This window comes from Castanea sativa, chromosome 4 (assembly GCF_040712315.1).
Source record: "Castanea sativa cultivar Marrone di Chiusa Pesio chromosome 4, ASM4071231v1".
In the NCBI taxonomy this organism is placed as follows: domain Eukaryota; kingdom Viridiplantae; phylum Streptophyta; class Magnoliopsida; order Fagales; family Fagaceae; genus Castanea; species Castanea sativa.
In genome coordinates, this window is record NC_134016.1 from 41,763,594 (window position 1) to 41,835,682 (window position 72,089).

The following is a 72,089-nucleotide window of genomic DNA, read 5'->3' on the forward strand; positions in this document are numbered from 1 at the left end:
TTTGTTTCTCAATATTCAAAAAGGTGGGCGTCTTCCTTTTATTTATATATATAAAAGTAATTTCAATATGGAATGCATTCTCCACCCAAAATGCTGAAATAAGCGATTTAGAGGCTGGAATTTTGACTTAAAAATTGAATAGAAAGTTTAATACACCTGTTTATGTACCAAAGAGTTTTAAGAGTTTTGAATACTTCAACTTTCTCTCAAGAAAAAACCAGAATTAGTTTTGAATGGAAGCCTGTCACACCATTCAAACCCAAATGGGACAAAGCAACAATTTCAGGTGCTGAGTGAAAATGATGAGTTTTAGGTTGCATATTGCCATCAATCTCCTGTGTGCGTGAGAGCTGTCAGCAAATTCCTAAAAGGCCAAAACTAGAGTATACTTTCTTGCTTGACAATCAATCTCACCGAAGAAGTTCTTGAATATAATTGCAGCAACACCAAAAAATGAATAAATCTAAAATCACCAACTACCAGAAAGAATAATCTTCATTATTATTTTTCAATCTCTGTGATTGAGATTGAGTTGGGCAATTGATTGAAGAAAAGTTGGTATGTGTCAATCTCATTAATGAATATTTTTGTAAAAAATATCAACTACCACACGTCATCGTCATTTTGTGAGGTTCCAAAGATCATAATCTTAGTGTATGTTTGGGTAGTGATTTTTAGCACTTGTGTCTGCGTTTCACATTTTTAGATGTGGGTTCTGTGCATTGTTTATTGGACTCGTAGACACTTTTTTTTTCACCAAAAATAACTTTAAAATTCGGTTTTACAGTACTATTCACACATTTTAAAATTATTTTGCTATAGTGTTGTCACAACCTGATATGTCACGCAGGGAACAAGTGCCAAGTTTATTTTTTCTTGCTGATCAATTCCGTGACCTTTTCACGTGAGGCGTTTCATGCTTGGGATCGAGTATAATACTATAATTTAATTACTAATTATAGCATCTCTCTTAGAACTTCTTAATAAGTATAATTTTTTTTAAAATAGATTACGACAACCTATTACAAAAGTGAAGTATCCGAATAAAATATATTCAACATTTTGACTAGTTCTTCATTCAATATAGTCATAAATTGGAAAAGGTAATAAGCTATTGGATCAATAGTTAATTAGATGTGGCTTAAGAGTTACCATGGTTTTTAAATGGAGTTGGTTGTATACTTTTTTGTTAGAAGCCTAGCTATTTCCTCTCACTTTGTATATGTTTGTTTCCCAAAAAAAAAGAAAAAAGACGTGGCAAAAAAGTCAGGCCAATTGAGTTTAGGTAGAAAATGGTTTTTTTATTTTTTTTTTTGGGAGAGGAAACTTGTATTTCATTAACATCAAAAAAGGAGTAAAACAGAGGCCAAAGCTAACAGAACTTATCTTAGGCCTGAATTAAACAAATGATCTAAAAGGGGCGGGGTAACACCCTTCCAAGTATTTGTAATATGGTTACATTTGGCAAATTGGGCTAGCTTATGGGCACCCTGTTGTAATCCCTTTTCACATGTTGGAAACAGCAGAAAGAGAAAGAAGACCTTGCCAGATGAATGCTTTGAACCAGGTGACCCCTAACACCCCCAGTGAGGACTTGGGAAATTGCTGAGATGACTGTTGAGGCATTAGATTCAAATAGGACATTTGGGAGTTTAATCTCTTGTGCTAGGAGTACACCTTGCTCCATAGCAAAGAACTCAGTCATTTCAGCGGGGTAGAGTCAATTAGGCAGGCTGCAAATGGGTTGAGTCAATTAGATTATGGATTGGATTGAGGTTGAGCCATAATTTTTCACATGAATAAATTTTTTTTTTTTTTTTTTGAAAACATGTATTTGTCACTTAATAAGTAATGCAACAAATTACTTGGTGTATAGTGCATTAATTTGGATTAATTCATATCAAGAAATAGTACAAATCAACAAATTAATACTTATTCTTAATAATAAAATTATACAAATCACGACATTACTGATCAAAACGAAATAGCACAAACACAAAGGAGTTTAGTTTACCATTTAAATATATAATTAAAACAATTACACATATCAACATCCTAAAATAAAGAACATAATTACAAATGTCTAATTTTATAAGAAAATTTAAAAAACAATAAAATAATAAGAAATTTACAATCTTGAAAACCTATTTCATCAAGATCTGTACATAGAAAACACATAAAAGCTCCATTCAACTAATTGAACACAATGCAGATGATTCAAACTTTAAATTCTTTTTCTTTCATTCATATAGTTCTCTCATCAACCAAGCAGAAACAAACACATTCAAAACTAAAAAAAAAAAACGAATTACTCATGAGTTCCAATTAGCTTAATTGGTAAAGTCTCTAATGATTGTATAAGAGATCTGTGATTCAATCCTCTCTTAGACCAAAAACTGAATGGTGTCTTAATTTGATAATAAATAGCTATTATCAAGAGCGGACGTTATAAGTTAAAACTATCTTTAAAAAAAATACGTTATAAGTTAAAACCAATTACCCAATCAACGTTTTCTTTGAGGAAAGAGGATTTACGCTCTCTAACGACAAGTTGTAAATTTTAAAATGATTTGTTTGTTAGTGTCAACTTTTCATGCATCTAACTACATTTGACAAGATACAAGAACTATCAAATTAAATGAGTATTTTATTTATTTATGTATTATTAATGTTGATTGAATTCAAGGAACGCATTTGTCATTGCACTCGTCACATTGTCCTTGTTTTCAGAGGACAGAGAGTTTCTCTTCAGCATTGTCTACTCTTCCCCCTGGATTTTAGGGGGGAAAAAAAACTTTTCTGCTGGTATATTTAATGTTCAAGTAGAAGTGCCTCTCAAAAAAGAAAAATAAAAAGAAGAAGAAGATCCAATTAGAATTTGGGCCTAAATTAAACTCCCCCCTCCCCCCAAACATATTCCTTAGCCCCTTAAACCAACAAACATTAAGCCAAAAAATGCAACAAGATCGGCCCAAACTTCACCACAAAGTTAGACACGAAGCCCATATTTTAGCCTCTCAATATGTGTGTTTATTAAATAAAAAAGATACCTAGTGTTATTGAACTATCTCACATCGATAAGGTGTGATATTGAGAATGAGTTTATCACTTGTTTTGCGACAATAACTGCCGCATGCAATTTTGATATTGGCATGTGAGTGTATTCCCTTCTTTCATCCCCTTCTCCTATATATATGTGTGTTTATCAAATTAAAAAAAAAACAAAAAATTAAATTAAAAATAAAAAACCATTTAATCAGCCAATGCTTCATCGTTCAATTAATTTCAAAACAAATCCTATAATACTAGTGCTGAATAAAGAGGGAGTCTGGGCGTGACTGTGTGAGTGTGTTTCGGTAACACTCTTGTTTGGTCCAAAGCACAGAATGTCATGCTGCTTCATCGTTCAATTATTTTATTTTTGTATCAGAGATTAAAATATTATACTTTATACAAGTTAATATATAAGGATCAACCTGTTTTGACCATTTTAGTGCAGATAGACACTAGGCACTAAAACAGAACAAGAGAGGACATGTGTGATGTGTGTCAATTCTCTGATGATCCTTTGAATGTCCAATACTTAGTGACCTGTGAATTCTATGATGATCCTGAAGCAGAGCAATTGCCACTGCACTTGTCCTCCATGGTGATCCTAGAACCTACATTGTTGGACATTCACACGTTGAATCTTTGGTCATTAGGAACTACTATACTACCAATGATCACCTGCAGGGATATTTATGAAGTTCTTACGGCGTTGTATTTTGCTATGACATTAACCCACGCCTTTGTAAGGTCGGATATTTTTCTTTGGGTTCAAGTCGGATTGTCGAGTCTATGTCAATTTTGCCACTTCTAACAATTATCTTCCGATCTTGTAGTATTCCTCTCTCTCTCTCTCTCTCCTTTTATTTATGGACAAAGTTAACGAATGTCATAAGGAATTGGCTAAGAAAATATTTTTTTAATTTTTTTATTGGAAAATGAAAAAATAATGGAAAATACTTGAGATACAATTTTTTTATAAAAACTTTTACAAATAGCAGATATGGTGAGTGATTATTAGTAAATAAAAAAGTGATGTTATTGGTGAGCTCAGATGAGAATCAGTAAGAAGTTGACCACAATAGCAATCTGTAATAATGTTGAAAAATAATTTGAGGCTATAGCATTATTAAAAAATAAATGATTTTTTTACAGTTTTTTATATTTTTCATAAAAATGGTATAACTATTTTTTTTTCTAAAATTGTCTATTAATAAATATTCTAAGATCTCCCCTTAACCAGACACTTTATTTATTGGTAAACTTAGTCAAAGATTCAATGTATATAAAATTCATGATGTCACATTCCACCTAACACTTGTAAGGGAAAGATGTTGGGAGAGCTTTCCTTTCAAAGATTGGAATTACACTCATGATAAAGAGAGATAAATCATATTAGAAATTTATTCTATTGATTGGCCAATTTTTTTAAATAAAAAATGCCTTATGAATATTAGTGGAAATTTTCTCCAATCCAAACCTTATCTTACAAAATACAAACCAAGGGGTAATTAAGCCATCCAAACTTGTCCACGATGACATCTATCCAAGTGACATGCAGTATCTTGTAATCTATTTTAGGAATTCGAAAAATAGAAACTTGATTAGTTAGGCATATCCCCCCCCCCCTCCCCTCCCCTCCCTTTTCTAAATAGGAGAATGTATCAAATAGGAAAATAAAATACCAACCCATCTCAAATTCTCAATCCTGTGACAGAATTCAGTTGGGGAAAGAAGACATGGATGAGGGGCCCTATGCAGAAGAAGGAGAAAGCCCAAGCAGCTATTATGAACTAATACATCCATCGATACAGACTAGTTAAGTATGCATAATAATTCCCTAGTGCTTCTATGGTACTTATGAAGAATGGTACTCCATATGATTAAAATAATTTATTTAAGTGTTTTAAATATTTATTTATTTATTTTATAGTAAATATTTTTGTAAAAACATCTAGTATCCCACGTCATCATCATTTCTTGAGATTCCAAAGATCATAAATTTATTGAATTGGGTATTTATTTATTTTAGTACTTGAATTGATAATGTTTACTCTCACTCCAATTTCACAACCTGATATTTTGACTAATTCTTAATTCAAAAATAATCAAATTGAAAAAGCTAATTAATAAGCTAATGGATCAACAAAATATCTTGTGTTCTGGTAGTGTTTCTTTGCTTCTCTTCCTTCCTTTATTTATTTTTATTAATAAATTACACACTCATTTAATGTATCTTGAATTCACAAGGTCACCTTCCACTTAAGAGATATGTTAAGTTAGAGAGTAATGCTAGTGTTACATCAAATGGCATAATTTGGTGGGTTCCAGTTAGCTCAGCTGGTAAAGTCTCTGATGGTTGTATAAGAGATCTAGGGTTCAATCCTCACCTACACCAAAAATTGATTGATGTCTTGGTCTGATAATAAAGAGCAATTATCAGGAGTGGACGCCATAAGTTGAAACTCTCTAGAAAAAAAAAAGACATAATTTGCGAGTGATAGAAGTGTGATGGTGGGTCCATGTAAGGACATACCTCTACCACTCACAGCTCACCACGTTGGTGAGTTGTGGCACAAGTTGTGCCTTAATGTGGCACCAGTATTACTCTAAGTGAATTAGAGCTTCCCCTTTTAAATATTGGAATTCCCCTCATGGTGAAGACAGATAAATAGAATTATAAATTTATGAACCTACAATACTTATTTCTTTTCTTGTCATTACATTTATTCTCACCATCATCTAATTCAAGTATTCAACTCGTCCGAAGGATTTAAGTTCCCCATATAGGGTAAGATATCAATCGAAAGAGAATACCATTGGCATTTGGTGGCAGATATATTCTAAACAGTTAATTCTCAAAGTGATGTAGATTTGCAGAATTTATTCGATAACAAAATCCTCCACATGGGCATTATATCGGAAGTAAAATAAGAAAATGGTCCAATTAACAAGTGCTCTTAACTCTTAAGGCATTTGTTAATAAATATTTTAAGTTTTGATACAATTTTTATAAAAATATAAAGGACTATCAAACAAGCCAGTTGGTTTTTTTCTTTCTCATAAAAAAATTCTAAAAGTATTTCATAAATGAATACCCTTAGAGTATCTGTTAACAAAATCTATATGGGATACCAATAGCTAATTCTTTTTGGAGAATTAACTCCATCACATCATCTAGGTTTGAAACTCGCAAAGATTTTGACTTTGTAAATATGATATGAAGAGCTTTCAACTCCTTTGATTCCCCTATATTTTAGATTGAAAGCTCTCGACCTTGCGAATATTTATAATAATACTTTGATATTAAATCTCAAACATTATCTTCTAGTTATGATTGTGTTTATGTTCTAAGAAAATACTGATTCAACAAAAAATTTTGAAACTTTTCTCACAACTATTAACATAGCATGTTATGATTAATGTATTATAAAGGTGGGATTAGAGATAAACACATATGAAAGTAATGTTCCAATCATAAACATCTTAACAAGTGAAAAATATTGTGAAAACTTGCTTCTCTAGCATCACTTAGTAATGCAATGCTCTTGGATTCGTGATGTTGTATAGGCTAGGAGGTGAAGCCTTTTAACTTGCCTTGACTCATCAACAAACACAATAGTTGTTAGGGCCATAGTTTTATATATTGGCATATATGAGTCAAAATGCACTTTATATGTAATTGAGTCTTACGCTCCGTTCATTTCGAAGTAAAATATTTTCAAATGTAAAATATTTTATTGAAAATATTTTCATTTTACCGTGTTTGGCTGCATACAAGGAAAATCATTTTCAAGTTTTGTTTGATGTAAAATGTGAACGTCTTTCTAACTCACAGCACACCGGATCAGTACATATCCGACTAAATATGACATTCTTTAAAAACAAGGGAAAAATATGGGGGAGACAAATGCATAGGATAACAGGGGATTGCAAGTGGATCTTGAGGGATCTTTTGGCAGAGAACGGGCTGCAAGACAGCATCAATTGTGAGAGATTCCCAGTAGATAAGAAGATCAGTACCACCAAGGGAGGACCACAATTCTCTCTATCCATAAACATGAACCATGTAAATTTGTAAATTTATTGTAAATTTGTAACGGTCTAGCCATAGCCACTTTAATAGCCCCATGTTATAAGATTTGCAATTCAAGCATTTTTGAGCCACAACATGGAATTGTACCTTCAATTTTTTACCACAGTCATTGCAGAGGATCCAAACCAGTCTATTTGGGGCTACTAAAGGATCCCCGGTGAATCCAAAGCCACAAACCCATGGAAAAAATAATCAATATCTACCACAATCATCCCATGAGAAATAACTGAAATCTGCCACCAAAATGAAAAATTAAGACCCATGAAAAATAATCCACCCACACCGTCCATTAAGCCACCAACATCCTGTTGTTGTCGAGTCATTGAAAAACCCAAACCATACCCGAAATCCTTCAAACAATTGAGACCCAAAATCCATCAACCCAAAAACTATCCAATCTCAATCACTAGATCCACCTTTGACCCACTAAAAGCAAGCTCCACCACAATTCAATCTCTAGAAACCTAGCTAAACAAGATTGACAGTGGTGTCGAAAAAAGAAAAAGAAAAAGAAAAAAAAAAGAAGCAGCAAAAAGAGAGATGGTAAACAACAACAAAAATAAGGAAAATGAGAAATCGAACTTGAGAACTGAAGGTGGTGTCAATGAGATGGAGCTTGTGAATCGGTGATGGGTGGCACCAGTGAAGGGAGAGCCAGTGATGGACGTTGGCGAAGAGGTGGAGCTGGTGATGGGTGGGAGAGAAGGGCTGACGATGGGCTGGGTTGTGGAGAAAATTGAGAAAGCTTGAGATGAGAAAGAAAGGCAGTGTATCGGGATAGAGTGAGCAAAACAAATGTAAAATATTTTACCAATATTTCAAGTGTAAAATACTTTACACAAATTTGCCTTGGCTGGTTTCATTGACTGAAAATATTTTACTTTTGACCAAATGTTTTACTCCAAAACAAACACCGTGAAATGTGAAAATATTTTTCTAAAAATATTTTATATCGAAACAAATAGAGCGTTAGTTTTAGGTGTATTCAAAAACACATCCAGGAGGTACGATTTGAAGACACAAGACCGCTCAAGAAAAGCTGCTGACAAAGGACTTTGATACCTCTCGATAACTATCAATCTATCAAGAATAAATGAATCTCGATATCTATCTATCTATCAAGAATAATGAATCTCAACACCTCTCGATTTATTGAGCTACGGGAAAATTGAATAGTAATTTCAGTTTCAAACCATGATGACTTAGTATAACTTTGAATTCAAGCATTAGGGTTCTAGAACATGTAAAAGGGATATTTTATGGCTGTCATCATATATACAGAGAGATTAATACATACTTAGAGCTGCTACGATGTTTTGTGCATTTAGGGTTTTGTACCAAGCTACTATCAATTCATCAAAGCGTGATTTAAAGAACATTGCAAAAGCTACATCAATCAACTAGTTATTTAAGTGTTAGTCAGGGATATGAGATTTGTGCAAAGAAAAAATTTGTTGCAAGAAGTAGTTCAATTGGGATTAGAGCTGAGCTTCCTTGTAGATTAGTAGATTTTACTATAGATAGGTTCTTTGAGATAGTATAAGATTTCCTGTACTTGTAATCTCAATTCTTGTTTAGTAAATTTTTTGGAAATGGTGACTTACAATTCACCCAATAAGGTTTTGCTTGCAAGGGTTTTCCTCATCGTGATCAAATAATTGTGTCAAACTTGTTTTTGATTGTACTTAACTTTAATTTGGTGATTTTTTTTTGAGAGAGTTTCAGCCTGTGGCATTTGCTCCTGATGATAGCTTTTTATCATCAAACCAAGACACCAATCAGTTTTTGGTATAGGCGAGGATTGAACCCCAAATCTCTTATACAACCATTAGAGACTTTACCAGTTGAGCTAACTGAAACCTACTTAATTTGGTGATTTGATTGTGCCTTAATTGAATTTGTGCATAATTTGGTTTAATTAATCAACTTAAATAATTGGTTAATTTGACTGGGCCAATCTTTAACCTAACAATAGTAAATATGCAAATTCATTGCCTGTTTTGGTTACAACATGTATTGGAACCGTGGTGGGTGGCACCGCTGCTATGCCAAACCCAAACGAAGGTTATTGGCCTTTTGTATTTTATTTTTCTGCTGAATAATCATATTTATTTCACAAAAACACTCAAAGGGCCAGGTCCATCTCTCCCATTTAAGTCCAAAGCAGAGGGGGGTAGAGAATATGGGGAAACTGGCCCATCAGTACGAGAAGACAAAGCCCAAGTGGGCACACTAATGACTATGGGCCAAAGTACATTGACTTCTCTGGCAACATGGACAAAGTCTCAGACAACGAAATTAGAGAGAAGAGTTTTGATATCATTTACAATACTAGAGATAAACCACGGTAGCAGATAGGTCGTAAATGAATTGAGCTGATTATTAATGGTTTAGACTTGCTTATTTAGATTTATTTCACATGTCAGTTAAGCTCAAGTTTCTTATTAAATACGCTAATATATTTAAGCTCGCTTCATTTTCTTATTGTTTTTTACCCCTTCACAAATTTATGAATTTTTACTATTAATAGATTTTTTATATTATCAATAAACTACCAATAATAATTGATATTATATAGCCCTATCTAATTACAAACTTACACAATCAATTTCTTAGTCTATATAGGTATATTTAAAGACAAATGTATACTATTTATAGTTAAATCAAGCCTTATAATTACGAGTTTGTTCATGAATATATTATTATATTTGAGCTAGGTTTGTTTAATAATCGAGTCTAAATTTGGATTTAAGTTTGACCTATTTACAGAACAAACAAACATAAGTTTTTTTCCGAGTTGAGCTTGAAATGTTTATAAAAACTTTGTTTCATTTACAACCCTAAACCATGGCATGCGTTCAAGGCTTCCACAGACAGCTTTGATAACAATAGCCAAATCACCTTCAAAAATGGCAAAGCTTAAGCTAGAATCAAAATCAAGATCAACTTCAATAGCAACTGCCTTTTTCGATGAGTGTTCCGCTCCCCCTTGTGTTCTTTCAAAGTTCAAACCCACGACCACGTGTGAGTATTTAATATTGGAACTTGCATAAACCTCCTGCCTTTCAAGTACTTTTGAGTTCATGGTTTTGACCCAACTTTTATCTTACTGTCTTTTTGCATGGTTCATTGGTTTGAATTGGGTTTAGATCTCTAATTTCATTCTTTTGCTGGCACTGTAAGTATGTATAGAATAAACATGGAAATATGTGTTAAAATTTAATTGTGATGGTTGATTTTCCGTGTTAAACCTATGGTTTTAAAAACCAATATAGTCCTTTAAAAAAAAAAAAAAACCAGTACGGTGAAAAAACCAAAATTGGGAGGGTTTACCAGTTTTATGGTCAGATCTGGGTCCGACCGGTGGTCGAACCGATGATGTCATAAATAATAAATAAATAAAAATTAATTATAAAAATTAATAAATAATTTTATAACTAGTCATTTTAACTAAAAAATTAAATAATAGTAAAACATTAAATATTAACATACCAACTTTTGGACACCACTTAACAAAATTCAACCAAAAAAAAAAACCATAAAAAGGTTAAGTGTAACAATTACAAACCATTTTTAGTTGCTTTCAAAAAAAGACAAAAACCATTTTTAGTTATTTTTTAAATTGTCAAATAACAAAAAGTAAGTCACCAATGGGTAACAATATCATTGCCCACTTGATATTTTTTTCCCACCTTACCCTTACACATTTATATCACACCCACCACGCATTTTGAAAATCTACATCCACGCGTTTTAATTCAAACTTTCAAACAACTCTAAAGTCTGAGCTTAAGTTTCTTTCCTATCCTACTTTTTGCTAAATTTTCATTTCCCTCTTCAATATTCACTCCCTCTCTCTGTCTCTCTCATCAATATGGGTATGTGCAAGTGCAACTGTGCAAGAGCAACTGTGCAAGAGCAGCAAACAAAGGTTGAAGCGGACAGATCAAATCATTGTAAATTTGCTTAGTTTTTGGGCTCCTTCCTTAGCACAAAGATAGGAGATCTAATGTTTTTGGAGTCACTATTGGTGTTTTAGGCTTCACCGCTTCAGGCTTGAGAACATTTTCAAAATCAAAATCTTTCCTCTCAAGTTTGAAACAAAATCTCTCTATCTCCCTTTCTTTAAGAATTCAACATCTGAAGTTTTAATGAAGAACTGCTAAAAACCGGTTTAACCGTACTAATTTCCAGTTTTGCCGGTTAAACCAACAGTTTTCGTTTTTTCTTCTATTTTCGGTTTTTAACAATAACCAGACCGAATTAGTGTTTGGTCCCGATTGAACTAGCCGGTCTGGTCTGATTTTTAAAATCATGGTTAAACCATGGTTCTCAAAATACAAATAGTATTATATATGAATTGACTTTTACCTTTACAGAGTTTATAAAAAAATTCATAAATAAACATATAATAGTTTTATTTTTATTAACATTAGACTTTTTTTTTTTTGTTGAGAATAAACATGAGACATTAATTAAAAATACAATGGGTCAATTTAATCAAAGCTTGCGTATAATAAATTAACACTGTGCTATATATATAGGTATATGGAAACACACATTTAGTTTTTAAAAAGTACATTATATATATATATATATATATATATATATATAAAATACAGTATTAATTTATTATACACAAGCTTTAATATATATAGATGTTAATGGTTTAGACAATAGTAAATGTGAATCTTATCTTGAATCGATTTTTTATTTTTCTAAATCATATATTGTATCGTATTGTGTATCATAAAATACACAAACATCTCATAAAATTTATTAAAATTTATATATATATATAAATTATATTTGTTATAAACTCAAAAAACATTTAGCAAATGACTAATTTAATTATCTCTTATGTAATAATATTTAACAAAACTAACTAAATAAACAAAAAATAACATATGTTTAAAACGTACGCATTTAAATTGATTAAATTCAAAAGTGATAATAATAATATATGACATATAAGCCAAAATAGTAATTTATTTTCATCATATACATCATCTTGCCTAATTAACTTCATCTATGTCAATATTATTACCATGTTCATCATCTTGCAAAATTATTTCTTCATTTTCTTCTTCGTCATCAACATATAGTACCTCTTCTTGTTTTTTTTTCTTTAATTATATAATTTTAATAAGTTTTTTTCGTTATATTTCTTCTAGGTATTTTAGCTTCTTATACTTATAACAATAGTATCAAAAGGGAAAAAAAGTATATTTTCATTTAATATCTTATTCATCGTATAAAAATGAAATTTGCAAATAAATTAAATTTGCAAATATAAAAATAAAGTGTCAAGTATGTAGTTCAAATTTTGTAGGACAAAGAGAGAATGGGAGAAAAAAAGTTATGAACATGTTATATTATTGGGCTCAATCAAGTAGCCTAATAATTGTGTGTTAAAAATAAGTCCAACAACTTGTTGGGTTTAAGCAAAAGTATAAATTTTAATTAAAAACATCATTTTAAACCCACATATCAACGTATTGTACATTACATACGATTTTATAATAAGATATAATTCATATAATACACACTTATGCACTGTACAATTTATAAGTACTTATGATAATTGGTGCACAATACGATACATATTGTTATATAATGCTAACAACTATGGTTAGACTCCACTGTCAACTATATTTGCCAAAATCATGATTAATAGTCAAATTTACTAAAGAATTTTGATTCTTTGGTTTGACTAACCAGGACATTTTTTTTTATCTAGGAGTATAATATCCATCAAACTCTAATTGTTCATTAAGCCTCTTAATGAATCTATTTATATAATATAATCAGATTTATATAATACAAGCTTACCTTACAAACTCCTTAGGCTAATGTATAGGTATGCTTTAGATACTTTGTACTTATTTACAGGACTCACAAGAGTGGTAGTGTTTTAGTGTATATACAAGTAGGTAGGAGACTCTGTACTAGTTACAAAAACAAAGCGATAACAAAGAAAGAACAAGAGAGAACTAAAGATAGAGTTTCAATATTAATCATTGCTCTTTACAAAAGAATGATACTCCTTTTATATCTAAGCAAAAAAAAAGAAAAAAAGATACTCCTTTTATAAAAAGAATGAGAAGCTATTAAACAAATCCCAATGTCTATCTAAAGGGCCTACTACGTGTACCATTATTCCTACAATTGTCTGACAATGTTCTTTAACTATATAAATTGCATTGATAGGAATAAAACTAATACGTGTGCTATATTACAAAATGGGTATCTACTAAATTACCGCTTATTTTGGTCTAATATTTGCCCGTTTGGATACACATTGCGTTTTGTAAAGTTGCGTTTTTATGTTTCTTTTTCTTTTTTTTTTGCTGTTGCTGCACGCGTCAGGGGGACAACGGTACTGTTTATGTTACTGTTCATGAACAGTAACCGTGATTTATTGACTTTTCCGTCTTTTTTGTCACATCTGTTGTCCGTGTACTATTCATGGAACCCACAATTTCACTTTCCAGCCAATTTTTTTTATTAAAAATGGATCCCACAATACTATTCACATATTTAAAAATTATTTTGCTATAGTGTTTTCAGTTTTCAGTAATAAGTTCTATCCAAACGGATTTTATGTCTCATTTGCATTTTAGATGCTTTTAAATCAAGTCTGGACTATGTTCATATGCATTTTTGTCATCAGCAATTACATGTTGTGCTGCAATTTTGTTTTTGCATTTTTCCAGATTTCAATTCTTTCTCAATTCTTATTTGACTGATCGAAAGTCTGTTTCCTAAGATCCTTGGCCACAGGTATTTATGAACTCTTTAAGTTCATTCTAATTTAGTTCTCTCTCTCTCTCTTGGAGCCCACACCCACTCAAGTCAATTTTGTAATTTTCTAAGACAAATCTTTCAAGGGTTTTGCTTAATTCACTACACTTGGTGTGCGTTTGGCTATAGATTAAAAAGTTAGTTTATTTTACTATTTAGCTTAATTTTGCTGCTAGTCAAGGGTTCTACTGCACTTTTTGGTACTATTCATGAGTTTCACTGTACTATAAAAACTAACTTCTACCTTTATTTACAGTACTTTCAACAAAAAGTTTTCAGTTTCAGCAAAATAAGTGAATCTCAAACAGACCTTTAGTATGTCTTTTCTAACCTTTATTTCCTTGTGTTTATCATGATTTCATGCATAAATCATCCTGAACTTAGAATTTTCAGACTTATAGTGAAATTTGGAGGTTTTGATCGGTTTGTGTTTAATTGGTTAAATTGAATATTGAGTTTTTATATATGCTTTGTTAACATGTATAATGTTGTGGGCTTTAGGCCCAACTAGTTTACTTGTATAGCACACATTCTTGTACTACACTCTTACTTGTACTGCACTCATATGCCTCCTATATAAAGATACTCATGTATATTCTTTCAGTGAGAAATACAATACTATTAAATTCAGTATTTCTAACATGGTATTAGAGCCACTACTCTAACATTTTCTTAGCAATCCTTTTTTTTTTGTTTTTGTGTTACTCTATTTTCAACATCGCTTCCGCTATCACAGCAGCCAACGCAGTCTTTCGCCGTAGAACCTCCGACGTTTTCCAGTTGTTGTCCTTGGATTCCGGACCTGTAGCCACTGTCGTTGAGGAGTCTCGCACCACACAGACCACTACACTTACTGTCTTCGTCGTGCATCTTGCTCCGATAAATATTTTTCAAGTACTACAGTGATCATCTCACACCGATCTACTCAATTGTAGAAAACTTGAAGTCATCGGATCCCTCACACGCCGCCCAAGGATCCTGCACTAGAGGTCCAACTTAAAAAGAAAAATTGAAAGTTTGAATTTTGAATTCATCTTGTCAAATCTCTGGCATGTAGTGTCCCAGAAGTTTCATATTTAGTTATTTATTTATTTAATTATTCCTCTCTTTTTCTCCTCCACATGTTTTACTTTAAGTATAATCACTTTGCTTCCCCAAATGCTTTACTTTACTGATTATTCACATAAACACACAAAACAAATGGGTCTGATCTTAAAGTCTCTCATAAGTCACTCAGGGTCTGTTTGGATAGAACTTATTGTTGAAAACTGAAAACTGAAAATACTGTAGCAAAATAATTTTAAAATGTGTGAATAGTACCGCGGGACCCATTTTTAATGAAAAAGTGGCTGAAAAGTGAAATTTGTGGGTCCGTGAACAGTGCACGGATGCACTGTTCACGGAAGACTTGGTCAACATATGCGGCTGGAAAAAAAAAAAGGCTTGAAACGCAAAACGCAGCCCCCTTTTCAGTTGAATCCAAACACATTCTCAGTCTCAAAAAAAAAAAAAAAAAATTCTGAACTCTCTCATCTCTAAGTCACTCTCTCATCTCTAGCTCTCTCATTCTCATCTCTCTAACGCCATCATGAAGCCTACCATGTCGCCAAGCCCGCCGCTCAACCCACATGCCACCGGTCCCACCGCTAAGCCCACCATGCCACCACCAACTCGGTGAGACCCTTCCCCTTCCCCTCCCCTTAGCTTTTTTTTGGGTTTTTGTTGATAGTATATCTAGCTTCTTCTTCTTCTTCTTCTTCTTCTTCTTCTTTTTTCCTTTTCTTTTTGGGTTGTAAGAAAATGGAGGAATATTTTGAATGAAGCAAATATTTTAGCAATGTTTGTGTCTATGTTCATGTTTTTGATCTCGTGCTTATGTTGAAATTTGGATTTGTGCTATTGTGTATATGATCTTGTGCTTATTTTTAATATAAAAAAAAATGTGTTCTTGAGCTTGGAATTTTATGAGATTGTGTTATTGTATTTTGGAGCATGTTGTGTTGTGTTTGACTTTGAATTTTATAGGTTTATGCTTGAATTTGCTGGGTTTCTATTTTTGTTTTGAATTTCTTAATTCAATTAAAATTTTAATTTTCAAAATTTAAAAGTTAAAATTTCAATTAAAAATAACTTTTGATTATCAAAAATTAATTTTTGGTAATCAAATTTTTTTGAAAATAGGTCTATACCCTATAGTGGCGTTTATAAAAACGCTGCTATAGTGTTTTTAAAAAATGGGCCTATAGCAGCGTTTTGAAAACGTCACTATATCAAGCGCTGCTATAGCCCAAATGGGCCTATACTGGGCTTTTTGGACCTATAGTGGCGTTTGTGAAACGCCACTATAGGTCCAGTTTTTTGTAGTGACTATAAAACATTTTTTAAATAGATTGTTTATAATTAGCATAAGAACTTTCATTAAATTTTTTTTTTTTTTTTGGTTTATTTTAACGTAAGCACTATTTGCGGGTTCCATCAGTCCCATGCGCCTTTTTCTTCTATACTTTAATGCTTTCAGCACAAATGCCTTTCTCGTTTGGTCTAATGTGAAATCTGAAAATGCCTTTCAAACTAGCGGTTCTTATGAGGAGAATGTGAAGCAATGCATTACTGGTGGGGCCTGATTTGACTCATAGGAAGATTCTATCTGAATCTGTGTACCCTTTGTAATGACAGGGATGAGACAGAAGACCATTTGTTTCACAATTGTAATGTGGCTAGAGTAGTATCAGTATGTTGCATTAACATTGCGGGACACTATATCATACCAGGATCTATCATATACTGGTTATTTTTATGGCTTGACTGACTAATGTAACGAAGATGAGTACAAAATCTTCTCTAAGGTGCTGGTGGGCAATGTGGATCCGCAGAAATAAAGGAGTTCGAAGGAATTAGTGTTAATACTTTATCCATTAATTTCACATCCAAGTCTTAATCTATAGGCACAAAGAAGCTGGGTTGGTAGGAAAGGACAGGAAGTAGCCCAAATCCAAATATAACCATAGAATCGGCACACCCATACGAGTACCAATCATATCATGCAAAAAAAAAACTATGACCTTTTCTGATTGTTGCTAAACAATCTTACAAATAAAGATGTTCACCCAACTAATGATATTTGGTAGTTTGATTTGTGGATTAGATGTATGATGTATCATCAAAGAAACCTTTTGATATAACCAGTTCATCATGAAGCACTTGATTACTATAAAATCCCAACAAAGGTTTTCTCTTTTGATCACTTATAAGTAGCGTGAAATTGTGTACCGTGACAGTGAAATTAAGGGTCAGAAAAGAATGCTATTTCTAACCATATATTCTTGTAAGAACTATAAAAGAAGTTCAGTCAACTTTTCTGGAACTAGATAAGCGTTGCAGGTTTGCACTATAAAATAAATATCGAGATACTTGTATATCCTGTCTCTTAGTTTCTTCAGCAACCAGAGATTATCATTCCTAGTGTGCTTTGTGAACATCTCAATAAACAGATATCTTTCTACAGCTCCAATCTTGGTAACATCAGTCACACTCTTCCCCTTAAATTCTTTTTCACTTCCACTGTTGGTAGTCGCTCAATTGCTGCCTATTGCAGAACCAGTTCCTCATCCTACTCTATGATAGATTCTCCACCAGAATTGACAGTTGAAGCATATTTTTGAAATGGTCATTGGAAGCTTCTTCCAATTGTTGTTAGATCTACTTTTTGAATTGATATGCTGTGTATTTATTCTTGGTCTTCACTGAGGTTGTCTATAACGAGTATAGTCGACGAGTATTTCTAATAACCCAAAAACAGAAAAAATACTAATTCTTTGATTTGACTAGCAACTTCCCAGAAACTTCTTGATCCCAAGTTGCATGTTAGGGAATGTAATATAAAATAGTAGATGTTGGGATTTTATAATTGCAATAAGGGACAACTAACTTCTTGGAGAATTTTCAGTCTTGTTTCTGCTTTATGTCAAGGTAGTCACCTTCCGAGAGAAAGATTAAGAGAAAGAAATGCACAAAAGCAACAATTTCATTATTATTCAAGGTGATACAAAGAGGAATGACATGGATCTATTTATAGATAACTGGCCATAATTTAATTGACACACAAGATTCAAGACTATTGGCTCACTAATCTCTCATATGTTCTTACTAATATCACGTGTATATAAGAAATACAATTGTAATAAATGTGATTAGTGTCCTAGACTACTAATCAACTCACTCTTGCTTATCCAACTGTAACTAACTTTCCTAATCTAATTCCACCGTTGGGATCTCATCCATTTTAGCAGTCTGTGTATGCTTTGTAATGACTAGCTGACAGTACGAACATTTGTTTTAGCATTTTAATGTGGCTAGAGCAGTGCGGTTTGATGGGGTATCAAAATTGAGGATAGAGTACATCATACCAGGATATATCAAAAGCTGGTTATTTTTATGGCTTGAAAGTAACTAATTGGAGAGAAAAATGCTAAGGACACTAATTTTGTGTCACAACTCGCCACATGACAAATTGTGAATGGTAAAGGTGTGTCTTCATATGACCCACTGACACACCCTTATCAATCACAACTCTCCATGTGGTGAATTGTGGCATAAAATTGTGCCAAAATTAGTGTTCCTGGCATTTCTCAATTTGAGAACAAGAGTAGATAACCGTCTCTAAGGTGCTGGTCACTAGCTTGTGAGAAATCTAGATTGGCAGAAATAAAGGATTTTGAAGGCACTGGTGTTAACCCTTTATCCATTTATAATTTTGCATCCAAGGCTGAATCTATATTTAGGCACAATTCACAGTTCACGAAGAAACCCATGTGTACCAATCATATCAAGCACAAACGAAACCACACCCTATTCTTCAAAATCATTGCAATGCGTAAATACAGTACATATATAACTGAATTATAACTAAATTAGATCAGAGCATGGAAGTGGTATAATGTACAAGAAATGCATAATTATGAATCGCACCAGTCAGTTCATATATTCAGAGGGACTGAAGTTCTACAGTACCCAGCTGGCTCCTGGCGCTGTTGCGTCCACACTTGCATAGCTTAACAATGAGAGCCACAAGTAGGATCATGAGGACTACTATCGCTGTAGCGACTCTTATGTGCAACAAGAGCCATTCTTCACTGTTACCAACAACAACAACAAATTGGTATAAAAAATTGGGAAACGTTAATAAAAAGAAAGTTTGAGGTATATTATTACATGTTCCGAGTCGGAGTTGAAGGAGGCGGAGGAGCAAGAGTGAAGTAATGTGGAGTGGGAGGAGCTAGAGGCTGAGAGTTTGAAATTGGGCTGGGAGGCTGGAACCCTGCCATTGATGTGCTTCCTCCAATTGCAGACAAGGAAATATGAGATTTAGGGTTTTGTAAGAATGGTGATGGAACATCATTTATCGGAATGATGTTCACTTTTGGTTTATTAGTATATTATCTGCCACTATCTCTCTATCTCTGTGCCTGTTGCTAGCAAGTTAGGCATGTTACGGTTGGTTCAAGATCCCCCTAGAGTTTCTAGGGCACTCTATAACTTGGAGTTCTTTTAATTTTGTCCTTTTATTTTATGATGAATGGTTTAGATCAAACCATGCTATCAATCCACTTTAAAAACCTTAAAATAATTATTCCAATTCAGTTTTTCAAATTGACATATAAGATTTTATTTTTAAAAAAATTTAGTTTAGTTTAAAAAAAAATAGAAAGCTTATATATGAAATTCAAATAGCGGTGTTGGCACCGTGGATGCCGGAGAACACAAGCTCCTTTAGGGAAAGGGTAAAGAAAGTTATCGAAGTTTTTGGGAAGGTGTTGAAAAACTCACCAAAAGTCAAAATGAGATTTTGTTTTTATTTTCCTTCGTTCCCGTGTATTAACAAATAGGGAATTCGGCCTGAACCTACATGTATTGAGTTGTGGAAGAAACACATGTATAGTCCAATTGAAAACAAAGAGACAAGCTAATTAAAGAAATGAATGATTGTTGGCGGACCAGGGAAAATTTATCACAGGAGGTACAAATTTCTTTTAGGGATGAAAGGTTGATAGCCTCAAAACTTGGCAATGAACACAATCTCGAGTAGCGCCGTGAAGGAGCTTGCGTTCGCCAGTGGTATGTACATGAATCGCTAGATTTCAGATCTGGGTTTTCGTTAGCCAGGCGCCATGCAAAGCAGTGAGATCCGGATTTCAAATTTGGTTTTTTGTTTTCTAAGTTTTTTTGCAAATTAAAATAAATTTCAAAAAATAAAATATTACATGTAAATTTGAAAAGCTGAGTTGGAATAATTATTTTGAGGTTTTTAAAGTGGATTGATGGCATGGTTTAATATGAACCATCCATTATAAAATAAAAGAACAAGATTAAAAAAACTCTAAACGTTAGAGTGTCTTAAGAATTCTAAAAGATCTTGATCTGTTACGTGGGTGTGAGTGAGTGAGACTAACACTAGAACAATATACAGTACAGAACAATACACCTTATAGAAGTTGCAACCTTATTTATTAGGGTTAGGTATAAAAAAACCTAACTAAATTAGATCAGAGCGTGGAATTATAACTTAAAAGAAATCCATAATTATGAATCGCACCAGATCCAGAAGTTCCGCATGGAACTGATAGAGGCTACGCCAAAGCCTCAGTCGTTCATATATTCAGAGATAGACGTAAGTTCGATAGTGCTTTGGTTTCTGCTATCGCGTCCACACTTCCATAGCTTAACAATGAGAGTAACAACGAGGATCAGGAGGATAACTATCGCTATAGCGACTTTGATAGGGAGATGAGTCCATTCTTCAGTACTGTTACCAACAACAACAATAACAGCAAGAACAACAACAACAACATCAACAACAAAAATGAGTATAAAAAATTGGGAAGTCCAATAAAAAGAAAAATTGTGGTATATTATTACTTTTCAGAGTCGAGATCGGAGGAGACTGAGACCAAAAGAACTGTGGCGGGGGAGGCTGAGAGTTCTGGAAACTTTCCATCGATGTGCTACTGCTGCCTAATTTTGGAGGAGAGAAAAAGAATTGTTAGGGTTTTATGGAAGATGATAGATTGGTGGTGGGGACGTAATGTTAGTTTTCTGTGTTCGCTATGGACAGTGGCGGGGTCGTTATATTTTGGGTTTTATGGAAAGTGGTGGGATCGTCATTTTGGCGTTTTATATGTTCACTTCTTCTTTTAGGAACACCTATGTTCTTCTTCACTTTGGTTCATTTTTGAGGTTTAACTAAAGCATAAATAAGGGTTGCATGGTGGGATGGGAGTATGGAAAACTCTAGGAGAGAGAGAGAGAGAGAGAGTGAAGAGCTGAAGAAGTCCCAAAGAATAGAGGTTTGGCACTTGCCAATATCTCCTATCACTGTGTGTTGCTGTGTGCATGTTGGCTGAGAGAGACTGCATGTTACGGTCCCGTGTGTGTGAGTGAGTGAAACACTCTCCCAGCAAGGGTCGCACGTGTGTGCGTAAATGAGTATTACACTCTCTTAGCGAGGTTTAGATGTTAACCGTTAACTTATTTATTTACTTTGTGTTGGAAAATATGGTTAAATAAATAAGTTTTGATTCAACAATACAAACTCTAAAAAAATTACCAATGGCAAAAATTAAATACATAGAGTTAAAAAGATCTCACAAACTATAGAATCACGCAAAATGCGTTATCTTTAAAAGTTGATCCGTGCCACTCGGAGTAGAACTCGGTGTGAATGACTCTCTTGGCCGAACAATCCCTTAAGATTAAAGAACAACCTTAATTGCCTTTCCTTAAAACTAAAATTTAGAAGCTGAAATTTTTGTGAAGATGAGCAAAAAGTTTAGGGCTGAACAAAGGAAGAAGAGTGGCGGCAGCAAGCTGAAAAAAACTGAAGGAGAAAAGAATATGAAGCAGGGTTTCTAATATGCCAACTAAAGGAAGATAAGTGGGCTGACTGAAGGACAAGTTCTCTAACGGCTACTGTGCAGATTTGATACCCAACAGGCTGTTCATTAAATGCCCAATGGGCTGCTCAGAAGCTCACCAACGGACATAACAAAAATCAAATCAAATTTGGGCTAAAAGAAAGTAAGAGGCAAGGTGAAACCCAAGAATGATGTAACAAACCCAAGCCCAAGCCCAACCCCAAGCACATTATGTTCCAACTTACCACCTAGGATAAACTCATAACAATGTTTATTCCTAACCAATGTGGGACATAAAGCAAATGTTAAGTGTTTGAAACACACTCACTCCAACAATCCCCCACATGTTACAAACACTAGACTAGGAAAAGCAATAAACTTAAGAAGGCATGCATCAATATAGTACTTTAAGGTTTTAACCATACTTAGGATAAATAAGTAGGAACTACTAGATAATAGTAGAGTTAGACTCTTTTAACCAAGCTATTAGATAACCAAACTTACCACCCACATACCTATCTTTACTAAGGTTGTTCCATAAGCAAGTTGGCGCCTTATACAGGCCATGCGCCACTGGGTTTCATGAGAGCTTTAGAGACCTACCCAAGTCTCATAGGAAACAGTACAACTTCCACTCCCACATAGATGGCATTCATCAAGAGTGTGTGCAGTACACCCCATCCCAACAGGTAGGGACTATGGATCCATTAAAAGCTAGAGCTCAACCTCTAACAATCTGCAACTTAGCACTGTCTCACACCATAGGGATGGACTCATCACTAATCTCCTTAATGAGATAGCGAAATACATAATAACTGACAATGCCCATATGGACCACAAATGACCTCTACTCATTTAACCCCTTGCGTGGAATCACCCATCATAGAGGTTGGGCATTGGTCATAGTGTCACAATTTGGGTATCAGTCCTATCCCCCTCGATGTCTCACTCACCAGCCTTCTTGCTAGCGGCTTGGTCAAAGGATCGGCCAAATTCCTTTCTGACCTCACAAAGTCCAAGGACATTACACCATTATCAATGAGCTGCCTCACAATATTGTGCCTCCATCGGATATGTCGACTTTTCCCATTATAGATTTTGTTCTTAGCACGTGCTATGGCAGCTTGACAATCACAATGTATGCAAATAGAGGCAATAGAGTTAGTATACAATGGTATATCAATTAACAAACTCCTAAGCCACTCAGCTTCGAACCTAGCCTTTTCTAAGGCTATTAACTCTCATTCCATGGTGGATCTTGCTATGCAAGTTTGCTTGGATGATTTCCAAGAAACAGCCCCTCCAGCTAGTGTGAACACATATCCACTAGTGGGCTTTATCTCATCTGTATCAGAGATCCAATTAGCATCACAATATCCTTTTAATATAGCAGGATAACCACAATATGACAAACCATAATCAAAAGTACCCTTTAAATATCTCAACAATCTAGATATTGCATCCCAATGTTCAATACTAGGATTATGAGTATATCTACTCAATCTACATACAGCATATGCAATATCCAGGCGAGTACAATTCGTCAAAAACATCAAACTACCAATGATTTGTGCATATTTATCTTGTGAAACATTATTACCACGATTTTTAAACAAATGCACCTTTGAGTCAAAAGGACTAGACATAGGTGACATATCAAAGTGTTCAAACTTTTTAAGAATTTTCTCTATATAGTGAGATTGTGATAGTGTAATGCAATTATTATCCCTAAGGATCTTGATGCCCAAGATTATATTTGCCTCACCCAAATCTTTCATATCAAAATTAGAGGTAAGAAAGCGTTTAGCATCATGCACAACATCAAGGCTATTTCCAAATATAAGCAAGTCATCAACATATAAACATACAATAACACCTTCATTATTAATAAACTTGCTATATATGCATTTATCGGCACCATTGATTACATACCTATGTGTAAGCAAAACATTATCAAATTTTTTATGCCATTGTTTAGATGCTTGTTTTAAACCATATAGAGATTTAACTAACTTACAAACTTTATGTTCTTGTCCAAGAACTACAAAACCCTCGGGTTGCTCCATATAAATTTCTTCTTCTAAATCACCATTTAAAAAGGCAGTTTCAACATTCATTTGATGTATTACAAGTTTGTAAATAGAAGCAATGACAAATAAAATTCTAATAGATGCAATTCTAGTAACCGGAGAATAAGTATCAAAATAATCCACATTATGTTTTTGCTTATAGCCCTTGGCTACTAAGCAAGTTTTGAACTTATCAATTGTTCCATCCGGTTTTAATTTCCTTTTAAACATCCATTTGCAACCAATGAGTTTAACTTTGGGTGGAAGTTTAACTAATTCTCAAGTATGATTAGACATAATAGATTCTAATTCATTATTAATTGCTTCCAACCAAAAAGGTGCATCTACGGATTTAATTGCATCATAGTAACTTACAGGTTCATCTTCAACGAAACAGGCAAGGAAATCGTTACCGTAATCCTTTTCCTTCCTAGCTCGCTTGCTCCTTCTTATTTCTTGCACGTCATCAACAAAATCATTAGAAATTTCAATAGAATCATGCAATACTTTTTCCTTATTTTTCAAAGGAAACACATGCTTAAAGAATATGGCATTTTCGGATTCAACAATAGTATATGATTCTAATATATCACTTTTGATGGCAAGAAATTTATAGTATGAACTATTACAAGCATAGCCAACAAACACACAATCACATGTTCTAGAACCAAGCTTTCTCCTTTTAGGCTCGAGTAGCATGACCTTAGCCAAGCACCCCCACACTTTGAGATGTTCCAAGTTAGGTTTACGCCCTTCCCAAAGTTCATAAGGAGTTTTACCAGTTTTCTTATGAGGTACCTTATTTTGAATATGGCAAGCCGAAAGAATGACCTCCCCCCACATGTTGGAAGATAGCCCGGAACTAAGCATAGCATTCATCATCTCTTTAAGAGTTCTATTTTTCCTTTCGGCTATTCCATTGGATTCTGATGAATAAGGTGGAGTTACCTCTTGTATTATGCCATTTTGTTCACAAAATTCCTTAAAATGATTAGACTCATATTCACCACCTCTATCAGTTCTAAGTTTTTTTAATCCTTTTATTCTTTTGGTTCTCAACTTCATTTTTATACTTTATAAACATCTCCAAAGCTTCATCTTTGGTTCTTAGTAAATAACGTTTAGTGAATCTAGAGTGGTCATCAACAAAGATCACATAAAATCTTTTACCACCTCTAGTCATGGTGTGTTTTAAATCACCCAAGTCACTATGTACCAATCCAAGAAGCTCGGTTTCTCTTGTTATAGATTTACAAGGTTTCTTGGTGATTTTAGTTTCAGCACAAATTTCACATTTGTCCATATTAGCTTCACTTAGTGAGTTAATAATTTCACATTCTTTCATTTTCTTTATATAGCCAAAATTAACATGTCCAAGTCTACCATGCCAACCATCAATGGAATCAACTAAGTAAGCACAAGAAGATGAACCACTTTCATTAATAACTTGATCAACATTAAGTACAAAAAGACCTTCATCATCATAGCCCTTACCAACAAAGACTTCATTCTTAGTTAAAGTAACTATGCCACCAAGTAAATGTACCGAAATGAGATTGTGTCGAAAGTGAGGTACATGAAGGACATTATTGAGTGAAAGAGTTTTACCAGAAGTTAGCTTCAAGAGTACCTTCCCTTTACCACTCATCGGCACGAACCCATTGTCCCCAACATAGACACATTCGATGCCTTCCGCCATAGGAGTGTAGGAACTAAACTCCTCTTTAAATGCACCAATGTGTCTTGTGCAAGTCGAGTCAACTACCCATACCTTCACTTTTGTCACCAAGTGTGCCTCACACACCACCGCCGCAATGATCTCTTCGGTTTGCATCACATTTGCCTTATTTGATGTAGAGCCTTTGTTGTTGTTCTTATTATTGTTGAAGTTGCCTCTTGCCCTACATGTTGCCGCATAATGACCTACTTTGCCACAAATAAAACAATTACCCTTTTTCTTTTGGATTTGAGGATTTGGGTCATTTTTATTATGAAAATTTCCTTTTCTCTTGAAATCATGTTTCTTATTATGTTGTGGAGGTCTAGAGGGTCCTCCCTCTACAACATTAGCCTTGGAAGTAAATTCCTTAGCTCTAGAGACCTTTTCCGACACCCTATTTGTTTCTTCAATTTGAATATCAACGATAGTTTGTTGAAGATTCAAATATGTTCTATGGTGGCTATATCGGTGTTTCAGGAGTCCGGCAATTTAAACACAAGGCCATGAGCCACAAACCTCTCGGGTAAGACATCACCCTCTTTAGCTAAGTCGGATACTAATTTTTGAAATTCTTCAATTTGGCTAGAAACACTTTTTTCCTCAACCATTTGAAAAGATATAAATTTAGCTATAGCAAATTTTTTAGCACCCTCATCCTCAAACCCATAACAACCATTAAGTTCATCCCATAAATCTTTAGCACAAGTAAAATGACAATAATTATCATACAACTTGGTAGATAAACCACACTTAATAGTATGAACACATAATTTATTTGTTTTTTCCCACTTTGCTATATTTTTAGGATCATGTTTGGGTTTAGGCTCATAAAGAACCCGGTCAATTTCGGTAAATTCCAAGATGGGCAAAACCCTTTCTTTCCAACGCATAAAATTATTTCCATCAAAAGCCTCAAGATTTGTAATTTCTGAAATGACCTTAAGAGTATCAATAACTTGTTTCTTCATTTTTAAAACACACTAATCAACCTTTAAAATTGTTGGAAAATATGGCTAAATAAACAAGTTTTGATTCAAAAATACAAACCCTAAAAAAATTAGCAATGGCAAAAATTAAATAGATAGAGTTAGAAAGATCTCACAAACTATAGAATCACGCAAAATGCGTTGTCTTTAAAGGTTGATTCGTGTCACCCGGATTAGAACTCGGTGTGAATGACTCTCTTGGCCAAACAACCCCCTAAGATTAGACTATAGTGATTTCTTCAAGTTGATCACACACTCAAACAAGAAGAATTAGGAATAACCTTAATTGCCTTTCCTTAAAACTAAAATTTAGAAGATGAAATTTTTGTGAAGATGAGCAGAAAGTTTAGGGCTGAACAGAGGAAGGAGAATGGCGGCAGCAAGCTGAAAAAACTGAAGGAGAAAAGAATATGAAGCAGGGTTTCTTATATGCCAACTAAAGGAAGATAAGTGGGTTGACTAAAGGACAAGTTCTCCAATGGCTACTGTGCAGATTTGATGCCCAACGGGCTGTTCATTAAATGCCCAATGGGCTGCTTACAAGCTCACCAATGGACATAACAAAAATCAAATCAAATTTGGGCTAAAAGAAAGTAAGAGGAAAGGTGAAAGCCTAGAATGATGTAACAAACCCAAGCTCAAGCCCAAGCCAACACCTAGCCCATTATGTTCCAACTTACCACCTAAGATATGCAAAGCCTTATAAACTCATAACAATGTTTATTCCTAACTAATGTGGGACACAAAGCAAATGTTAAGTGTTTGAAACACACTCACTTCAACACTTTGTTTCTTGTATAGGAGTCAAAAAGGAGACCAAAGTTGCTCATGGCAACTGCTAGCTACCGGATAATTGATGCGTTGTTTATGCTTTTCTAATCTACTCTTTTTCTTTTTCTTTTTTTGGCAAAGTTCTTGGCCAGTCTAATTCTTGTGTGTTTATATATGAAGGTGTTCCAAATTGCATAAAAATTGGATTATGTCTATATTTAGACATTTCCAATTCATACCACCACTAGAAGCAATCAAATATCATTTATTTTAAATTTTGTCCTATATATAATCGAAGTTTTTGACTTATTGTTGACTTCAACACTTGGCTTGGCTTATTCAAGAGGAAATCACTACAAAAAATTGGCATGGCTTCAAGTCCTCTAGAAATGGCCCAACTTTCACTCACCTCTTCTATGCGGATGATCTTATTCTCTTTACAAAAGCCTCCAAAAAAAGGTTTCCTTGCTATCAAGAGAGTTCTCGACACCTTCTGCAATGTTTCAAACCAAAAAATAAACCACTCCAAATCAAAAATCTTCTTCTCTCCCTACACAGCCCTCAAAAACATTGAGATCATTGTTGATGAGCTTGGAATCTCAGCCTCTAGGGACTTTAAAAAATATCTTGGAGCTCCAATCATCACCAATAGAAGAAATACAAGAGCTTATGATAAGCTTGCTAATTGGAAAGAAAATTCTCTTTCCTTGGTGGCTAAGGCGCCTCACCCTTATTAACTTTGTCACCATTGCCATCCCCACCCACCTCATGCAATGCAATCTCCTCCCTTCTAGGATTTGCAAAGAGATTGATAAGCTTAACTGCAATTTCCTTTGGGGCAACTCAATTCAAAAGAAGAAGATTCACCTAAAGAATTCGGATTTGGTTGATAGACCTAAGTTCCTTGGTGGCTTAGGGATTAATAAAGTCTCCCCCAAAACAAAGTCCTCCTTGCCAAAAGATCTTGGACCCTTCATTCAAACTCCTCAAATCTTTGGGCAGACACTCTTAGAAGAAACAATCCTAAAAATCTCCCCGCCTCCAAGAAAATCTCCTCCACTTGGCATAGTCTTACAAATGCTAGTCACATCTGCAACGTAGGCATTGGTTGGCTCATCAACAATGGAACATCTATAAACTTTTGGAGTGAAAATTGGTGGATTTGTCAAAACTAATATCAAATAAAAAGATATAGAGTGTAGCTGTAGTAATTGGCTACAACAAACTTTGTCCTTGTTTAAAAGTCACATGGCTATTAGATAAGTCATGTAACATTAAGTACACATGAATAATCATTTGAATCATTGCATAAGAGAATGAAGGATTTTTTTTTTTCTCTAAACTAATATAGAGAAAAATTATATTCTTTATGAAAAGAAAAGTGTATGTGATCAAAGCAAATTAGTATCAAAATATAGGGTCTTTGGGAGCATTGTAGCAACTAAAGGCTTGGTTAGGATTTCTTATGAGTATGTTTGGAACAAAGCGAAATTGGTGATGAAAGTTACGCTTTAGACCCCAATTTTACGATTTGTGTTAATTTCAAACTAATTATCAAATTAAGCCCAATTGTTAATGAAATTAGTCAATTAATATATGCATGGCTACATAATCAAAAAACATCAAATCTCAAACAATCAATCACACCCATAAAAATACCAGAAGTGTTCAAGGAGAGAAGAACCCAAAAACCATGCAAAAAAATCTTTGGGTCCTATAACATCAAACGATCCACTAAATAAGAATTGTTACAATACAAATCACTTACAGAACTGGTGATGGGATGTCATTTGTTGAGTTTACTTAAAGTAGTTCACTTTTGGTTTATTAGTTTATGCTTAACTAAAAGCATGTATTAAAAATCCTAGAGAGATTGAGAAGAAATCCAAAAGATAAAAAGTGAAAAATAGAGGAATGGTATCTCCCACTATCTCTCTATCTCTGTGTGTGTTGCTAGCATGTGCATATGAAGGATGTTACAGTCTCCTATGTGTGAGTGAGTGAGACTAACATTTTTGTTGTATATATAGGTATATACAAAGATAGGTTGTAATAATAATGTTTAAATTTAGAGAATATGGATTCATAACGTAAAAATTCAAGTTCTAGAATTTTCTAAGTGAAAATTCAAAAATCTAAATTTTCTAGAATTTTCTACAAAAATTTCTAATAACTATTTAGAAAGGTTGAAGATGTTTCAATCTTTGTTAACTGTTTTATGGAAAAATAACTAACTCTCCTACATGCCTTTTCATGAAACATACGTGCCTTTTTATGAATAAAGGCTTATGTTTACTTGAAAAATAATTAACTCTTCATATGTACATTTTCATAAAACATAACCCTATGGGTATAAATAGAGACTTATGTTCACTTGAAAAATAATTAAACTCCACAAAAGAGTAAGTTTGAGAGAAACACAAGAAATTCTGTGGTCATTTTTTAGAATTACTATCTATAGAAACCAATATCTTGGTTGTATCCTAGAGACAAATTTGCGATAACCCTCCTTTAGCAACAAAAGTGTGGGGGCAAATATTGTCTAAGAAAAATGATTTTATGCCTCCAAGTTATCTATTTTCTATTTGTCTTTTGTGTTAATCTTATTCTTCCATTATTACTTTGTGTAATATACCCAATAATCTTAGACAATATTTGACTACAAGACAAGGAGTAAATGATGGTACAACTTTGAAGATGTTGAACTATGGTTTGGTGAAATTGGATCTTTTTTATGGAACCAATTTTACATAGTAGAAAGAGTAATTGGCTTGGATTTGAAGAGTTGTTCAAATGATGAATCGATCATAAAGAAGATTCAACGAAATAAGGCTTAAAGAAACAAGTTTCTTTGTTGGCAAGACAAGGTGATGATTCTTTCACATTGTGAATGCATTAAAAGCCATGTTCATAGTTTGAACATTGAAGGTACAAATTTCTTGTTCATGGGCAATTTGAATTTCAAATTGATTGATGAGTTTCTTTGTTAGAATATTTGCATGTGTTGCAAATTTATTTGAATTGAGATATAAGAATGAAATTTTAACATGTTTCAATGTTATAAAGTGAAGTAGAAAATCTAAAGGGTGGGAATTTAAACTCTTAAAGTGATAGAGTATATGAATATTTTCCTAAGTGGTTTTCTAAACTATGTGAAGACATTAAGAAACATGTCAGAAAATTTCACTTTAGATCAATTCAGATCACATCACTGAATTGAAGAGGAAAGTTCAATTAGAGGTATATCTAACACTGATTCTAAAGTGAATGTGACCAATGTTAAAATTGGAAGTTCTAGTAAGAACAATAAACACTTGAATGTGAATAAGAGTGTAAATTGATTTAGATAAACAACTCTAAGGATCCCAACAATGACAAGTAGAATGTCATGTTTCCTTTGTGGAAAAAATGACCATTACATTTAAGAATGCAAGTTCTTAAAGAATAAGAAGGATGAAGATGGAAATGCCAATGAAGCAATTGTCATTAAGGACATTATTGCTATGGTGAGTGATGTATGTAATAAAGAACAATATATTTCATATGGCTGTAATTACAAATCCTTCTAATGGTGTTTTAATTCAGGTGCAATGTTGCATGTGTGCAACTACAAGGCACAATTCAAGGCTTATGAGGAGTCTTCCATAGAACTAGAGGTGCTTGTGGACATCCACAATAAGACAAAAGTTCATGGAAAGTGCATTGTTGAAGTGAAATTGAGTTTTGGCAAAAAGTTCTCTTGACCAATGCTATATTTTCATGTACCTAATATCAAGAAAAACCAATTTGTTATTTAAAAATGGTCTTGTTCAAGAATGAGATATTAGTAAGCAATAGATATGCTACTATTTGAGTGTTATTTATCAATATGTTTTGGTTGTGCTTATTTTGTTGATTTTTTATTTGTGGCATGCTAGATTGAGACTTTTAAATTTCAAATTCTTGAAATTTATGTCAAAGCATGATATAATTTGTATAAGCATGATGATTTGAATTGAATTGTGTATTATCTAGAAATGATGAATATTTTTAAATGTATATTATTCTTTGTGAGGAACATGTCATAATGCACTAAAGTGTAGTCCCTTATACACCTTAATAAAATGATTTGGTCAAAAGAGAGAACTCTATTTGTTATAGTGAATGCCATAAACTTGAGTGCAATCGGCTAAGTTCTTATCTAATCAATGGGAAGAAACTTTGCTTAGTATATGCTATGTGCATAATAGAGTTTCATCTCAAAGGTATTTCGTATGTATTATGAAATGAAAATGTGACCAAATGCTTATCATTTTAAACTGTGGGAGTGCTTAACCTTTTGTAAATGATAGACCAAAGAGGACTAATTAGTCAAAGAGCTATATAAAGTTTATATGTAGGTTTTGAGTAAATTCAAGGGTATATAGTTTATTAGACTTAATGTCTAATATAAAAGTGAAATCAAAGGATATTGAATTTATTGATTTTAAATTCAAAGATGATTTCAAGGATACCCGATACCTACTTAATTAAACACGAATAAATGACTCCAATCTTAAATATCACATTAAGTGATATTAAATATTTAAATGTGGTTCACCAAGTGAACAAAGGTGGAGTCAAAGTTTGAGAAAAAAGAAGAAGATTTTAATCCAAATTCTATTTCATGTGAAGCTCTTGTTTACCTTGTTGAAGGTAATAAAAGTGTAGTCCTAATTAAATACCCATGGTATTCTTTGAGGGAAGCGATCCTAAAGCTTGAGAAAGTTTTGTGCTTCTAAAAAGATGTAGTTTTCTATTGTAAAAGCTATTAATAATGAGATAGACTTAATGTTATTTAATAATAATTGGGTCTTAATGGATCTATCTCTAGTTTCTAAACCAATTGGTTGTGAGTGGGTATTATAATAAATTATAAAATCTTTTGGTCTAAGGTTAAAAATAAAAGGTTTGAAACAAAGGGAAAAAGATAGATTTTTGATGTCTATACACTAATAACTATTTGTGTTATTAGTTTGATATCTTTAAAACTATTCATATAATTTTAAGGAAATTCACTATATTCTATTATTACATTTTGATATATGTAATTATAATGTGTGTATATATGTGAATTTTGGAATGGTTGAGAACCCAAATTGTGGGGTTTAGAAACTCAAATTGTGGAATTATGATAGCCAAGAAAGTGTGGGGGTATAACCCTTAAATGAGTCATGGGCTCATAAGAATGCTAATGTGCATCAAAGATGTGCTTGATAAAGGTATTGAGAATTAACATCAAGGGATGTTAAATTCATTGTGATTAAATTTTGCCATATGTGGTAGATGTCTTGAGTTTAAACAAGCACATATTGTGATCCTATTTTGAAAGTGCCTCTTTGTGAAATAAAGAGAGTACAAGTGAATTCATTAATTGAACATTCAAGGATCAATAATGAAATATTGGATTGTGTCTCCACATATAATTTGAGTATGCATCATATAGATGTGAAGTGACATTCTTAAAAAAAAAGTGATCTTAGTAAGGAAGTTTGCTTGAAAGACCTGTGGGTTTGTATTTCCTTAATTAAATGATTTTTTTTTTTTTATGAATGAGAATCAAGTAAAGAAATATAGTGGAGATGTGCACTATATTAATCTCATTTGAGATTTATGTTATCTCATTTTGTTGAGATTTGAGTAATCTCATTGTGTTGAGATTAGTGATTTCTCATTCTTTTTGGGAATTATGTTATCTCATTGTGTTGATATTAGTATTGAGAACTAGCTTCTTAGATTTTAATATCTTTAAAGAGGCAAAGACACTTTGATCCCAATATTAAATAAGGAGATTACTGGAAGGGTGGATGCACAACTTGAGTTTGCTAGTGTATTAAGTACATATTGCATATCATGTATGGAACTAAAGTAGACATTGCCTTCACAGTATGTAGACTTTCAAAGTTTCTAAAATTTGAGGTTGATCACTAGAAAGTACTTAATTGTGATGAATATCTATTATATAAAATATTCAGGTTTAATTCTATTATTGATGTGAGTGATAATATTTATGTCTAGTTAGATAATCACTACATGTGGGGGTGTTATGTGTAAGCATTAAAAAAAAAAGTGTATTTCTTACTCTACTACAAAATTAAATTGAGAGCATTGATTATAATGGTAACAGGCAAGGAAAGAAAATGGCTAAGGTTTTGATAAAGTGTCATGGCCACAACCATAGTAAGCCATTCCTTATACTATAGTTGTAAAACCACAATGCATATGGTATACATGAGTTGTATACAATGTGAACTTAGACTTAAAAGTCTAAGACAAGAATAAGTAAGGCAAGTCAAATGTGGTTAGACTAGTCCATTGCCTAGTAATTTTATATATAAAATAGGTCATTTACTGAAATGTGTCTTGAGACTTGGTATGGATAACATCCATTGGAATGGGACTAAAACCCCTCTTTTAAGAGAATCACCAATAGTGGGAATCCAACCTCGAACTGATTATATCTAAGAGGTTTAAAGGGTAACGACAAGCTATTGATACGTGGTTGGTAAGAGCACTAAATTTGTGTCTCATTCAAGATGGATTAGTGCAAACTGTTACAATGAAATTGGGGATGAGTTTTAAACTCTTAATGAAGTTCATAAATCATAAATGTCTGTGTACATAAGAAGGAACTTCACCCTTTGTGAACATATGAGTGGTGTCGCTTGTAGCAAGAGTAAAAAGGTTTTATCTTGTTCATGTTCACTAAACTAGGTAGAGCACAAGGCCATAATAGTGCTGACAACTTGGATTTTTAAATGTTTTTTTTTTTAAGTAATAAGCTTTATTGATATAAAAAAGGAACACCCTAGTACACAGAGAGTGTACAAGGGGTCAAGAAATCAAATACAAAAATTGCAAGAGTCTAGGAAATCAATAAAAGAAGGGAATAATTGTTTTTGCAAAGCAAACAACCAATCCTGCAAAGTTCTAAAAAAGAATAGCTTGAGGTCCGGAATAGATTTCTCAATATCTTCAAAACATCTACTATTTCTCTCCCTCCAAAGACACCACATTAAGCAATGTGGAATGATGGACCAAATATAACCATTTCGATGACGACCAAAACTGCCTTGCCAACACCCTAACAGCCCCAAAACAATGTGTGGCATAACCCAAGTTACTCCAAATATACCCAAAACCATAGACCATAGATCCATAACAATAGGACAATGAAGGAATAAATGGTCAACCGATTCAAAATCCACACCTCCCTTTTTCGGAAAGTATCAATCGTCAAGCATTTCCCTAAGGCAGCAGTCCAAACAAAGAAAGCTACTCTAGAGGGAATCTTCTGCTTCCAAATATTTTTCCAAGGAAAACCATAAATAGTGTTGCCAACTAGAATTTTATAATAATCACTAACCATGAATCCCTTATTTTTGCTAGGTATCCAACACATTTTATCCTCACCAAGTCCCCTTATAGGAGAACCATATATGGTTTTCATGAAGTCTGACATAGCCTCTAGTTCCCAAGCATGCACACCCCTAAAGAATCTCACATCCCAAAAGAGGACACCATTGGAAGACTTCATCAGCTCAGCTACACTGGCATCTTTATTCTTGCAAAATCTGAACAAATCAGGATATCTAACAGCAAGAGATGTCTCTCCACACCATCAGTTTTGCCAAAACTTCACTCTAGACCCATCTCCAATATCATATAGAATATGGCATGAGAAAGAAGGCCATCCTTAACTGATATTTCTCCATAAACCAACACCATAAGGGCCATTCACAAATTTTGTACACCAGCCCCCCTCCCCCACACACACATCCATATTTCATCTCTATCACTTGTTTCCAAAGGGCATCTTTCTCAATCCCAAATCTCCATAGCCACTTCCCAAATAAAGCTTCATTGAAAAGTCTTATCTTCTTTATCCCTAAACCACCCGAAGAAATAGTTGCACAAACAATAGCCCATTTAACCAAATGAATTTTAGGTTCATCTCCAAAACTACCCCATAAGAAATTCCACTAAAGCCTCTCAATTTGGTTAGCCACACTAACAGGTATAGGAAATAAAGATAGAAAATAAGTAGGTAAATTAGATTGGGTGCTTTTGATTAGGGTGACTCTACCTCCCTTGGATAAATATAAATGTTTCCAACCAGTCAATCTCCTCTCCATTTTCTCCAGAATTGGATTCCATATAGTCTTATCCTTGAATTTAGCACCCAAAGAAAAACCCAGATATTTCATTGGAAGAGAACCCTGCTTACAGCCAAGAACAACCAGCAATAGGTCAATATTATGGACTACCTCGGTTGGAACCAATTCTGACTTGCCCAAGTTTATTTTTAGACCTGACGTTGCCTCAAACCATATAAGAATCATGCGAAGAATCAAAATCTGTTCTAAATCAGCCTCACAAAAAATTAAAGTGTCATCCACAAAAAGGAGATGAGACACCGCCAAGGATCTTCCCTCCAAATTACCTACACTAAATCCTGACATACGTCCTTCATAAACTGCTTTATCCAACATTCTTCCAAGAGCTTCCATCATCAAAACAAATAACAATGGAGACAATAGATCACCTTGTCTCAAACCTCTAGTGCTACCAAAAAATTCACAAGGAGAGCCATTAATCAAGATGGAGAAATGGACTGTAGAAAGACAAAAGAAGATCCATTGTCTCCATTTGGCAGAGAACCCACTTCTTTCTAACATCTACAGAAGAAAGTTCCAGTTTACATGGTCAAAAGCCTTCTCAACATCCAAGCTTACAAATCAGCCCCAGCACCCTAGACTTCAATCTACTGTCAAAACATTCATTAGCAATAAGAACAGAGTCAAGGATCTGTCTGTCCTTCACAAAAGCATTCTAAGATGCTGAGATTATATCCCCCATCAGTGTGCAGAGTCGATTAGCCAAGACTTTAGCAATAATTTTATAAACACCCCCAACCAGACTAATGGGCCGAAAATCCCTAATCTCACTTGCAGCATGTTTTTTAGGAATGAGAGTAATAAAAGTTGCGTTTAAACTTTTCTCAAACTAACCACTAGCAAAAAAATGATGAAATACGGCCATAAGATCAGGTTTAACAATCCCCCAGCGAGCTTGGAAAAAAGCCATAGGGAAGCCATTTGGTCCAGGAGATTTATCACCATGAAAACTCTAAACGACATCAAAAATTTCTGCCTCTTCAAAAGGTCTCTCTAACCAATCCACATTATCCCCAGATATCATTGAAAAAATTAACGAATCCAGAAACGGTCGATCAACCTGCTGCTCAGAGTACAAATTCATGAAGAAATGAGTAATGCAGTCTGCAATTGTACCCTAATCCGAAGACAAGGTACCATTAACCATTAGGCTTTCAATACCATTATTTTTCATGTTAGAATCAGCCATTCTATGAAAAAATCTGGTATTAGCATCCCCTTCCTTTAAGTACAACACCTTAGACTTTTGTCTCCAACTAATCTCTTCTATAAGAGTTAACTTTTCAATATCCATACGAAGATTAGTTTGTTCTAACTTCTCCTCAGCTGTTAAGCTATGTGTCTCCCCTTTAGCATCCAAAACATTCAGCTTGTTCCAAAGGTCCTGTTTCTTATTTATGAGATTGCCAAACTCAATCTCATTCCACTTTTTTAAATCCAACTTCAAGGCAGCCAACTTCTTAGCTAGAATAAAACTTGGGGTTCCTTGGAACAAATAGGATGCCCACCACTTCTTCACTTTCTCGACAAAATTATCTACCCTCAACCACATATTTTCAAAATGGAAAGTAATTCTACCTCTTCGCTGACTCCCACCTTCCAGGAAAATAGGAAAATGGTTAGAAAGTACTCTAGACATCCTTTTTTGGGTGAACTATGTGAAGTGATCTACCAAAAGTGGGGAGAAAATGAACCGATCTAGACGAGAAGCTGAGGATGTATTGGACCAAGTGTAAAGGCCCCCTTCCATAGGTATATCTATCAACCCATGCAAAGAAACAAAGTCAGAAAATCCACACATAGCCCGAGAGTAGGTAGCAGACCCCAAACGCTTTGATGGGAAACAGATTATATTAAAGTCACCTCCGACTTGGATTTCTGAATGTGTTGTGGATGTTCTCATGTGTGTGTTGTTTCTGATTTCAACACATAAGAGTTTTGGTTTAAGCACCAAGCCACCATTAACTCTGTTGATTTCTTGAGTAATTACACTAAAGGGAGGTTTAAGTTGAAAGATACATTTCATTATGCATGATAGGATATCAATCAAGTGAGACATATATTATTACAACCTAGTGAGGGATTATTGTATATATAGGTATATACAAGGGTAGGTTATAATAATGATGTTTGAGTTTGGAGAATATGGTTTCATGAAGTAAAAATTCAAGTTCTGGAATTTTCTAAGTGAAAGTTTCAAAATCTGATTTTTCTGGAATTTTCTAGAATTTTCTAGAGAAATTTCTAGTGATTATTCAGAAAGGTTGAAGAGATTTTAATATTTGTTAACTGTTTTATGAAAAAATAACTAACTCTCCATATGTGCCTTTTCATGAAAAGGCAAACATAAGTGCCTTTTCATGAATAGAGGTTTATGTTCACTTGAAAAATAATTAACTTCATAAAAAAGTAAGTTTGAGAGAAACACAAGAAATCCTGTGGTCATTCTCCAAAATTTCTATATGTAGAACCCAACATCTTGATTGTATCCTAAAGACAAATTTACGATAACCTTTTAGCAACAAAAGTGTGGGGGGACAAATATTGTCTAAGAAAAATGATATTGTGCCTCCAAGTTATCTATTATCTATTTGTCTTTTGTGTTAATCTTGTTCTTCCATTAATTATTACTTTGTGTAATATTTCCAACAACTTTCTCATCAAGCCTCACATGTGTGTGTCTTTGAGTGAGTGTTACACACACTCTCTTAGTTAACTAGTTGTTAACTTGTTCATTTAATTCGTGTCTTGTACATGAGTCATAAAGGAGATCAAAGTTAATCATGGCGACTAAGCCCGGTTACGTGTATTTTGTATCAATAAAGCAACACCTATATTGCTATCAATAAAAAATGTGAAGTTATAGCTAATAAAAAAAAATACAAAATCAGATAAAGAATTGTAGACATGACCATGTATATTATAATTTTACATGGAGTTTTTTAAAAAGAAAAAAAAATGGAGAGAGAGAGAGAGAGAGAGAGAGAGAGAGAGGCCTGCAAAAAGAGAAATGAGTGAATTATACTAAAGATTTTTGGATCTTTTCTTGGATGATGATGATTGATATAGAATTTTCAATTTTCTAGTACATTGGATGAGGGACTCATGCTATAATATAAACACTTTATACTCATAAGTAAGGAGTAATAAGGATTTCAAAAATGTGTTTTTTTTTTTTTTTCTTTTATCGGAAGAATTGAATGTCCATTACAAGGATAGAACTTCTTAGTTTTCCATTCAATTCAATACAGTTGAAGTCTTAAACAATAATTTTGAATGATCATTTTTATATTTGAAGATCACTTAAATAGTATTTAGTTACTGTTATATATTTCAATTTATATATAATAGTTACAATTTGTAATTTTTAATATGGCTAATTTACTTAATGGTAATTGAGTTGAAATTCTAATAATTCATAATTTTTGTGAAAAATGCTAAAGCTACTAGAAAAATCTTATAAAACTAATGTAGTAATAAATATGATTGATAGCACCTCAACAAAATAAATAACAACCAAAATAATGAATATGAATAGTGTAAAAGCTTAAAGCTAAGCTAAACAAGAGTGATTAAGGGTTTCGTTTGGCTTGGTCATGACTCAATTTTCATAAGTCAATACTCATAACTCGTAACTCAAACTCAAAACTCATAACTTATAACCCAAATCTCACTTTATCTCAAAGACTCCAAAATTCTTGTTTAGTCACATAACTCGTTCACATAACTCACATTTTGCTACCATAACTCATATTTCAGAAACTTAAAACACCAAAATTTTGTTTTTAGTTTTCATCATCCATCACTCAAATTGAGTGATAGAAATATCACCCAAAAACCAAGTCAAACAAGATTTTTTTAGTGAGATCTACGTGTTTAGGAAATTCAGTGATAAAAACTAAGTGATATCACTTAAAATCATTATGATCCAAACAAGTCCTAAATAACTCAATTTTATCGAGATAAAACGCTGGTTTCTTTCTTTGTCTCCCCCACTACCAAGGGTAAAACAAACACAAAATAAAGCTAGCTTTCACCTATAAAAACAAGGAGAGAGAGAGAGAGAGAGAGAGTTTTAACACAAATCTCCAAACCTAAAAGAAACATAAAAGAGAAGAGAAGGTCCAACGCGGCAACAACAAAAAAAAAAAAACATGAAACTTTTACTTTTTATGCTTTAAATGGAGAGAGTGGCAAAATTTATAGCAATCAGTACCCAAAAAATGAGGTTTGAGAATTTTTGCTTTTATCTGCTAATTTTAATTATGTTTTGTTGAGAAAGAAAGAGAGAATAATTGATTTTTTAGCTTTTGTGTGTAGAAGACTAAGTTCTACACTCTAAAACTCCCATAGAGAGAACCAAATCGTTAGTTACACATTAGTGAAGAAAAAAATAATTCCTCTTTTTTTTTTTTAAGAGTGATTTCCGTCTTGTTGTCTGCTTTATGTCATTTTGTATAGAAACATGGTGCTGATATGTAAATATTTTAGACATGCCTCTGTCCAAAAAGGAAAGGGAGGAACCTATAGAAACTCAAAATGCCTAGTGGTGTTTATCTGGAGAATCTGCAGCAATGCATTAATGGTGAAAGCTAGGAAGATGCTCTCTGAAGGCCTGTGTACCCGTTGTTATGACAAGGAGGAGACAATACATAGAACACTTGTTTTAGCGTTGCAATGTGGCTACAGCAGTACGGCTTGATTGTGTATTAACATTAAGGACACAGACACAGTATATCATACCAGGATCTATCAAAAGCAGGAAATTTCTATGGCTTGAAACTGAGTAATTTGACAAGAAGAGTACAGAACCTTCTCTGAGGTGATGGTCACTAGCTTGTGGGTATTTTGGATAGACAGAAACAATGGATTTGCAGGCATTGATGTTAATGGTTTATCAATTTATAATTTTGCATCCAAGTCTGAATCTATATGCAAGTTGGCACAGAGAAGCGGGGTTGGTAGGAAAGGACAGTGAGTAGCCAAAAACAATTCAAATCCAAATATGAACATATTAAGCAGCAAACCCATATGTGCACCAAGCAAATCAAGCGCAAAAGCAAGGTTGGAGCTAAACAATCTTACAAATAAAGATATACACCCAACGAAACCACACGATGCACATCAACCGATACAAGAAGTAAACACAATACATAACTGAACAAGCAGCAAAATCAAAATCCACAAACAGTACAGTACAGTACAGTATAGCAATTGGAAATTGTCCATAAAAAAATAAAAATTGAGGTATATTGTCACCTGTTCAGAGGAGGAGGAGATGAAAAGGGCAGTAGGAGTACTGGGAGGAGGCGGAAGAAGAAAGGTTGAAAAATGGGTTTGGAATGAAATCTTTAATGGGTTTTTCCTAGAAAAAAGCTGTTGGAATCCTCGTAACGAGCACTAACAATACCGTTGGAATCCTCGTTACGAGCACTAATCGGGGGCCGCATGGATGTCAGTGATTGTGACTACGTAAATTGAAAACTTAAAAATAAAAATAAAATAAAAAATAAAGATAAAATTTAAGGAGAGCTGAAATGGGAAAGTGAAATTGCAAATTTTTAATTCTTATGTAAAGGATAATAATTTGAATTTATTAACATTTGTTCAGATTTTTTTATATTTTTTTAAAACAATAAAATTATAGTTGCTTTGAAGATGTGAATTAGTGAAAAAATATTTTATTTTGTATGTAATTTTTTAATTCAAGTTAAATATGTCTCTCCTTCAACTTAAAAGTATTGAGATAGAGTACAAATGATGAATAGTAATAAAAAAATACAAATTATAAATAATAATAAAAATAAATTAAATAATAAAATAAACTCCGTTTATATTATAAATAAATACCTGTGCTCTCATTTACAGAAAATAGGTCCCACACGCTGTATGTGCCAGAAAAACCATTTTCCCTGTATGCGTCAATCTTACACGCTGTATGTACCAACTGTAGCCCTCCAACCTACACACCCAGTTTGACATCGTAAAGTCACCAGCAACCAACCATGACCATCTCTGCCACCCAAAGACCGCTGGTTCCAACCTCAACCCCATACCAACTACTTCGCCATTCCGATCTATTTAGATCCAAACCCAAAGTGCAACACCACCACCACCACCACCATCAGAAGCTGATCCCTAGCTTTGCTGCATCGTCTCAATTGCAAACCAAATCCACCGCAACCTTCGTCGAAGCCCCAAAGAGAGCCCGCAATCCCACCGATGGTCGCGATCTGGCACAGCACCACCAAGCCCATCGACCCGTGCTCGCAGAAGATGATCCTAGCTAATTGACCCATCATAAAAACAAAACCTAGACCCGACCAAAAACAAAACAAAAAAAAACCAACTCAGTTTTTTTGCCTAACCCAGACCCAGACCCAGCCCAAAACCATCTACCAGTCCAGCCGGCCGGTGGTGGCCGATGTGAGAGGCTGGATTCGAGAAGCTTTGGAAACTGTTTAGGGCTTTTTGGCTGAGGAGTTAGAGCCGGGTTAAAGTAGGTTTTATGAGTGCCAGGGTTGGGTTTACTTTACATGCTTTTGGTCACGGGCTATTTTTGGTATTTTATATTTATTCTGTTAAATTTAGGAATATTTTCTCATAAAAATTGGTTTAAAGATGCAAGTATTGGCTTACGAGATAATTTTAAATTATAAAAAAAAACAGTATTAAATAAATTTTAAATAGTTCAATTAACAAATGTGAAAGCAGTTTTTTTTTTGAAAGGATGTGAAAGCAGTTTTTTAAGTTGACTTCTTGGATGTTTTTTTCTCTTTCCCTTCTTCGGATCCTTAAATCTTTTTTTTTTTTTTTTTTTTTGGGGATCCTTAACTCTTAGTGTACGCAACATATTTATTTTAATGCTCTTATGGTACATTGCCCTGACCCTTTCAAACCCATCTTCTCTCCTTCCTACACATATTCAATAATATGTTATAGAAAGTAACTCTAAAATTATACTACACAAATTTTATAAAAATAAAATTATCATATTTTATTTTAAGGTAAACTATGTCTTTGGTCCGTATCTTTTATATCATATATTTTAATTTGGTCTCTAATCTTTCAATTGTGTCAATTTAGTCTCTAATCTTTCAGTACCATGTTAATTTAGTTTATGTCATTATTTCTTATATATAAATTGCTAACGTGGCAAATGACCAAAATAAAAAATTAGTTTATTGTTACATTAACGGAACCTTTTTTTTTTTTTTGTTAGACACGTCAGCAATTTTCATCTAAAAGATAACGGTAAGGACTAAATTAACATAATACTTAAAAATTATGGACTAAATTGACACAATTGAAATGTTAAGAACTAAATTGAAATATGATGTAAGAGATAAAGACTAAATACTTAGTTCACCCTATTTTTGTAAATAGAGAAATTACATAATTTTTTTTTTCAATTCTTAGATAACATAAAATGACTAAAGAAATTTGATTAAAAATTTGAAAAAATAAGCGTAATTGAAGCATTTTTCTATTGTTTCTTTTACATAATTTTTAAAAAAATCCTTTTGTCAGTAAAGTTAGATTAAAAAAAAAAAACAAACAAACAGAGACATGATAATTCAATAGTTATAACGAGGAGAGGAAATTTGAGCCCCAAATATCACGGACACATTAGAAGGTGTCAACCAGTTAAGTTACAAGGTTTTTAACATTTTTTTTTTTTTGAGAAAATTAACAATTTTATATAACTAAATTAATACTTCATTAACATTTATTACCTTTGATCATTTCAAATTATCCTTATTGACTTTCCTTGTAGATCATGAATTTTACATCATACTTTTTTTTTTTTTTTTTGAAAAACAAACACACAAAAGGGAGAATGAAAGAGGTTATATCATACTGTTTAAAGGTAGGTTAGACTAATGTAATTTGAGGCTTAAGATGACATAGAAGGCAATTTTTATATTTAAATACCAATTAAATAGTATTTATTTAACTTTATATATATTATAATTTTTATTTAAAATAATTATTTTTACTTTTTGAGACGTAATTACTAATTGTTTTTTTTTAAGTTTAGGTTTTACTAACATATACTTTATTGATAACATAAAAAATCCATTTAATATTTTCATGACCATCCATTTTAAGTAAGATTTCATCAATTTTAATTTTTTTTTTTTTAAATTGCAAAAACAACTGCAAGAAGTATTTATTAGAACCACGATCCGAGGGAACCAGGAAGGTTCAAATATCTCCCATCGATAGTGAGTCTTAGAATGGGAGCTCAACAAACAATGTTTATTACCTTAATGTGAATGATTTAAAATGTAATTACCTCTTGATTATTATGGGCTAAATCAAGAAGAAAAAAACATCTTATTGCAAATAGAACTTATGATTACATTGTCCTCATAAAAATGAGAAAATTAAAATCACATAATTCTTTTCTCAGTAACAGACTAAAGAAAAGTTATATCACTTTGATTCCAACTTACAATCTAAAAAACAAAAATTAGATGAAAATGTATATCTAGAACTCTTGATTTAAACTCAAAGATTATTTCTCAAAAAAACAAAAAAGATCTAAACTCAAAGACCAAGTTACTGGACAGATCTAAACCCATCTCATAGAATTAATGGACAGATTTAATTTTCATCATACAATCAAGCAATAATGTCATACCAAACTTAATTAAAGTACAAAAATAGCAAAAAATGATAAGGAAAATTGCACTTAAATACAGACTGGCAATCATTGAATTGTTAATTATTCTACAAAACTACAAGCAATCAATTAACTATTTACATAACCACCACTTACTCTCGACATGATAGTCACTTTACAAGTACAAGTTCTTATAAAGTAAGAGGGTAAAGATCAAGGTTCAAGTTTTTAGAAAAGAACTTCACACATATATATATTTAGATGAGGCTAAATTGAGATTTCTATCTCAAATAAAAATATTTAATTCTCTACACATACTTTAATCACATGATTTGTTAAATTATTTAAAAGTCACATGGCTATTAGATAAGTCTTATAACATCAAATACACACGAAAAATCATTTAAATCATTGCATAAGAGAATGGAGGATTTTTTTTTCTCTAAACTGATTAGAGAAAAATTAAGTTCTTTATGAAAAGAAAAGCTTATTTGATCAAAGCAAATGAATATCAAAATATTGGACCTTTGGGGGCATTGTAGCAACTAAAGGCTCGGTTAAGATTGCAGTGAATATGTTCATATTTCTTATGACTATGTTTGCGGAACAAAGTGAAATTGGTGATGAGAGTTACACTCAAGAATGGAGCCAGGACTTAGGCGGTTTTATTATTAGCTGCATGCAGTGGCTTCAGCTTTCAGCTCTACTACTTAGTTGACAAAGGTTTTTTTCTTTTTCTTTTTTTTTTTTTTATGTGTGTGTAGAGTATGTCTTTTGTTGGTAAGGATAAAATTATTTTGTTTAAAGTTTTTTAAAGGGCTAAGTTGTTTGTTTTTTGTAAAATTGGTTGATTAGTCTCAATTTTTTTTTTATATATAGCTTGGATGTCGCCTATCGATAATTTTTGTCGTTGAGCTAATATTTTGGGCTTGTATTTTTTTTTTTTATAGACTTTAAAAGGAGAAAAATACTAGGTCTACAAATTTTTTTACAAATTGTTGTTGTGATTAGTTGTTATTAGTAAGTAAAAAAGTAATATAAGTGGTGAACTCAGATGCAAACCAGTAAGAATTTGCCACCTCAATAATCTGTAAAAATATTATAAAAAATTATGTTGCTGTAGCATTTCTCTTATAATGATCAATAAGGGGGACAAAATGTAATTTTATTGAATGAAGTTGCAAAAATTAGTACCTAAATATATAATTATATAATTATATTATTTTAAAAAAAAATTAGGGGGGGGTCATTGCCCCCCCCCCTAGTCCATGAATGGCCCCGTCCATGGTTACACTTTAGACCTCAGTTTATGTTTTATGTTAATTTTAAACTAACTATCAAATTAAGCCCAATTATTAATGAAATTAGTCAATTAACACATTCATGGCTACATAATCAAAACAGAAAATCCCAAACAATCAATCACACCCATAAGAACATTAGAAGTGTTCATGGAGAGAAAAAACCCCAAAACCAAGTAGAAAACTATCTGGGTACTATAGCACCAAATGATCCATAAACAAGAATTGTTGCAGTACAAGTCACTTACAAAATCCTCCAATCTAAGTAATGACTATAGACTTGAGTCTTCTGCTCCAACTAGCAATTGATTCCTTGAATCTTTTCTTCTTGTTAATTATCAGAAATGAGAATAACAATCACAATATCAAGTCTCCTTGGCCACTTCAAGGCCTCTTGGAGATTTTGGAATTGTTCAAATGATTCCCAAACACCAAACAACAACAATTGGATAAGGATAAGGTAAAGAGACCTAATGGGCTTTAGCACTAGGGTTTTAGGTTGCTCTCTAGCTCTTCAATATGGGAATTTGGTGGATAAGGAGAAGGTAAAGAGACCAAACAGGATTTAGCACTAGGGTTTTAGGTTGCTCTCTAGCTCTTCAATATGGGAATTTGGTGTAAAATTTTGTGACAAATGAGGGTTATATAGAGAAGTTTATAAATAGGAACTACAAAGGATGGGATTTTTCTTAGGTTTGCAATTTTCACTCAAGCCAATAAGAGGCAAGAGAGGCAAAATTGTTGTCTGAATAGATTTTCAAATGAAGAACTCACCAAAATACATGTAAATTTGGCATGAACTATGCCAACACACTAAGGTTGTAACAATCTCTCCCTTTGGCATAAATTTGAGTTGGAAAAATGGTAACAACTCACTCACACCTAATCTAAGCTTATGAAGAAACTCAATATCTTCAACTTGTTTTTGAAACACTCACACAAAACACACCTAATCTAATGCATGGGAAATAGATAGATAATATAATTCACATAACATAATCACTTAGCTCAAAACTAAATCAAACAAGTTATGATTAGTATACAATAAAAGTAATGGCAGTCATGGTGCTAATGAAAATGATTTCTACCAATTGGAATATGTCATCGCAACAAATTGTGAAGAAATTATGAAATTTGTTGTATATATAACTGTGGTTAGAAACCACACTCAACAACATGATCACCAATCCTGGCGTGGACAAGTGGTTCACCACATAAGTATAGTTCATCTATAACCAAGATTAATGTAGTTAGTAGAGTACCTTATGAATTAATTCAAGGACAAATCGGAAACAAAGGATCAAGTTACATGCGTACAAATAGAGTGGTTGATAATTCAAGCATGAACACACAGTGACACAGCCTCTGTCACATTTTTTTTATTGGCTCCCTAACTAGTTACGACTTTACAGTGAGTAGCATTCGACATTTGCGTCTGGCCAAGTTTTTGTTGGAATAAGAAAAAAAAACGTGGCATTTTGTGTCTCACATACAGTTATAATCATCCGAGTTATGTTGCTATATAATGAACTTAGGAAGATATTCTTTGGTTTTGGAAAATTATCAAATGCGCAAAATCCATATTTTTATTTCTATTTTCTTTATTTTCTTCTTCTTGTCATCCTTATCTCTTGTCTGGACATTGCAACTATGATTAACACTGAAACAAGTAGAACCATTGTGGGCATCATTGGTTAGTACCTTAAAACTTCACCATATATATGTATATACAAAAATTTAATGTTCATGTTCTCAAGAACCTTTTTTATTTCATTTTTATCGGGGAACTTTTCATCTTGTGTCATTTAATTTCCCCCAAGAATACTGAGGTTTTGTTCTTATATTCCATTACCAATTTTTCATTTGTTTCATTGCCATTAGACATTTATGATCACATATACAATGAATAGTAGGTAAATTGTAACGCACTATTGTTGAGAGCAAGGAAAGAGTGCATGATCACATTCTATTTGCACTCTTTCTAGCTTTTCCTTCCAACTACAAACTCACCTTTAAATTTGTCATATTTAATCTAAATCTTCAAATTGATTCAGCTCAAGTGAAGATCATTTTTCTTCTACTTTTATATAACCTCATAAAAAAAATTCCATAATAACTTTACAAATGGTCCTTTTTGAATTAGTACTAAGACTCATTAGCGGATTTCAATCTCTATTCTTCTATGCTTTATTCTCAAGGCAAGATGTTATCGTATCATTTATATCAATAATTCATAATTTATACATGACTGTTATAATCGGCCACATTATTGGTTATTACTTCTTAGTATTGATAGGGTATACTTCCTGTTTGTTCAAGGAATTCATTCATTCTTCTAAAAAGAATATAAACAACATCATTATTTTGACCATCTTTCCATCTTTTCTCTTTGCAGGAAATGTCATCTCTTTTGCCTTATATATCTCTCCCATGTAATCTCTCTCTCTCTCTCTCTCTCTCTCTCTCTCTCTCTCAGTGATTGTTCCATGTACTTACTAATAGTCTTAGTACATAATGGATAAATTGCAGCCCAACATTTATCAAAATACACAAGGCAAGAGCAGTGGAAAGCTTTAAGCCTGATCCTTATGTAACAGCAGTACTCAGTTGCGCAATGTGGTGTTTCTATGGAATGCCCTTCGTCCATCCAGATAGCCTTCTTGTCATTACAATCAATGGCTTTGGGTTCATAATCGAAATCATCTATATCACCATCTTCTTCTTCTACTCTCCCTGGTCAAAGCGTGTAAGTAAAAATAAATAAATAAATGTCATATATACTCTAAGCATTCAAAACTAGGTTTATGTGCTCAGCATTTTTGAAGTTGCCATGTGATGTGTATATGGTTTTCTCCATGTAAGCTATCTCATATACTATACTATATATGTAATCGAGGTTTGTTGCATGTGATTCATTATCTAAGAGACACAGTTTACTTACAAAATTAGTTGTAACCTAAAATTACAACTTTACTCAATATTATTAATATTACTACATATTACGAAAATTTAACAATTGGATTGCATGTTCTTTACACTCTTAATACATATGTCAAATTTTATGTTAATCGGATATTATTTACTATATAATTTATAAGATTATATTTTATGTAATATTTTAAACTACAAAAACTTGCAATTTAAACAATTTATCGATGATGTAACTATTAATTTTTAATTTTCTAGAAATTTTGCAAGCATGGAGGATATAAGAAGATAATGTAATCCAATGATTGATTTATCAAAATTCAAATCCAATAAAAAGCTATTGAGTAAGGTTGTAGACTTAGGCCACAACCAATTTTGTAGCTAAATTTTGTCCTTATCTAAACACATTTTTATTTTGTTATACTTGCAATTTCAGCGGAAGATCATCATCGCACTTGTGATTGAAACCATCTTCTTTGTCCTCGTAGTTGTTCTTTCCTTGAAACTTTTCCATACAACAAAAGATAGATCCACCATTGTCGGGGTATTGAGCATTATCCTCAATATATTAATGTATGCTTCACCCCTAACTGTCATGGTATGTATATTGTTCCCTCAATTGCAAAACTTCAGTATAGGTATTTATATGTTGTTTTTTATTTTCAGTTAAACTCAACTATGTGGTTGAATTGCATTGTATATATTGTATTTGTTCAATTTTAGACCCCTGTAAACTAGATTGTTTAACCTAATTAATTAACCAAGTGAATACTTAGGTTTATTATTCAAATCTAGGTCAAAATAAAAACAATCCTATCATGTAAAATAGCGGAAGATAAAAAATACAATGATATGATAACCCAAGAAAACCAAACCGGTAACAAGCCTGGAGATGGTTTAACCTAACTATCCTCAAGGTAAAAAACAAATCCACTGTGAAAGAATTGAAGTTTGTACAATAGAACTTAGACCACTAACATTATATTGCTACCTCGAGTAGAAAACTTACTACCACGACCCCATGATAGCTCCGAGTCCACGGACTACTTCTTTATTAGGCATTTGCAGCTAGGGGTGTGCACGATTTGATCGGCTCGGTTTTTTCTCAAATTTGTTACCGAACCGATAGGGGTCGGTTTTCTCATAATTAGAATCGATACACACTGCTTGGAGTTAGTTTTCTAACTTATAGTGGTGCGGTGTTTTGCAGTCAGTTTGGTCGGCTTGTTCAGTTTGAAATATTAAAAAAATTATATCAATACACAACCTGTTTAATATTTCAAACAAAATGTCCAATTGACAAACTTTTCACATAAACCGGTTTACACATTAATACAAAAACATGTTCACACATTAATACATCAACCTGTTCACACTTCACACATAAACTTGCTTACACATTAATACATCAACCTTTACAACTAATTTATTCTAAAACAAATAAACAAAAGCCAATGCCTAATAGCCTAATTGATAGTACGATAGTACCACAGGTCCACAATAGTTCTGCTCTACAGCGTCTATTTACTCAAAATCCCTAAGTCAAAAACCATAAAAATAAAAATACAAAAATGCTGAAAATATACTAGGCAATATTGGAAACAAGCTAGATTAGTGGACTTAGAGAATAGAGAGAGAGAGAGAGAGAAAATGGATAGTGTACTATGAAACATTGAAACTTACTGGCGGTCTTGTGGTGGACTGGCAAGAGAGTGAGCATTACTGCACTGAGCAGCTTCGGTACTATAGCAATTGAGAGGTGAGAGAGATTTCTGAGATCAGAAGTTGGAAAAGAAGTATTTATATGGTTCCTTAATATTTGTAACCATAGTCTTTTAGTTCCATGACGTCGTTTGCCTTTTTTCTTTTTCTTTTTTAACAGCCCAGTGAAACGGTGCTGTTTCACTTAGTTATAGGGGTAAAAACATAATTTAAATATATCAAAATATTAAAGAATATATATATATATATATATATATATATATATATATATATAACAGATTGGTTCGGTTTGGATTTGGTTTTTGGAAATCAATTTCGACTGCATCACCGCACCGGCATCATAAAGATCCATGACCTCCACTCGCTGACCTCGGCTCTTACAGTCGGCCCTAAGCGCGGTGCGGTTTTTCGGCTTTGGTCGGCCCCAGCAGTTGCAATGGCTATTTGCATACCCCTATTTGCAACACAAGCACCCACACTTGTGATAAAAAAACACAAACTATCATGTTTGTAACTCCAAGACCACCCTTGAAGGTTTAAATCATCAGCATCTTTAATGACTAGAGAAGGCAGCAACTTCTACAATACCGGATCTTGAGATTCTTTAAGGAATAACACTGGTAGAAGATATTAGAGAGCTTTTTGGATGCAAAATCCTAGTTACAAAAGAGGCACAAGATGCACTCTAATCTCTCTGAAAAGTCTTATAAACATGTGCTTAGAATTTCCTTTATATACCAGAAGTAGATCTGAAATCCTAATCCTTAATGGGCTTGAACTGCTGTTTAGGCTAACTTAAAATTCTGCAGATACGTGTTTCCATCGGTCGAGCCTATTCTTCGATCAATCGAACCAGACAGTTTCTGAACTCTTCTTTCTGTGGCTTGTATATTCTTGAATCTTGACTTTTTTCACCTTGAACATTGTCTAATAATACTTATAAACTCTAAGATCTATATCTAGACAAGTTTGTGTTCACGATTTGCCAATTGTTCTAAACTTTTATAACCTAACAATATTAATTACTTGGTACAATTATATGGTTGAATTATATTAGTAAACTTAAGATACAAAAACTAACAAAATCATATATATGGGTTTTAGTTAGTTCAAGTAGTAAAATTTCTAATGGTTGAATAATAGATTTGGGATTCAATCCCCACCTACACTAAAAACTGATTGATGTCTTAGTCTGATAAATTATTATCATAAGCAGACATCTAAAATTTACTCATAAATATTTGTACTTTAATTATTGGTAATTATATTTGGTATTTGTTGATGAAAATTAGCAACTTTTTTTTTTTCTTCTTTTGGCAGGGTAGGGTAATTAGAACAAAGAGTGTGAAGTACATGCCATTCTTTATCTCACTCGCCTACTTCTGCAATGGAGTAATTTGGGTGATCTATGCGATCCTCAAATTCGATGTCTTCATCTTGGTAACTCCATAGACTAAGTATGCGTTTAAGATTACGTATTTCTTGGTTTATTTAGTTATAAAAAATATTACTGCATTATTGAATTTAATCTAGTGTGGTACAGTGTTTATTACTTATCCAAAAAAAAAAAAGTAGTGGTGTTTTAGTAATGGAACATCACATTCTTTTGCCATAATCCGTAGAATTTAGAGAATATGAGGGTAAAAAAAAAAAAAACTAATATGTTTTGTTTTAATAAGATGGATTTTTGTTTTTTCTAAATGTAATTTTCTATTTTTAAACTACATGTTTACAAAACTAATACGTTTTCTTGGTGAATATTTCCAATTATAATGAAAGGCTTTATGTACTATCAATTGCTAAGGAGATTTCAAATGCTTTGAGCCTTTGAGCACCATTAGCATACAATTAAAACTAACTTCTTTTCTTTCTTTCTTTTTTTTCCAAATTTATATTTTTGCTAGGTTCCCAATAGTTGTGGAGCGGTTCTAGGTTTGATGCAGCTCATTTTATATGCAAGCTACTACAAGTCGATCCAGTGGGACCCAACACTACGTGAGCTTCAATTGGGAAATACATAAACCATAACACTGCTAATTCTTGTTAAACTTTTGGACCTGCACTCACTTTTTTTCGTGTGCATGGATGTGATTTTACACTCCTTCAAATCAGAGAAAAAGATCCACACCAAATATATATATATATATATATATATATATATATATATATATATATATGATGGGTCTTTGACAGGGGCAGAGCCAAGGGAGGACAAGAGGGGGGCAAGTGCCCCCGACCTCCCCAAAAACTCCTACATATTGTACTTATAAGGCTCCGGTTAATAACCTCCATAATAGGAAATTTTTTTTGAAAAATTGAAAAAGTTGTAAAATTAGTTAATTACTTTTACATTTTTCTATAAAAAAAATTCCTAAAATGGTTTACTAACATATGCCCTTAAGACATACATTAGTAAAACCCTAATTATAAAGCATTTTGCCCTCTGACAAAATTTTTCTATCTCAACTTTGCCCCTAGCATAAATAAGAAGACTTCTCTACTTCTAAATGAAAGCAATCTAATGTCCAACAGTACGTATAAGTACATAGCACATTTTCGTCTTTTTCCAATGAAAACAAAGTTCAATGGCCCCACATAAGACTAAAAGTATTGTCATGTTTTGCAAAATTTTAAAGTACTCACAAGTTCATGAACCAAAGTATAGTTTGATAAGGATAAGAACAAGATCAAAATCACATGGACTTGAATGAACGTAGGAAAATTAATTAAACCTTAACCAAATTAATCCTAATCTATTTTAATAAAAATTGGTTGTTTTGAAATTAAATAAACTAAGCAAAGACATAAAATAAAGCAGTAAAGAGATTAAACAATCTAGAGAAAGGAATTAAGGTTTCGGAATCCGCTTTATTAATTCATATTAGAATATATTCATGATCATTAATTTTTCCCAACCCACTACATGATAATATAAAAATCAATCTTGCTATTATGGAAAATATAATCATTAAAACTTATGTTTAAAAATCTAAAGCATATTCTTCTTCGCTTCCAAGGTATAAAATTAAATCATCAATTGTATCCATTGATAAACAAATCACAATAGATATCCAACTTTAAAATCAAACAATCATAATCCAAGGATTCAATTAATTAAGTTAAATCCTAAATCATGAGAAAAATATGATTGAAATCATATCTAGAATCCTATCTTAGTCAATTGATGTAAAACAAGAATAATTTAAATCATTAAAAAACAACTACTGTGGGAAAAATTAAATCATATAAATAATACTGATAATTCTTAACCTCAATTATAAATTTAACTACTTATAGTAATTGAAATAAAATACAAAAATAAAATACTAAACATTAAACTAGACAAGTAAATAAAATTAACTATCATGGACAAAAACTAAGGTAGCCGTGGCTCTATACATTCAGCCCTAGCCGTCCTTCTTAAACAAACTAACCTAAAGCATTATATAAGAGAAGTCACTCCTAATACAATTCGGACTAGCCTTCTTAACATTGCTTTGATTTGCTCATTTATAATCCATCACATGCGGCTGACCTAAAGCCTTATCAATAAAATCCCAACGTGGCCCATTGCAACTCCCAAGTATGTGTTTTGGTGAAGAAATCAAGTGGCCCAAGTCAAGCCCATCTGTACATCAACCACGAAAACAAAGCCTTTAATTTTCTTCACCACGTCAGATTAACATTAGTCCCACTCTTCTTATTTTTCTTTTTCTTTCCATCACTCCTTGTTGGACTTGCCCAGCCTGCTTTTATTCTTTTCTTTTATCTTTGCTTACTTCACTTCATGCTTGGGCTGGATCTCTCAAATGGGCTTCACCCAATTGATCATTACTCTGCCTCAAATAAAGCCTATTAGCATGTTAATCCTTTATCACCTGATGAGACAAAAATAATAGATAATCAGTCGATAGTCACGAAATAACATGAAATTAATGCTAAATATGCATATATAAGAGTACCTTATTGTCTATATTTCATGCACATCATCCTTTAATTTGACAGGTTTTCAAAGTATTAACAGTAAATAATGAATTTACACAATTTTTTTCACAACAAATTTCACAATTGTCAGAGCAATACTATACAATAAATATAGTATTTCTCGTAATAAATTTCACAACTATTAAACATTCAATTTCCATTTAGGCTCACCACTTACGCTACTTTATTGCTTGCCAGTTTGTTAAAACTGCAGGGCATACTACAGGGCAGAGTGGCATGAGACAAGCTGCAAGTCTGCTAAGTGATGTGGCAGTTGCTGAGACAAAGTGCACAAGCCAAGACACAAACGTGCTAGGATGTGCAGCACTTGCTGATGAGCAATGCAGGGATCAAGCCACACAGCAAGCATCAAAGACTGACTTGATTAGCATTGAGGTTTTGGAAGTAATTGAAGCAATGCCACATCATGATTTGTTCACTCAACAGCACTGAAGACTTAGATTCCGTAATTTTAGGAGGTTGTTAGTTTTGGTTGCCACGTGTACATTCTAGAAGATTCAGTAACTGATTGTAACTGTTTTTGGCGCCATTCCCTCTGTTTGATAGTTGTTCACTGTGTATATAAAACAGGGCAAGATGTATTATTTAATTAATTTTCATTCTTGTAATCTTTTCTTCAATCAATGAAATTCTCTCAGTTTATTTAGATTTCTCTCAGTTTTTTTCACAGTTATATAATTCCTAGTGTCAACTTGTGATAATACCAACTTTCCTCTTGGTGGTTTCTAGTTATCATTATTTTTTATTGATAAAAATGACCTACTTATATTCATATATAGCACTAAAACCTAGCATCTACTCTTTTTCTTATTTTTATAGTTTTTAATTTTTTTTTTCAATCTGATTTTTGATGTAATCCAAATTTTAACAGCTTAAAAGAATAGAGAAAAAATGTTGAATTCAACATTATTTTTTGATAATATTCAAGGCAACGAGGATACAAAATTGCTAGTATATTGTTATACTCTTAACACTTACAATAATTTATTTTAAGAAATCAAATTGATTACTTAAACTCTATTTATTTATATTAATCTCTAAATTACATTAATATATATATATATATTTGTGCATTTATTTTGCTATTAATATCAATTAATTTTTTTAGATGAATTTTTCTTTCAATTTCCCCTCCCCCCCCAAAAAAAGAATTTTTAACTCCACCGCTAGTCTCTGATCTCGGTAGCATATGATATAATAGTACATGTCAAAGCTTGCAATTTATCATTAACAAAAACCCTAATCTCGAATTCATCATCTTGATTAAAAAGAAACATAAAAAATTGGATTTTCTTTAAAGATTTGATACCTGTAATTAATAGGATTAGATTTTTTTGGGGGGGGGGGGGGGGGTTGAAACTACCCATTGTTTTTATTTTTGAAAATATCATGTTGTAAAAGATGAATGAATGATGTAAACATAAGAAAAATACTTAGAGAATATAAATTTGTATTAAAAATGTAGACCAATATGTAGCAAGTATATCAGCATGCATGTATTTATATTTATTCAATATTGTGAATTTCATAATATAAGACAAGCATGCATAGTTACTGTGCCGATGGTCATCTGTAATATTGTGTCTTATCTTTATAACCATTGGATGAGTAATGTTTTTAGTTTGTTATGGTTAATTCAAATGTGTATGTATGTATGTATGTGTGTGTATATATATATATATATATATATATATATAAATGAGTTTCAGATATACCATTTAATTTTGTCCATGCATAAAGATCAAAGTTATCAACCCCCCCCCCCCCCCCCCCCCCAAGAATAGATTTCTAATTCCGTCCTTGAAGACAAGAAATTTTGGAAATAAAAAAGTAAAATCTTTAAATCCACTTGTTGAAAGCCAGCAAAATTCATAAAAAAATGACCTAAACTTTGGAAATACTAACACTTACACAGTTCAAACCTCAAACTATAAAAACATACCATTGCCACCTCAATTATGACAATCCTTGCAAATAGCATCCCAGCATTTATTTAAATTCTCTCCATTTAAAGTTCTAAAGCTGTATCCATTTTGTACATTTTCATGGTTCAGATTTTATTTTCTAAATATAGTCGTACAAAAATTTATGATTATTTCAATAATTTCTTCTATAACTACATCTAAAATCGGTCCAATAAATCCAAAAAGATTGCTCAATACACTTTGGTATATTATGCTTATCATATCTATAGGCTTGAATATTACCTTTTCATTCAACGAGGATTTTCGACAACTAGAGGTGGACAGAACGGACAGAAGTGGACAGAACGGACAGAAGTGGACTGAATGGATTGAATGGACCGAAATGGATCGTAGAGGACCGAATAGATCAAAATGGACCAAAATGACCAAATGAATCTACTTAGACCAAACAGACTATATTGGACCTAACAGACCGAATGGACTGAAAAGAACCGAATTGGAACCAGACGGACAGAATAGATAGAAGCCGACTGAATTGGACCGAACAGAGCCGAAGTGGACCGAATGGACCAAAATGTGCTACACTTGGTCTAGTTTTGGTCCATTCGGTCCACTTCAGCTCTGTTCTGTCCAATTCAGTCCACTTCTGTCTATTCGGTCCATTTCATTTCAATCCGGTTCTTTTCAGTCCAATACAGTCCGTTTGGTCAAGTTCGATCCCTTCGGTCCTTTTCGTCCACTTTGGTCTGTTCAGTCCTCTAAAGTCCGTTTAGTCCATTTCAGTTCTGTTCGGTCCGCTTCCGTTCTGTTCGGTCCACTTCTGTCCGTTTGGTCATGTTCAGTCTATTTTAGTATACTTACTTAAGAATGGAAAAAGATAGGTTTAGGTTGAGTGTACCTATTTTTAATTCGAATTTATTAAAAAATATAGATGACAAAAGGTAATATTATTATTTTTTAATTTAATGATATATGGTATTATCTTCTTCTTTTTTTATGTTCTTTTTTTTTTTTTATCCCCTTAGCTAATATTAGTATTCTACTTTTTGAGTGAATTACCCAATTTTTGTGTTTTCTTATGATAAAATTTGAATTTGAAAACCAACTGAGGTTTTTATTTTTTATTTTTTTATAAAGTGGTAAGAAATTTGTAGGTTTATGATATTAAATTCATTATCAATTCTTTGATGACTTGGATGCTAATATGAAGTTGTGCCAAATGCAACCTTTTAGTTGTCAAAAATCCCTGCTGAATGAAAAGGTAACATCCAAGCCTATGAATATGGTAAGCATAATATATCAAAGTGTATTGATCAATGTTTGAACTTGTTGGATTAAATTTAGATGTAGGTATGTTGAAATAATTAATGAATTTGCAATACAAATGATGAACTGGGGGAAAAAATTGTTTAATTTTCATTGTTTGTTGTAATTATTGTTGCTTCATATTGAAGCTGTATTACTAACACAAAAAAATTGTAAGTGTCCCATGCATTATGTGGACCTGCAACTAGTTATCCTAGAACTTGAAGACTTTAGGGTTGAATTATCGAATTATCCTACAAAATCCTAATAAGGCTCATCCCATTCCCATATTCCCATATTTCACCACACCAAACGCCCTTGCACATCAATTTAATTCTTCATACCGAACTAGTCAGTTTTCCCCTATTGGCCACTGATGCCAGACTCTTTAAAAAGAGTCCTAAAAGATTTGCAATTCCACATACCGATGTGAGACTCTCTTTAAGAGTGGTCCTAAAATATTTGCAAGTCCACAATACAATCAATTGTACTCCTAAATCAAAAGCTTTGGCTGAGTCCCTTGAGAGTACATAGCAAGTGGATTGAGATAGAAATGAAGTTCATCTTGATTATAGCAATGATAATAATTATCAATAGTATATCAATTGGAGATCTTACAAAGGTTTTAAGGCCAATCCAAAAAAGACAGACAGGCCAAAATACATACACATATTTGGTAAACCCAAGAGGAATTTCTAAAAAAATATATTTAAAAAAGAAAAAAAATAAAAGATTTACATTCATCCAACAAATTGAAATGTAGCACAGCTCCTTAGCCTATACCCACCACCATGTGTTTCTCCCATCATGATATCCCAAATTCTATTCTCTTCACTGTTAAGTACAATTGAGGTTTCTCTGGTCTTCAAAATAATTACACCGAGTTGTTCAAGGGACTAGAGATTTTAGGGGCCACGATACTTGCGGAAGCACAAACAACCTTGAGGCTGATCAACAGGGATCATACCTCCACCTTTTGACGTGTCAATGGCCTCTAACATGGAGACTACCTCTTCCATTTCTGGCCGCTTGTCAGGGCTGGCATCCCAGCATCGCTTCATTACATTCGCCAGGGAACTTGGGCAACATCTTGGTATCTCTGGCCTCAGATTCTAGGTAAGAAATAAATTAATCAGAAGGAATCTCAAGCAGAAACACTCAGAGCTTGTTGGGTACAATGATTAAGATACATGCAGATAATTTACCTGCCGAACCACAGCTGTCGTCACTTCTGAGAAACTAAGGTCTGGATATGGCATGTCACAGCAATATATCTCCCACAAGCAGATGCCAAAACTATAAACATCACATTTCCTGTTATATGGGTTGCCATTGAGAACCTATAAATCACCCATTTGACAAATCACAGAAAATTAGTTCATTGAACGATTGTTTCTGTTTTTTTTTAAGTTTTAGTTAACAATAACACATATCCTTAGGTTATGTGGAATGCAAACCAAAACTTGGCATGCCACTTTTGCTTAAGTAAAACTTATATAGATTGTTTCATTAGTAGTTAAAAGGTGATATGGAAACCTTGAAATTTTAAAATTCTTGCTTGGTTTTGCCCAAACAGTTTATTAATCACTTAAAATTCTACTATTTCTTTTTAAAGTCGTCACTAAAAAAAAAAGGTGAATAAAGAACGAAAAAGAAGAAATTTTTTTTATCTCTGGGATTAGTGTATTTGAATGAAAATGTTCCACATTTTAGATTGAGCAATCATGTATTACAGTTTGCTAGGCTAACAGTGAATAATAACTTAAATATTAGGACCAGTACAATATCCTCATTGTACTGCGAGGATACCTACAAGTTAACAAAGACAATGAGAAGACAAATTTGCCTCTCTTGATATTAGATAGACTTGAGATTGATGGAGACATTAGTTGCACTACGAGAGACATCCACCCACAAAGCAAGATCTCTTTTTGTTCCCCAAGTAAAAATAGACAAGCAAAAGTCCCAGAGGAATTGATGAGATTTTTTATATGGTTTCGAAGTCAAAGTCAAAATATTATCAAGTAGGAGTAAATAAAATGAGCATACCTCAGGAGCCATATAACCGAGTGTCCCTGTCTCCCCAGTCATGTCATTAGGATTTGAAGCCTCAACACGAGCAACCCCAAAATCAGCAATTTTTACTGTACGTGTCTTGTCCAATAGCATATTCTCCGTTTTTACATCTCTGTGAACAATCTTCTGCGAGTGAAGGTAACTCAACCTGCAAGATACAGTACATACAAGCCTTCTAAGAGCTTAAACAGAAGAAGAAAAAAAATTCCAAGTCACATGTCATTTTTTAATTGAAATACTACAAAGAAAAAAAGTACAAACACAGAGCAAGATACAGATGGTGAGTACCCTCTAGCAAGATCCAGTGCAAGCTGGACAACGACATTAAAAGCTAGCTTCCTTCTCCTGTTCTTTATGAGGTAACCTTTCAGAGCACCCCCGGGAAGATATTCCACAACGACACAACAGACATTACTTGGCATGCCAATTGGACCATTATCAGTTTGTATCTGTAGTTCTGATGTGCCCATTGTTGCCCCTATAAACTGAAAATTTGAATGACCAGGATGTTAAAGGTAAGAGATAAGACGAAGCATGACAGAATATTGATAGGTATATACTATTTTCTACAAAAAAAAACACCAAGAGCCTTTGTAGCTCAAGTGACGTTCAGGGTTCAAATCCCACCTCCCCCAACTATTGAATTAATATATTTTAAAATTTTAAAATATAAAAAAATAAAAAAACCAAACTAGAGATAAAAGGAATCAACCTTTAAATGTTTTGCAACCTTCAAAATTCTAAAATATTCAAATGCATTAACTCTTTTATGTAATCACTAAATTCCAATAAATTCAAACTGCAACAGTTCTCGAATTGCCACTATGTCATTGGGAATCAAGAGATGAAATAGAGAAAATCAAAGTAAAGAATATTGGAAATCAACATGAAAGAAGTGGTTTGAGGCTTCCCTATTCAAAAAAATTAGAAGACCCAAACCCACACCCCCCCCCCCTCCATTTTTTCTCTCCTTCAAGGATTGAGGCTTCCCTCAACAGTTAAAAATTTAAGGTTTGTGATATTAGTCAAATGGCCCAAAATATAGAAAGGAACAGCAAAGACAAAGAGGTCTCTTGATCAAAATGATTATATAGATTAGGCATTTCCTTTAAGTATATATATTGGTATCCAAGTCCCATGTGATAGCATATTTTAACCAGAATTGAAATCAATCTTTGTTCCCTTTGTCATTCTTTTTACCCTTGTAGTGGATAAGTTGTAGGGGACCACGACTCATTGATGTTGGCTTCAACTGAAAAAGGCTGAGGTTTGACAACAGATGCCTTTCCATCTGTGTCACTTCCATGGAGGTCCATGCAATGACTAGGTTTAGGTAGCTCAAGAACATCTTAATAGCTATGGATGTTTGAATTTCTGCATCTTTAACGATACGGAGCAGCAATATCATTGTTAGTTTGTTACCCTCTGTGTTTGACACAAATATATTGTACTAGCCAGCAGCATTTGAGCTTATTTGATGTAATAAAAAATTGCAAAATAAAAGTAAAATCAGAGGTAACGTAACAATGAAGATGAAGTGCCTCTGTATCTATCTAGAAAGATCTCTCGTATGCAAGAAAATTAGTTATCCAAAATGGACCTACTCCTCAGCTCCATATTCACCAAAAGTACTCAGCCATCTTGATCTGATAATATCAAGAAAATACGTCCTTGGACCACATATGGTATTAATATAACCAAACACAGTTAGATGATGATTAATTTCATGGGTCATTCAACAACATTAATGATGGAGTCTTGGAAGGTAATGATGAGGAGTTGTAGGTATGGAACTGCATGGGGAGCAGGGCCAGCCTGTATTCTATGGTGCATTTAGAGAGAAAGAAATCAACAGATATTTGAGGGGGAGGAGATGGCTATATCGAATCAAGTTTCTTTTGTTGAAAACTCTCTTCAAATGGGTGACACACTCTCCTACTATCTCAACCTTTTCTCTGATGGAGTTTTTAGACTCTTTGCACTTGTATCACTAATCTTTCAGCTTCCTTTTCTTTCTTTCATTTCATTCTATTTTTCAAATCTATGTATACTTCCTGTATATTACTTATAATATTTTAAAAAATATATACATACACACACACTAATGAGTTGCTCAACATCTTGTTATGATGCATACCAAATGGCAAAATAAATGAAACTTTAAAGGAGAGTTCATTTATAAAACATCCATTAATTTAATTTGTTCCAACGGATATTGAGTTCACTATAATCGAAAGCAACGGTCACTACGGATTCATATTCATTATTATTATTATGTTCCCTTTATTATTGATATGTCTATCAATATTTTGGATGATTCAAGAGCACAAGGTTCATATGTCGCTTTAGTGGTATTGCAAAGCTATTGAAATATCGAGAAACAACAATAATAGAATCATAATCAATAATTTCATAAAAAAAGGTAAGAAGAAATTTCAAGCTTCCATAATCTTCACCATGTAAGCTAGATATATGAGTTGCTCAATCCAATCATCATGAGCAATATAGAAGCATATGCAATCCAAATATGGTTTGTATAAATATAGAAGAAGAGATGAAAAAGAAATTGCAAAATAGAACTAACCTTAGTAACATTAGGATGTTCCAGCTTATGCCAGACAGCAACTTCTTGAGTAAAATCTGCCCTTAATGTAGCAATCTCAGATTCAGTCCTATGGCCCTCCTCACCCCAATCGAGCATTTTAACTGATGATCAAGAAAAAAAAAAAAAAAAACCCAGAAAACCACTGTTAATGACTTTTTTTTTCCTTAGATTTGCTGGGTAATATTTTTAGTCATCTGTAACAAATGCAACCCAGTGAACCCACTCAACATAACAAACATAATGAAAGTGGCTTAGATAATATTACACAGAAACCAAATAGATCTTCGTTTTATTAAATTAAGATATTTAAAAAACCAAAATTTTAATCTTTGGATAACATACTATTTTAGAATTGTTGTTTTTCTTAGCTGATAAGACTTAAACCAACAGCTGTGATCACATGAAAATACAGAAATACAACAACATCATCATCAACCAAGCAATTGCAATCACCAGCAAAATTCAACCCAAGCCCGTGTGTGAGTCACGGATTTCATAAGAGTACATTCATTTACAATAGCCAATTGTTGTTTACTTTCATAAGAGTCGATTGAATTCAGTTATAGAGATTAAAAATTTGTTCTAAAAAGAAAAGTAGCAAAAGTAACCAGAATGGTCCCCCTAATCCAAATGGGACCAACCCCAAATTAAAATATACTATCAAAATCAACCAAATTGATCAAACAAAAGCACATGCATTTATGCAAAAACCAAGTTGGAATCAGTTCAATAGTCCAACAATCAAGAAACTATGACATATAATGTAAAACAAAAACAAGAAAAAACAGTTTTCCTAAAGCAGAATATACTCTGGAAATAAATGAAAATAGTAAAAACATCAGCAAACAAAAAAAAAAAGTCAAAAAAGAAAAAAAAAAAAGAAGAGCTGGGTTTTGATGGGAGGAAAAAGAAATCTCAAAAAATGGAGTTTTCAAACCAAACCCAATTGAAAAAAATTGAACTTTTTCTCTTTGGTTGAGTAAAGTTAAAAACTTTTTGAGACAGAGTTCAAACAATCAAAGAAAAACATAAAAGGTCAAAATAACAAAGTGGTTGAGAGAAAGAGAGTGACCAGCGACATCAAGGCCGTCGTAGATGCCACGGTGGACGGTGCCGAAGGTCCCACGAGCAATGGCAGACTTGATGGTGAGCTTAGAGGGGTCGATCTCCCACTCTTTCCTCTCTTTCTTCACAACCTTTGTGGCGGTAGTGGTGGTGGTGATAAGGTTAAGACCATTATTATTAGTACTTAGAATACTACTACTATTGTTGCTGTTGTTGTTAATGAAAGTACTATCTTCTTCTTTTTTCTTGTTCTTCTCCATAGTCCACGCTCTGTTGAGGTGTCTCTCGAGCTGTTCATCCAAGCTTTTCAAATCAATCTGATCTGCACGAACAAACCCATCACTGCTTTTCTCCATCTTTTGCTTTTTTTGTGTGTGTGAGAGAGAGACAGAGAGATCAGAGCAGAGTCAGTGAGTGCTGAGCTAAGCTTGGCTTGGTTTTTGTACTTTCACTATGAAGCTGTTGTTGTTGGTGGTGGTATTTCTGAGAGTTCTGGTTTTTCTTTCTACAAATATAAATAATAAATAATTAATATGTAATTGAATAAATTAATATGTAATTTTTTTAGTTAAATTAATTAAAGTATTTTTTTTTATTAGTATTTTCTTCTACAATTCATCATCCATGTGGGCACATGGAACTGCCTGACCGCAACGTGTGCTTCTGACCCACTAGGGTGTCTCTCTCCCTATTTACGTTTTTTTTTTTTTTTCAAAAACAAAAATTTATTGAGGATAGGATATATACTGCATGATATAAATTGAGTAATATTAGATATCGAGAAAAAAAAAACACATAGTTATATTAAATTTAATTAATTGTTTAGATTGCATTAGTTAATGATTCAATGAATTTCTTTATTTTTCCAAAAAAAAAATTTGATTGAGGATTGGATATACTATTTGATATGAATTGAGTAAAAGAAATGATATGTCCACAACATTTTTACAACAAATTCTAAGTGGTAGGTTGTTACTAGTCGTTATTGTTGGGGCAAAAAAGTAATTTTCGTATTAGGTTTAAATTTGAACCAATAACAACTAGCCACATGTGATTTGTTGTAAAAATATTGTGAACATAGCATCTCTCATTAAGTAATATTATATATAAAAAAAACACATAATTATATTAAATTTAATTAATTTTTTAAACTGCATTGGTGAATGATTCAATGAATATATTTTATCTAAAAATATCATTCAATGTAACAATGTATTTGAATTTAGTTTTAAAGAAAAAAATCTTTCATGATCCTCTAGTTAAGATTAAGTTTTATCTGATATTTAAATAGCTATAATGGTGGAATGAAGAAATTTGAATTCTTGACGTCCTCAAAAATAAGAGCAAGCAATTGCTACGAAACTTCAAGGATTTTGGAAAAGATTTAGTTTTATATATATAGCTCATTTACTTTCTTTTTTTAGACGAAATATAACACATTTACTTAAAGTAAGATGTTATACATTTTTTTTAGAATGAATACAGTTAATGACTCTCTAATAATAGTGCTTATAAAAAAAAATAAAAAATATCTAATAATAGTGGCTCTTTTTTGACGTCCTAAAATTGGGAATTTTAGATATTGAAGTAATTATTTTCTTGCCTAGAGTTTTGTACTTTTATTACATTACATGATCTAATTTTTAAAGAGAACTAGATTCATATTCTCCATTTTTTAAGATATTCTTTTCTTTTATTGTGACTATCAATTAAATTAAAAAATATGTACATTCTCAACAAAAAAAAAAATTAAAAAAACATGTACTATGACAGAGAGTATTTTTCTCATGGATCATCCAATTTGTTGATATTGATTATTGAGTTTAATTTAAATTATTGAATAAGACAACAGATTTCAATGAATTAATTAAGCTGAATCATTTTGTTATTGTTGGAGTAAGATTCGTGAATCAGTGTTGAATCGGTGGAGGAAATGAAAATGCAACGTGCATCGAACATAATAACTACCTTATTAAAAGAATAGTAGATTCATTGTTGAAAGAGGCCTTCTAATAAATTTCTTATGCCAAACACTTAAAATAATTAGTGCCTTAAAAAAAAAAAAAAGGTGCTACGTCCACAACATTTTTACAACAAATCATAAGTGGTTAGTTGTTATTGGTTCAAATGTGAACCTAACACTAAGATTACTTTTTTGCCCCAACAATAACAACCAGTAACATCCTGCCACTTAGGATTTGTTGTAAAAATGTTGTGGACATATCATTTCTCTAAAAAAAATGAGTTGCTTACCTTTTTTCTTTTTCTTTTTTTTTTGTAATTTTAAGCAGATTTGAATGTAAAACCCTTTTCTGTCAACAAAAAATTTTAATAACTGAGTTCATCGAAACACATAAGTTCTTGCTTAATGTTATTAGTTAAGAATCAAAACCCGTCAATGATGAATGGATTAGATTAATGTTATTCGTTAAATGAAAATAATAATAATAATGAAGCCGGTAACCTTTTGAGCCATGCCATGTGGTAAACATCGAATTGCTTATCAAATTGATCAATAATCTTGGTCAAAGTGACATTAATCTATAAAATTGATCCATAATGGAAATAATCTAATGTTAATTGTGTCAATTGAGTGAAGTTAATCCAATTAATATAATATAATCTATAAAACTGATCCCTCAAATTAATAATTCATAGAGTTGTTAGTGATAATATAGTCTAACAATACCAACCTTATTTAGTATGTTTTAGTTCAGGTAGTCAAATTCCCTTATTTATAATTAACATTTAACAGAATAAATTATAAATTTGAGATTCTTTATTGTTTACAAAAGATATTATTTTAGTCAATAGTCATATAAGAGATATTAATCATAAGTTAGTATGATCACACACTACAAAATCTTGTGGTTGGAGAGAGAGAGAAAAATGAACTAACAATAGGGAAAGTTTAACCTTGTAACTCAATTGGTTGGACATATCTTAAAATTTCAAACCGAGATATCTAAATTTTAAATTTCCTTACCCTTAGTTTCAAAAAAAATTTCCTCACCCTTAATTATTAATGTATAAAAATTTAAATAATATTAAAAAATTTAAATTTAAATTTTTTTAAAAAGCACGTAATGGGGAGTTAGAAGAGAAGTATTTGGAATGTATTGAAGGATGCGGATAATATTTCAAACTTTCAGTTAGAGTTTAATCCTCCACAATATTTTCTACAATATTTTAGTAGTAATTTGTTAAGATAACAAGTTGTAAGCAACATTACTTTCAAATGAACTCATTAATGACATCACTATTACTCCTGTGGGGAGTAAAAAGACCATGATGGGTATATGGGCCTTTTGGGCCGTGCTAAGGAAGGCCGACCTGCTCTTGAGTTTAGAACTTGTTAATACTACGGGTCGGCCCATAAGCCGAGGATCCGAGGATCCAGCCGAGGGTGAATTTCTCTTCGGACGGACACCGGAGAACCCGGGACTTCATGATAAACGTTAGGCAATGACATGGTCAAAACCAATGGATAAAAGGGGTAAACCCTTGAATGTCCTAGAAGCACCGATGTTAGAGAAACACCAAGGATAAAGGCTGTCACCTCCACATTAAAGACCCTGCACCTACCACCCTGGCCGCATTAATGGGGAAGTGACACCTGAACAGTGGAAGGGAAACTTCTGGTTACTATTCAAAGGCACTGAGAAAAGAAATATCTAGGCTAAGGGGGAGTAGGGGCAACACGTGTACAAACTATCAAAAAGAGGAGTATTTAAGGAGCAACTTAGAACAGAAAGGGGGATCCCTTTTTTGTAACCTAAAAGAAAGAGAAAAAAGAGAGAGAAATAATATAAGAACAGTTCTCGGCTTACGTCCGAGCAGGTTGACTTACAGTATTCCTTGTTGTTTTCAAGTGTCTACAATCTTTGGCTTGTCATTTAATCCTCAAACACTTTTAACCTGGGTTTCAAGTCCACGCTCTACAAATTATATTGTTTAAGGCTCATTGGGCCTGAGCCCGTAACTGTTCTTAGGGCCAGGTGCAATTGTGCACTTACAATTGGCGCCGTCTGTGGGAAATCTAGTCTAGAAGAGGCAGGGATACTATGGCAGGCTTAGGTGCTCACCATGCTGAGTCACAGGGATCACAGCCGGAAGACCATTTCGAACGTCTTGAACATCGAAGGGATCGTGAGGGGAGCGTCCATACAGAATATCCAGGTGCTAGCCATATTCATGAAGGGGGTAGCACTACCCACGATGAGGGTTCTAAATCCATGCAGAAGGAAATCAACCGTTTAAAGAGAAAGCTACGCCGCGCCAAGCGTAGGTTTTCACCGTCCTCATCTAATTCTTCCTCAGAAGAGGATAGGGGAGGCGCTACGGCTCAAGGTCGCGCTTCTCCCACCGGTGCAACATCCTCCGGTGAGAAGGGCGACCGGCCAACTCGCGAACGTAAGAAGCCTCGTTCTAGGGGCTTAGGCAACGATGCTATGAGTAGGGCGTTGCACCGGCTCTCCAAATCTCCATTTGCACGGAGGATTGAGAAAGGAAGGCTTCCCGAAGGTTTACCCGGCCACTTTCACCATCTACAATGGCCGGATCGATCCGGTGGAGCATGTGAGTCACTTTAACCAGAGGATGGCGGTGCACTTTCACAATGAAACAACGATGTGCAAAGTTTTCCCCTAGCACAGGACCCGTTGCTATGAGGTGGTTCAACGGCCTTAAGTCGGGGTCTATAAGTTCGTTTGGGGAGCTTACTAGGGCATTCGCTTCACGGTTCATTACGTGTAGCGAGTACCTCGGCCATTGGACTCGGCCGTTATCCATGACCATGAGGGAAGGGGAGACGTTGAAAGCATACTCCGATCGTTACCGGGAGATGTTTAATGAAATAGATGGCGACTTTGATGAGGTGGCGCTTAATACCTTTAAGGTAGGCCTCCCTACCGATCACGACACGAGAAAGTCTTTGACTAAAAAAGCTGTTCGCGTGTACGTCGCCTCGTGGACCGTATTGACGAGTATAAGAGAGTGGAGGAAGACCAACGGCAAGGAAAGGGAAAGGAGAAGGTTATCCCGCAGAGAAGAGATTTCGGGTCGGACGGATATCACAATAACGGGCCGAGGAGAGATTACGTTGGACGGTCCGCCTCGGCGGCCCTCGGGGCCGTGAACACCGTATTCGGGAACCGGTACATCGCCTGCCGGAGAAAGTTCGTAAGGAACCCTTCTTTAAATGACCGATAAGATGGCAGGAGACCCCGCGAAGAGGAATCACAACCTCTTTTGCCGCACCACCGGGATGTGGGCCACTCTACCGAGAACTGTCGGAGACCGTAGAACCATCTCGAGCAGTGCTCGTCGGTGAGGGAAAGTTAAAGCAGGACACTTGTGTCGGCCCACCGGGCGGTCGATCAAGTTGGCTCAAACAACCGGAGGAACAATACATCTCGGCCGGCATTGGGAACAATTAATGTTATCTTCGGCTGCCCCAGCAGGACCGGCTCGGGTCCCACTAGGGTGATGGGCGGTTTCCGTCCATCCACAGACCGAGGATGTGGGTCACAGGCCGAAGAGGTTGAAGGGCACTTTGCCCGTCTTAGATTTCTCGGAGGAGGATAAGGTAGGGACTATCCAGCCCCACGACGATGCTCTTGTGGTTACCCTCAGAATAGGGAACTATGACGTGAGAAGGGTGATGAAAGACCAGGGCAGCGGTGCAGATATCATGTACCCTGATCTATTTAAGGGGTTAAGGTTGAAGTTGGAAGACCTTACTCCTTATGATTCGCCACTTATAAGCTTTGAAGGGAGAGCCGTTGTGCCGAAGGGACAGATCCGTTTGCCCGTTCAATCCGGCTCAGAAACGCTGGAGGTGGACTTCATCGTGGTTGATGCGTACTCTCCATATACAGCCATTCTTGCCAGGCCTTGGCTACATGCGCTCGGAGCCGTCTCCTCTACCTTACATGTTAAAGTTAAATTCCCCTCGGGGGAATGTGTTGAGGAAATCCTCGGCAGCCAATCGGTAGCCAGGCAGTGCATATCGGCTGCAGTACTGCATCAAACAGAAACCGAGTCTTCGGCTTTGGTCACCAAAGACTTATAGCAGTTAACGGCTCCTGATTCATCTAGAATGGTGACAGGAGATGAGACACATTGCGAGGGATTAGAGAAGTTTCCAGTGGCCGATGACCCAGAGAGATTCTTCCAAGTCGGTGTACTTTTGCCACACCAAGAGAAGATGGAATTGTTAGAATTCTTGAAGGATAACGTTGATGTTTTTGCATGGGATCCTTATGAAGCTCCAGGCGTGGACCCGGGCTTTATTTGTCATCACTTAAATGTCAACCCAGCCATTATTCCGAGAAGGCAGCCACCTCGGCGCTCTTCCAGGGAACATTCCGAGGCTGTGAAGGAAGAGGTGCTTAAACTCAAGAGGGCTGGGGCTATCAAAGAAGTTTTCTACCCTGAGTGGTTGGCCCATACAGTCGTCGTTAAAAAGAAAAACGGAACGTGGAAGGTATGTGTGGACTTTACTGATCTGAACAAGGCCTGCCCTAAAGATTCGTTCCCAATGCCACGTATTGATCAACTGGTGGATGCCACTGTCGGACATCCTCGGATGAGTTTCTTAGACGCCTTCCAGGATTATCACCAGATTCCCTTGGCACTAGAGGATCAGGAGAAGACTGCCTTCATTACACCGACGGGGAATTACCATTATAAGGTCATGCCATTCGGTTTGAAGAATGTTGGGGCTACCTATCAAAGGATGATGACCAGAATGTTCGAACAGCAAATGGGGAAAACCATTGAAGTATACGTTGACGATATGGTGGTGAAAAGCAAAACAATACCCTCACACGTGAAAAATTTGGCCGACACTTTTCAGATACTGAGAAGGTACAAGTTGCGCCTCAACGCCTCAAAATGCTCTTTCGGCGTGGGGTCTGGAAAGTTCTTGGGATACATGATTACTCATAGAGGCATAGAGGTAAATCCAGTGTAGGTCAAGGCTATTCAGGACTTGCAGTCTCCTCGGAACCCAAAAGAAATTCAAAAGTTGACGGGAATGATTGCCGCTTTGAACAGGTTCATCTCTCGGTCAGCTGACCGGTGTCGTCCTTTCTTCCAACTGTTGAATAAGTGGAAAGGGTTTCAATGGACCGAGGACTGCGAGTTAGCTTTTCAACAGCTCAAGCAATATCTTTCTCGGCCACCCATTCGTTTGTCTCGTCCGAGGCGCACGAGATTTTGTTTGCTTATCCGCGGTGGCCGTCCACGCGGTTAGCTCCGGTCCTCGATAAGAGATGATAACGGGGTGCAAAGACCGGTATATTATGTTAGTAAATCTTTGGGTGATGCCGAGGTGCGTTATCAACCCTCGAGAAAGCGCTCCCGGCCGTGGTTCATGCCACGCGAAAGCTTCCCCATTATTTTCGGTCACACGGTGGTTGTTCGACCCGTTGCCCCTTAAGGCGGTCTTTGCGTAGCGGCCGACTACTCGGGAAGGATAACAAAGTGGGGGACCATCCTAGGGGCTTTTGACGTTAAGTACAAGCCTCGCACCTCGGTGAAGGGCCAGGTTCGGCCCGACTTGGTGGCGGAATTTGCCGAGCCATTACTGGAAGAAACTCTAAAAGAAGCACACATGGATGAAAAATCAGTTGGTGTGATTACAGCTGCCATGCCTCCGATTTGGAAAGTGTATGTGGATGGGGCGGCTAATCAGAGAGGATCTGGTGTTGGACTTGTTCTAACATCCCCAGAGGGAATTGTCTTCGAAAAATCTTTGAGATTGGCGTTCTCGGCTACTAACAATGAGGCCGAATACGAAGCGGTCTTGGTAGGCATGAAAATGGTGCATAGAATGGGTGGAAAAGAAATCCATATCTTCTCGGACTCTCAACTGGTGGTCGGCCAGGTCACGGGAACCATGGAGGCTAGAGATCTAAGGATGCAGGAATATTTGGCCTAGATCAAATGCCAGCAAACTGAATTTGACTCCTTCGCCTTAACCCATATCTCTCGGAGCGGGAACACCCATGCAGACTCCTTAGCCACGCTGGCAACGTCCTCGGCTCAAGGTTTACCTAGGGTTATCCTCGTTGAGGATTTACTAGAACCCTCTCTTGTCATTACCAACGCGCCTCGCATCCATCTAATAAGGCCTGGACCTAGTTGGATCGACCCGGTCATATCTTTTCTTAGGAATGATGTCCTTCCTGAGGACAAATCTGAAGCAGATAAGATACGCCGAAAGGCGCCACGTTTCTGGTTGTCCGAGGACCGAGCGTACAAACGATCCTTTTCAGGACCGTACTTGTTGTGTGTACACCCTGATTCAACGGAAGGGCTTCTAGAGGAATTGCATGAAGGGATTTGTGGCAGCCACACTGGGGGAAGATCCTTAGCCCACAGAGCCCTGACTCAGGGTTATTGGTGGCCCAATATGCAAAGAGAGGCCCAAGATTATGCCAGGAAATGTGATCAGTGTCAGAGGTTTGCTCCTAATATTCATCAACCTGGAGGATTTCTTAACCCCCTTTCCAGTCCTTGGCCCTTCGCACAGTGGGGACTAGACATAGTTGGGCCATTTTCGAGGGCAACAGGCAATAAAAGATGGCTTCTCGTGGGAACAGACTATTTTACTAAATGGGTTGAGGCCGAGCCCTTAGCAAATATAAGAGATATTGAAAAACATCGTTACCAGATTCGGTATACCACACACACTCATCTCAGACAATGGTGTTCAGTTCGACAGTAAGGCTTTTAGGAAGTATTGTGGTGACATGGGTATCATAAATAGGTATTCCACCCCAGCTTATCCTCGAGGAAATGGGCAAGCCGAGGCCGTTAACAAAGTCATTGTCAGTGGGCGAAGAAAAGGTTGGATGATGCGAAAGGCAGATGGGTAGAAGAGCTCCCTCATGTTCTGTGGACGTATTAGACCACACCGCGC

The 72,089-nt window shown here is 34.1% G+C and overlaps 2 protein-coding genes and 1 long non-coding RNA gene across 3 annotated transcripts; 1 reads left to right on the forward strand and 2 right to left on the reverse strand.

Annotated features, from left to right (window-relative positions):
- Positions 1-18,760: 18,760 nt before the first annotated feature.
- Positions 18,761-21,486, reverse strand: LOC142630358 (uncharacterized). Its single transcript, XR_012843290.1, has 3 exons — positions 20,864-21,486; positions 20,541-20,750; positions 18,761-19,080 (listed from the first exon to the last, which is right to left on the reverse strand). It is a non-coding gene; the product is annotated as an uncharacterized LOC142630358 (long non-coding RNA).
- Positions 21,487-47,179: 25,693 nt separating this feature from the next.
- On the forward strand, positions 47,180-52,200 carry LOC142632927 (bidirectional sugar transporter SWEET5). The gene is made up of 6 exons (XM_075807238.1): positions 47,180-47,222; positions 47,925-47,961; positions 48,059-48,275; positions 48,894-49,055; positions 51,500-51,619; positions 52,084-52,200. Exons 1-6 carry the CDS (start codon positions 47,180-47,182, stop codon positions 52,198-52,200), a joined length of 696 nt encoding a protein of 231 aa, XP_075663353.1.
- Positions 52,201-57,956: 5,756 nt separating this feature from the next.
- On the reverse strand, positions 57,957-63,701 carry LOC142631561 (serine/threonine-protein kinase 52-like). The gene is made up of 6 exons (XM_075805747.1): positions 63,168-63,701; positions 62,075-62,196; positions 59,779-59,975; positions 59,464-59,638; positions 58,620-58,754; positions 57,957-58,526 (listed from the first exon to the last, which is right to left on the reverse strand). Exons 1-6 carry the CDS (start codon positions 63,514-63,516, stop codon positions 58,320-58,322), a joined length of 1,185 nt encoding a protein of 394 aa, XP_075661862.1. The 5' UTR covers positions 63,517-63,701; the 3' UTR covers positions 57,957-58,319.
- Positions 63,702-72,089: the final 8,388 nt, after the last annotated feature.

What these genes read in the sequence shown, in the direction of transcription:
- LOC142632927 (XM_075807238.1), top strand. Translation starts at nt 47,180, where the DNA reads ATGATTAACACTGAAACAAGTAGAACCATTGTGGGCATCATTG. An exon ending in GCCTTATATATCTCTCCCAT is followed by an intron (nt 47,962 to 48,058) that starts GTAATCTCTCTC and finishes GATAAATTGCAG; the next exon opens with CCCAACATTTATCAAAATAC. An exon ending in CTTCACCCCTAACTGTCATG is followed by an intron (nt 49,056 to 51,499) that starts GTATGTATATTG and finishes TTCTTTTGGCAG; the next exon opens with GGTAGGGTAATTAGAACAAA.
- LOC142631561 (XM_075805747.1), bottom strand. Translation starts at nt 63,516, where the DNA reads ATGGAGAAAAGCAGTGATGGGTTTGTTCGTGCAGATCAGATTGATTTG. An exon ending in CGACGGCCTTGATGTCGCTG is followed by an intron (nt 62,197 to 63,167) that starts GTCACTCTCTTT and finishes CTTGATCATCAG; the next exon opens with TTAAAATGCTCGATTGGGGT. An exon ending in TCGGTTATATGGCTCCTGAG is followed by an intron (nt 58,755 to 59,463) that starts GTATGCTCATTT and finishes GGTGATTTATAG; the next exon opens with GTTCTCAATGGCAACCCATA.